Source organism: Adiantum capillus-veneris, chromosome 12 (assembly GCF_014529385.1).
Source record: "Adiantum capillus-veneris isolate H3 chromosome 12, ASM1452938v2, whole genome shotgun sequence".
Classification (NCBI taxonomy): Eukaryota; Viridiplantae; Streptophyta; class Polypodiopsida; order Polypodiales; family Pteridaceae; genus Adiantum; species Adiantum capillus-veneris.
Window position 1 is genome coordinate 20748399 of NC_140942.1, and position 72089 is coordinate 20820487.

At 43.2% G+C, this 72089-nt stretch overlaps 2 protein-coding genes across 4 annotated transcripts; one reads left to right on the forward strand and one right to left on the reverse strand.

Annotated features, from left to right (window-relative positions):
- Positions 1–7800: 7800 nt before the first annotated feature.
- LOC147445429 (mechanosensitive ion channel protein 2, chloroplastic-like) lies at positions 7801–48878 on the forward strand. Its single transcript, XM_086524945.1, has 13 exons — positions 7801–8049; positions 8153–8236; positions 8319–8491; positions 45051–45174; positions 45259–45356; positions 45454–45567; positions 45650–45710; positions 46114–46263; positions 46621–46731; positions 46921–47088; positions 47168–47281; positions 47357–47413; positions 47495–48878. The coding sequence occupies exons 1-13, from the start codon at positions 8008–8010 to the stop codon at positions 48527–48529; spliced, it is 2331 nt and encodes a 776-aa protein (XP_086381071.1). The 5' UTR covers positions 7801–8007; the 3' UTR covers positions 48530–48878.
- LOC147445430 (putative polygalacturonase At1g80170) lies at positions 46284–55255 on the reverse strand. Of its 3 annotated transcripts, none has more exons than XM_086524948.1 (10): positions 54786–55255; positions 53613–53741; positions 52756–52926; positions 52641–52661; positions 52237–52444; positions 51657–51738; positions 50762–50870; positions 50566–50685; positions 50117–50406; positions 46284–46436 (listed from the first exon to the last, which is right to left on the reverse strand). In XM_086524948.1, the coding sequence occupies exons 1-9, from the start codon at positions 55020–55022 to the stop codon at positions 50137–50139; spliced, it is 1347 nt and encodes a 448-aa protein (XP_086381074.1). In that variant the 5' UTR covers positions 55023–55255; the 3' UTR covers positions 46284–46436; positions 50117–50136. The 3 variants fall into 3 exon arrangements, with proteins under 3 accessions (XP_086381074.1, XP_086381073.1, XP_086381072.1); XM_086524947.1 differs by lacking the exon at positions 46284–46436 and adding an exon at positions 49035–49935; XM_086524946.1 differs by lacking the exon at positions 46284–46436 and having other exon boundaries at positions 50034–50406.
- Between the last annotated feature and the right edge of the window lie 16834 nt (positions 55256–72089).

Sequence of the window (72089 nt, forward strand, 5' to 3'; positions counted from 1 at the left end):
AATCCCAACCAAAGACCATTTAGCAAACCACCCAAATGTTCATTAACATCATCAAATATGCTATTCCTGATGACAATGAAGTTGAAGCCAATTATGGTGAGGGCTACGATCCTGAGTATGATTCCAATGACAACCTTCTTCGGTATTCCTAGATCTACACACACTTTACTTAAAGTGAAAGGCACAATTAAGGATGAAGATAATCAGATCACAGATTTACTTGACAAAGGGTTTATTAGAATTTCACCATATAGAGCTCCAATTCTTCTTGTTAAGAAAGAACAATGGAACCTTTTGTATGTGTATTGACTACAGGGCTTTAAACAAGATCACCATTAAGAATAGGTTTCTTATTCACACAGTTGATAATCACAAAATTGCATTCAAATCACAAACGAGGCACTATGAATTCCTTGTCATGCCATTCATCTGAAAAATTCACCAACCACCTTCACACATATGATGAACACGATTTTTATTGATCATCAGGATTTTGTCACGACTTTCTATATGATATTCTTGTGTTAAGTAAATCTAAACAAGAACATAAGGAACATTTAACACGTGTGTTTGATCTTCTTTCAGAAAACCACTTATATTTGAATTTCAAAAAGAGTTCATTTTTCCAATCTGAAATTGGTTATTTGGGACACATTGTATCGGGAAAGGAAATACATGTAGATCGCAACAAAATTGAAGCTATTTAGTCATGACCTCGACCAAAAAATCTGCATGAGCTACGGTCTTTCATTGGTCTTTGCAGTCATTACAAAAAGTTTGTTCATAATTTTGCTTATAAATCTCATTATCTAACTCTCCAGTTTAAGAAAATACTCTTTATGTATGGACTAATTTACAAGAAATCTCATTCATTGCACTCAAGAATGCTTTAACTAGTAAACCTGTGTTATACTTGATTGATTTTGATCGACCATTCTTTCTTCTAGTTAATGATGCTAGTGAAAAAGGTATTGGTGCAGTTCTTAATGCAAGATAACCATCCACTCGCATTTAAGAGTTGTAAATTTAAACCTTCTGAATCAAAGTTTAGTACATTTGACAAGGAATTGATTATTATAGTGCAAGCTTTAAAAATTTGGAAATATTATTTAATAGGTGCTGAGTTGATAATCAAAATTGATCAACAAAGTATAGCCCAACATTCAACACCAACCTGCTAGTAAAGAAAATTTTGTACCGATGCTTTGAGTCAAAGACCCTCTCTTAATAATCTATCAACCATTACGGGTACTTCATTTGATTATATGCATGATTCTTATGCACAAGATGATGATTTGAAAACCACATGGTTGCATATGCTTGACAATTCTATACACACATTTCTAGAGTACACCATACAAGAAAATTTTCTTTACTTCAAACAAAAATTGTGTAACAAAACCATTTCATCCTTTGCTCTCATTGAAGAGTTGCACACATCGTTGTATGCTAGACATAGAGGATTTGCTGCTACATTTCAAAATTTATGTCGTGATTTTTATCGGCTTGCTATGAAAAGTGATGTTAAATAGTATGTTTCATCTTGTTTGATTTTTCAAAATATTAAAGTAGCAATAAGTAAGAAATTGGGCCTTTTACACGCTCTCCCTATTCTTGAAAACCCTTAGGAGCACATTTCTATGGATCTTGTTATTGGGTTTTCACTCATTGTCATGATATGATATGGATAGTCATTGATCGTTTTTCTAAACAAGCAATTTTTTAATCCTTCTTTAATCTCTACTGCCTGTTGTAAATGTCAAACTAAAGAGTGAACTTGACTTTGGTCGAGGTGATGGTAGAACGCGATAAGATATATTTTTGAAGAGGCTATATTCTCTTCTCTCTCCGAAAGGTCACTCTCACAACTTTAATTGAGTTCAGACTTGGAGTCGGTTGAGCTTAGATACACATTATTTTTTATGACACCTTGCAAATGATGCCAAATTATATGGTGGGAAGTGGGAATACGATGTGAATTCCATTTTAAAATCTGACACAAAGTCTGAACTCAGCTAAAGTTATGAGGATGAACCCCCACAATAGCCTCGGAGAGAGAACATTAGCGAGACTCTTCAAAGAGAAATCTTATCGCATTCTACTAGTGCCTTGACCAAAGTCAAGTTCATTATTTAGCTCAACATTTACAGCGTGCAACACATAATAAAGAGGAATAGAAAATTGGATAGCGAGAATCAACAGACCGATGGAAATTCAAATAAGAGGAAGGAGGTGCGCAAGCTAGAATCTGCACAGTTTAGGAATAGGGAAGGCAAACCCTACTATGTCTCTTAAACTCCTTTTCTATTGCAAAACAAAACCCTAACCTTGGTTCTCTCCCTGTCCAGTTTCCAATCCCTCTTTATTCTCTACTGCAGCCTGTAAATGTCGAGCTAAAGTGAACTTGACTTTGGTCAAGACGATGGCATAACATGATAAGATTTCTCTTTGAAGAGGCTCTCTTCTCTCCTCTCTCCGAGGCCGGTGTGGGAGGCCACCCTCATAACTTTAGATGAGTTGAGACTTGGCGCCAGATTAAGATGGAACTCACAACATGTTCCCAACTGCCCACACTACTTGCATGCTTGTTAGGATGACTCATTGTCACATTAAGATGGAATTCACATGTATTTCCACTATCGACACTACTAGCACAATTTTTTCGCATTTTAGAGGACCGATTAAGATGGAATTCACAACGTATTCCCACTGCCCACACTATTTGCACAATTCTTCACTTCGTGGATACATTGAGAGGAGAGATAAGGAAAAATTGAGTGTAGTGTAACAAGTTTGTAATTTACTAATCTACTAGCGATGGAGAGTCGGAGACTCGATAATTGAGCGGAAATACCCATGCATGCCTAGAGTAATCATCAGTGAAAGTCATGAAGTAAAGGTAATTGCCCAAGGATGGAGTTTGCATGGGCCCACAAACATCACTATGCACAAGCTGCAACCTGCATCAGTGAAAGTCATGAAGTAAAGGTAATTGCCCAAGGATGGAGTTTGGATGGGCCCACAAACATCACTATGCACAAGCTGCAACCTGCATGTGGCCCTAACTGAACCATCCTTTGGAAACTTTGAACGCTGCATCTTACCCAAAATACAACCTTCACAAAACTGTTTGACCGGTGCTTCAAGAGGCGGCAAAGAAGCAACCATATCAGATTTCTGCAAACGCAGCAAACTGGCAAAATTCAGATGACCAAAACGTGCATGCCAAAGTTTTGCATTTGAAATAGCCCTTGAATCTTCAACTGCATTTGCAAAATTTTGTCCACACTTGTCATACAAAGTGAGCTTATACAACCCACGTCACAAAAGCCCACATGCAACAATTTCATCACCAAAACTGAGATCATGAACTGTACATCTGTCATCCACAAATTTGACTACAAGTCCAAGTCTAGCAAGTGCAGATATAGACAAAAAATTCTTCTTGATCCCAGGTACATAAAGTGCATCAACAAGTGTGAAAGAACTGCCATTTGCAGTAGTAAGCACAATCTTTCCAACTCCCTGAACCGGATAAGAGGCATTGTTGGCACAAGTGACTGAATTCCCATGATAGACAGACTCAAGAGAGGTGAACAATTCACGATGTGAGGTAGTGTGCTTTGTAGCACCACTGTCGAAATATCACACATGTGAATATGTAGCAACTAACAAGCATGCATCATGGACAACAGGTTTGTAAGTGCACTCTGCGCTAAAAGCCCATTCTGCATCAACATCAGCAACAAAGTCTCCTTTCATAGAAGACGCAACAATGGCTGCATTTGTAGTGGAACCAGCATTTGCAGTGGAACCACCCTCTTTCTTCTTAGCCTCTTTGGCCTTCAACTTAGGACACTGCTTGATCAAGTGATCATTAGCTTTACAATAATGGCAACACATCTTCCTTTTGCCCTTATCACCAGAATTTCCAGACGAATTGCTGCCAGCAATTTGGAATAGAAGTTTTGCCACTCGCAGCAGAACCATAAGAAGTGGCTGCATTGCTGTTACCACCCTTTCTTTGAGAGGCAATAAAAGCTTGTTCAACTGCACGTTGTCTAATCCTGTTTTTTCTGGAAAGTGACTCTTGCAACAGCAATGTGCATAACGCATCAAAGTGACAACTTCAGGATTTCCTTGGGTCATAAGTCTCCAAGTACTAGCAAAAGTCTGGTAAGAATCTGGTAAGGCGTCAAGAACAATCTGCACAAGGGAACTGTCTGAAACGACTTCACTTGCAGAATTAAGTTGCTTATTGATATCCTTGACACCAGCAAGGAAAGTGTCCATATCATCTTCCTCATGCATAATCTTCAATTCAGCTCTTTACACAGCAAAGCAATTTAAGCCTCATTGCAACTTGCATAAAGACCAGCCAAAATATCCCAAGCCTATTTTGCAGATTTTGCTGAACGAATGTGAGGAACAGTGGTGCGCTTCACAGACAACGCAATCAATGCATGAGGTGGCGCATCCTTTACATCCCAACAAGATTGTTCTGTCGTAGGCAAAACAACTCTAATAGCAACAATCCTTGTTGCAAGTCCTACAACATCCGCAACATCGCCTACATCCTCAGAACCAGGACATACATCAATGCCATGCACAATATTCCAGATGCCCTTTGACACAAGAACATGTTGCATCATGTAAGCCCACATAGGGTAATTGTCCCCATCCAATCTGTCCTCAACAGCAAACATCTTGAAGACATCTGTGTTGTTGTCAGCCATGGTAAATGCTGCACCTGACGTGAAAACTGCCCGAAAAGAGGAGAAACGAAGTGGAAACAACACATGCTATATAGCACAAACCGTAGAAGACTGTAAGGCACCTATTATGTAGAAAACGACACTAACAAAATTTCTGCACAAAATGACGAAATAGTATGTGTAGCACTGCCTGTAGTGGAAACGGAGGCCAAAATGAGCACGAATTAGAAATCTGAGCAAACTGAGCTCAATGAGCTCATTCGAAATATTTGTCGACCTGCGACACTCGCCAAAGCGCACTGAAATTAGAGAAAGGAAGCAGACGTGTGTTGGAGCAGTTGGCTACTAAGCCCGGGAGGACGCAACCTGCTCTGATACCAATTGTTGGAATTAGGGTTGCAGAGAAACTCACACAGCTTGGAGAAGACGAAGGAAGCTCAAGGAACACAATAGAGAGTGTGTTACTTAGTGTACAATGGAAAGATAGATAGCCCTAGAGTGATGGGCGTATATACAATGCACGGGGGAAAAAACCTCCTAAAGAGGGAAAAAATGCTCCGGCGGTCCTAGTGTGTTCACACACATCACTACCACATGTATATGGTAACATATTCTAGTTAATGATGCTAGTGAAAAAGGTATTGGTGCAGTTCTTATGCAAGATAACCATCCACTCGCATTTAAGAGTCGTAAATTTAAACCTTTTGAATCAAAGTTCGGTACATTTGACAAGGAATTGATTATTATAGTGCAAGCTTTAAAATTTTGGAAACATTATTTAATAGGTGCTGATTTGATAATCAAAATTTATCAACAAAGTATAGCCCAACATTCAACACCAACATGCTGGTAAAGAAAATTTTGTATTGATGCTTTGAGTCAAACTCTCTCTTAATAATCTATCAACCATTACTGGTATTTCATTTGATACTATGCATGATACTTATGCACAAGATGATGATCTGAAAACCACATGGTTGCATATGCTTGACAATTCTATACACACATTTCTAGAGTACACCATACAATAAAATTTTCTTTACTTCAAACAAAAATTGTGTGTAACAAAACCATTTCATCCTTTGCTCTCATTGAAGAGTTGCACACACCATTGTATGCTAGACATAGAGGATTTACTACTTCTTTTCAAAATTTATGTCGTGATTTTTATTGGCTTGCTATGAAAAGTGATGTTAAAGAGTATGTTTCATCTTGTTTGATTTTTCAAAATATTAAAGCAGCAATAAGTAAGAAATTGGGCCTTTTACACGCTCTCCCTATTCCTGAAAACCCTTAGGAATACATTTCTATGGATCTTGTTACTGCGTTTTCACTCATTGTTCACAAGCATGATATGATATGGATACAGATTGATCGTTTTTCTAAACAAGCAAATTTTTTATCCTTCTTTAATCTCTATTGCACGTTGTAAATGTCAAACTAAAGAGTGAACTTGACTTTGGTTGAGGTGATGGTAGAACGCGATAAGATATATTTTTGAAGAGGCTATATTCTCTTCTCTCTTCGAGAGGTCACTCTCACAACTTTAATTGAGTTCAGACTTGGAGTCGGTTGAGCTTAGATATACATTATTTTTTTATGACACCTTGCAAATGATGCCAAATATATACGGTGGGGAGTGGGAATACGATGTGAATTCCATTTTAAAATTCGACACCAAGTCTTAACTCAACTAAAGTTATGAGGATGACCCCCCACAACAACGTCGGAGAGAGAAGAGAAGAGAGTCTCTTCAAAAGAGAAATCTTATCGCATTCTACGAGTGCCTTGACCAAAGTCAAGTTCATTCTTTAGCTCGACATTTACAGCGTGCAACACAGAATAAAGAGGAATAGAAAATTGGACAGCGAGAATCAACAGACCGATGGAACTTCAAATAACAGGAAGGAGGTGCGCAAGCTAGAATTTGCACAGTTTAGGAATAGGGAAGGCAAACCCTACTATGTCTCTTAAACTCCTTTTTCTATTGCAAAACAAAACCCTAACCCTATTTCTCTCCCTATCCAGTTTCCAATCCCACTTTATTCCCTACTGCAACATGTAAATGTCGAGCTAAAGTGAACTTGACTTTGGTCAAGACGATGGCATAACATGATAAGATTTCTCTTTGAAGAGGCTCTCTTCTCTCCTCTCTCTGAGGCCGGTGTGGGAGGCCACCCTCATAACTTTAGATGAGTTGAGACTTGGCGTCAGATTAAGATGGAACTCACAACATGTTCCCAATTGCCCACACTACTTGCACGATTGTTAGGATGACCCATTGTCACATTAAGATGGAATTCACAATGTATTTCCACTATCGACACTAGTAGCACAATTTTTTCGCGTTTTAGAAGACCGATTAAGATGGAATTCACAACATATTCCCATCTAACCTCGTCGTCTCTCAGCGCAAAACTATAGCCTATATCTAACCTCATCGTCTCTAGTGGCTAATGGCATAGAGGAACTTTTTTAAAGTTTTGCGCTGCAGACGATGAGGTTAGATATAGGCTATAGTTTTTAAAAAATACCACTGACGTGGTATTTTTTCAAATGTGAGCTGCTCTACAGGCACTGGAAGTCGTCGCCATTCGACGGATGACAGAGAAAGAGCAGGGCAGCACCGTCGTGAGCCCATTGCCCAGTTCACCCAGCTCGTGTGCACATGGAGATGGAGAGAGAGAGAGAGAGAGAGAGAGAGAGAGAGAGAGAGAGAGAGAGAGAGAGAGAGAGAGAGAGAGAGAGAGAGAGATGCTCCGGGTAGCGAGGCTGCAAGCCAGAGGAGAGGCGACCTTGCTCACTGCTACGAGCCAGAGGAAGGAAGGAGAGAGAGAGAGAGACTCTTCGACTGGGAGAGAGAAACAGAGAGAAGGCATTTCTTGGGGGGTGGTTAACTTTTTCTAGGCCTTGCTATTTTAAAAAATAGAAAGTCCTCTCACACTCCAATTCTACAAATTGAAGGAGCACTCTCAGCTCAGCATTGACCAAGATTCTATACAAACACATCTTCATAATGTGAATGCCCTATTTTTCCCAATGCCACACTAGTTGCACAATTCTTCCGGACGACTCGTGAATACATTGAGAGTAGAGATAAGGAAAAATTGAGTGTAGTGTAACAAGTTTGTAATTTACTAATCTACCAGCGATGGAGAGTCGGAGACTCGATAATTGAGTCCGTGGTAGGAAGAAGCAGCATCGTCCTCGCTTTGTGCAGATTTACAAGCATTCTATCCTGAGGGGTCGGCACTATCGTCTCATTCTGCCTGTGCCAGTCAAAACGTGCACGATGCAGCTACATCGAGTGGTTCACACTGATGTTTATGTGAAGGTATGACAGAAAATATGAATGAAACAAGTTGCTAGAGCTTTTTTGTTCTTGCAAGATTTTGAGTTATGATGTAACTACCATCAGCCATGTTGATCTGTCTCAGAAATTGCGAACACAGTCTTCGTGGTCAAAGCCAAGATGTCAAGTTTGTCTTGCAGCACGCTTCAACAGATTGCCCAGTTCTCTGGTTGGCTACAAATGCCCTGTTATATGATTGTCTTGACTGCAGGGGAGATGTAAGAGTTCTGAGTCTATTGTGCATCTTTCAGGACATAAGGCAAATGGGGTGGGGTGTTCCAATCACAAAGCATGCTCGGAAGTCGGAATACTTGGGTGTGCGAGGCCGGCCACGCTATGTGTGTGCTGTTGTTTCTCCAATTTCATTCCCATCTAGAGAATTCACAAGCATTGTGAAAGGTGTTGCTGCAAGCTCTTTTGCAAGGTGACCACTTACCTCTTTTGTGTTGTTGAGCAACGGTGATATCAGTTATGTCCATAAGGTGATGAAACAACTATTTATGGTTTTACTAAAGTTTTTCGGGTTTGCAATGTCATAATTTTATCTTGTTTCTAGGAAAGTAAGCATGCGACATTGTTTTTCCTTCCCTTTTTGCATGTGAGAGCTACATCACGAAGGCATCAAGACACATAATCTCTCTCTCTCTCTCTCTCTCTCTCTCTCTCTGTGGCAAGGAAAGGAGGCTGATTCTATCACTTGAAAATCTCCCAGAATGCCCAAATGGTGCATGGTGCCTATTATGAGAGCAAGCACATCACTGTTTACATAGCAGGCCCGTAGGCATCAAACAGAAAAAGAAAAACTGGATACAACTAGGCACATGGCTAACGGGAAAGACTGAAGGCCATGGTAAAAAACCTCTCCTAAAGAGAGTAAAAGTGCCTTGGCAAGCTAAGTGGAGAGAGGACGTTAGTAGCCTTTGAAAGATATGTACCTTGACCAAAAACCCCGTCAGCAATTATAAAGCAAGAACCAAAGCCACCAAAAGCCACCAGCAATGAAGATGACAGCGAACAGCTACGAGAAGCTTGGTGTGGGGCAGATGCCCGCCAACTGGTAAACTCTAACAGCAAGAGGGAATGGAGGAACATAAGGGAGAGTGCAGCAGTTGGTGGCAAAGATGAGGGAGAAGAGGCGACTGACATCATCAAGATGCTTCAGAAGTATGCACGAGGTGGGTAACAAAGCACTGTACCGGAGCTGACAAGGTGCTTTCATTCAGAAGAGCGAGTAGTCCACTTGTTGAAGGGGGCCCTTGAAGACCGCTGTTGGAGAGGGAACTACTAGGAGGTAGTGTAGGAGGCTTTGACACAACATCTAGGTGGAAACTGGCTGAAGAAGCTTGGTGGAAAGAGTTGAGAGGAGCACAATTGGCCAACCCCGAACAAGCCAACCGTGCACAAGCAACAAGCAAAGCCAAAACCAGAACCCCAAACAACAATCCAATCCAACAAAAAGAAAAGGAAATAAAGCAAAAGAAGCAAAAAGGAGACAACGCAAATCTTAAGAACAATCAGACAAAGCAAACCTTAAGAACAAGCTTCCATACACACTGTAACGGGGACGGGCACCACGTGCCAACAGGAAAGAAGAGAGCGAACAACTTTAAGCACTTCAAATAACAACTGAACTAAAGAGATAGACGACACGAGACGGGGAGTGGCGGAGTTCCACCCCAAGAGAGCACTGTCCCCATACATTGGCGCCCCTTTTGGTATTTCTTTATATTGCATTAATTGAGTACATCTCCCATGGCTCTACAATGCATCTCCCATGGGCAGACTGCTAGAGTGAGCCCATGGGTCTTATTTAAAGGCCCTAGGCCCAAAAGCAGTTTACATGAAATGCATTCGAGTTCTAAAAGCATCTAGACTGTCCAAAAGCTGCTAGCGCAAAATTCAGAAATCCGTACAATTGCCACGTCAAAATGCGTAATTCACGGGTGTCTGTACAGTCTGCCACGGCAACGTGTTAGTGTGTCTTGGGGCCGTCCCTATAGCTGTCACGTCATCAACAATTTACGCAAATCATGTGTGTGTTGTGTGTGTGTATGTGTATAGGTCCTGCTTTATCTACTCATTCTTTGTGTCACTTGGGCCCCTTCGGATGGGATTCCATAAGTTGGCGGAAACTCCTCTTTAGAAATAGGCCACTCGGCAAGACTTTGGAAGTTGGTGTGAACTTCTGTTGCTATTGCTTCTTAGGGTTTAGGCCCTTCAATCGGGGATCTGCAGCCTGGCTTCATTCTTCAATGGCTTGACACGTCAGCAGTTTGTGACATACACGCACACACACTAGCTCATGTGCACACACCCGAAAGCAAACCTTAAGGACACACACCCACAGCCTCTAAAGGCAAGCTTCCATTGTAAGGTGCAGCGGAAGTGAATGTTGAACTTTGCTCAAGATGAGTGCTCCAAACTGTGCTCAAGGGTTCCTTTTACTTACGAAAGGGAGAGCCTTCCGTTCCTTTAGTGAGAGAGTGCAAATGATCACAAACAAAGTGAATAACACTGTGAATGAAGGTGGTGAGATAGATAATTAGATAGATAGATAGATAGATAGATAGATAGATAGAGAGAGAGAGAGAGAGAGAGAGAGAGAGAGAGAGAGAGAGAGAGAGAGAGAGAGAGAGAGAGAGAGAGAGAGAGAGAGAGAGAGAGAGAGAGAATACGACACCAGACGGTTGTCAAACCCTCCTCCAAGGGCCCCCTTCTCTATGGCGAGAGAAGTCTATGCTATTGATTTCACAAATTTGGTACAACGGTCTAAATGCAATGGACTTGCCGACGATGTCGATGACAATGATGACGACGACGACGACGACGACGAGACGGGCTGAAAACTGAAAACGCTAGGGGTTGAAATCTGCAAATCTGCTAACTGCTGAAATTCTGACACTGTGTCAACGAGGACGGCGATGGTGACAACGCGACGACGATGCGCTGAAAACGCAGGTGCTGAAATCTGTGGACAGCGGGCTGAATCTGAAAATGCTGGCTGATTTGACCATGCGGCAAGGAGCTGCTGTGGGTAGGTGAGATCTGCGAGGCTAGGGCGGCATCTGCTGTGGTGCTGAAAACTGAAAACTTTGATGCTAGGGGCCGATTTGACATCGGGAATCTGCAACACTTTGATGCTGATCTGCAACCAAAAATGCCAGGGGATCTGTGTAGCAAAACGCTGGTCCCGATATGCAATCTGCAAAATGCTAGAGCTGGGATCTGGAAAACGCTAGCTGATCTAGGAAGTACCAAAATGCCATGCTGTCTTGTGGCTGAAAACGTTGAGTCTCCTGCCGGTTCTTGTTGAGAAGGTGCACTGAGCTCCAGCTGCCTCCTCAGCCAGAAAGTCGAGGGAGAGCGCCAACAATGTCTGGAATCCTGGGAAGGACGCTTCGCCCGCCCACTTTGATGCGTGGGTCGTGCGATACTTGAACTTCATGAAAGTCTGGGATGCTTGCTTCTTTGGGCCGTGCCGAAAGCGACAGTGATATTTGGTTGCTTCAATGCTCCAACTTCGGCTATGGTCGTGTGTCTACCTTCTTCAAGAATCTCCGAGGAGGAAATTTCCTGAAACCACTTCCAACACAAGATCATGAACATACCCAGTCCATGTAGAGTGACTAGAAAATACTAGTCTTCCTTAAAGACTGTGCATGCAATGTAGATGAACAAAGTGACGGAGCGCCAAGCCGTTCACCAAACACACGCAAAAAATGGGGTCGAAACTTGACTTTCTAATCTAAATCTAGCAACTGTGGCAAATCACAACGGAAATGCCGATGATTGATGGTCAATCTTTCTTGTGCTTGTTCTGAGATTGTGTCATGCCAAGGAAGAGACATGGAATGTGAATTCCTTGAATGCAAACTTTTCTCCGCATACATCCGTGCTTATCCATGAGTGTAAGGTGCAACGGAAGTGAATGTTGAACTTTGCTCAAGATGAGTGCTCCGAACTGTGCTCAAGGGTTCCTTACGGAAGGGAGAGCCTTCCGTTCCTTTAGTGAGAGAGTGCAAATGATCACAAACAAAGTGAATAACATTGTGAATGAAGGTGCTGAGAGAGAGAGAGAGAGAGAGAGAGAGAGAGAGAGAGAGAGAGAGAGAGAGAGAGAGAGAGAGAGAGAGAGAGAGAGAGAGAGAGAAGAATACGACACCAAACGGTTGTCAAACCCTCCTCCAAGGGCCCCCCTCTCTATGGCAGAGAGGTCTATGCTATTGATTTCACAAATTTGGTACAATGGTCTAAATGCAATGGACTTGTCGACGACAATGATGACGACGACGAGACGGATTGAAAACTGAAAACGCTATGGACTGAAATCTGCAAATCTGCTAACTGCTGAATTTTGACACTGTGTCGGTGAGGACGGCGATGGCAACGATGCGACGACGATGCGCTGAAAACACAGATGTTTGATAGCTTCTTGTTAGCTCTAGTAAAATGCTTTGTTGCTCATCTTGTGGCATCCTTCTGTAATTTCTTGGCGGTGTCAGTTGTCTCTTCTCCCTCATCTTTGTCCTCAACTGCTCCTTCCCTTTTGGTTGTCCATTGTCTTGTTCTGTTAGATCTTACCAGTTGGTGGGCAATGTCCGATGTAAGAGGTCTTGCAGATGTTTGTTGTCCTTTTCGTAGCTGGTGGTCTTTGGTGGTTCAGGTTTTTGATATAAAGTAGTAGAGTAACTTTTGGTGGAAGTGCCTCTTTTTTAAAGGCTGCCCTCTTTTTAAAAGGCTGCTATCATCCTCTCTCTACTTGGCTTGCTAGGGCATTTTTCCTCTCTCTAGGAGAGGTTTTTTTAACCCCGGCTTTCAATTTTCTACAAATTGCCATGTGGCTCGTCGTATCCACTTTTTACAGTTTCCAAATTGTCGCCTTTGGACCTGCTTTGTAATCAGTGATGTACTTGCCTGAGAGAGAGAGAGAGAGAGAGAGAGAGAGAGAGAGAGAGAGAGATGATCAATAGCTCCACGGGAAAACCCCATCACAAACTGCCCTCTTAAATCAAAGTAGCAAGAGAGAAAGGAAAGAAAAATAAAGAGAAAATTCAAAAAAGAGACACATAAAAGTGGGATTAATGTACTTGTAATAATTATTACATTGTTTCCCCAAGAACATGCAAGCATATAATTATGTGTGGTGGTAGTGTGAATAATTTGATTGTATATGTTGCGAAGAGACGAGCATTGGTTCATGGCTGTCCACATGGAGTCATGGATGGCATTTGTTTGTATAAGTATGATGATGCACAAGGCATTGGTTAGATGCGAATTATCTTTCAAGGGGAGGCATATGCGTGGAGGGTTGGGTTGCATCATAAGCGTGTGACTTGGACAAGAGTTTCATACAATCTTTCGAGCACGATTTATGCAAGTTGACAAGATCGAGTGCTTCAAGAAGACGATCTAGGCAAGTCGAGAAGATTTGAGTGTCTCATTGAAGTTCAAGAAGCTATTCAAGTTGAATAAGGGTCTAGATGCTTACTCGAAGGAATTCAAGGACCTAGTGCACAACACAAGGGCCTGAATGATGCATAGGTGGTACTCTTCATGCTCTGTCACGTGACACATCCCAACCCTATGTGTCCGTGGACAAGCTACACCACAGCAGGGTTCAGTCAGTCCGATCAAGTTAGATTAGCAGTGATCTGGCACTTTTGTGAGTCTATTCATAGACCGTGCATGCCCAATCACTTAGCATAGATGCATATCCTCCGGTTGCACACAGCATGATCATCGGAACACCCATCAGAATCCATTAGCATCAGTTAGGGGAATTTTCCAGTGCATTTAGCCTATTTTCCTATTTATTGGTATTTTCACTTATTATTTTTAAGTGACTTTCCAACAAAAGTAGGTAGGGCAATTTTGCTAAGTTAATATATAAGCAAACTCAAGTTAGCACTAAATGGCAGAAGAGGCAGCAGGAGCACCTTGCTCAACAGGCAACTTCTCAGCAAGACCAACCCCTGTGACTACTCTGGCGTTTTCTCCACAGAAGACCTAGCGTTTTTGCATCAGATCAGCCTTGGCGATTTGTGCACAGCAGATCAGCCCCGGCATCATCACGACACAGCAGATCAGCCTAGCGTTTTTGCATTTGCAGAACCCCGGCGATAGAAGGACCAATTTCAGCCCCTGGCGTTTTTGGATTTCAGCAGCAAATTAAGACCGGCATTATTCACCTAAAGTGTAGCAAATTCAGTCCGTAAAGACCATCAGTTTTCAGCCCTAAGAAACCTCATTTTTCAGCCAAGAAAATGCAGCCAAAACAGTCATTTTCAGCCACCGAAACAGTCCCGAAATTCAGCGATTAGAAGATCTCAGATTTCAGCCGTCGTCGTCGTCGTCGTCATCGGCATAGACCAAGTTGCATAGTCCATTGCATACGCATTGTACACCTTTGTGCAATCAAAGAATAGACCACTCTCGCCGACGAGAGTGGGGCCTTCGTGTAACAAACTTGGACACTCCAAGTCAAGAATCAACCGCGACAGCACTAAATAACCACTTCAAAACAATTCACAGATCACAATAGATTTGCACTGGCCTGGCGGAGTTCCGTGCCTAGAGATATTGGCCCCAAAGACTGGCGCCCCTTTTGGTATTTCTTTTTATATTAATCAGATCAAAGTACAAGAGAGTGGCTAGGGTTTCACTCTCAGACTCTGCGTCCAGATGCTCTGAGAAGTGAGACACTCACCACTAATTTAAAGGTTACAAGGGATGCCCAAAAGCAGAGCCCCAAAAGCTTTTAAAATCAAAAGCAGTAGTCCTCTCTCTCTCTCTCTCTTTAGAGAGTCTTTTCTTTTTTTATATAAAAAAAAGCAAAATTTGCGTCGCTCATCATTTCAAAAAAAAATAAAATAAAATAAATAAATAAATAAATAAATAAAGATATTTAGCCTCCGCGATTTTCGGAAATTAGGGTTTCTGGCAGAAATTCGGGTTTACAGGAATATTAGGGTTTTTGGCAGAAATTAGGGTTTTTGCTGTCCGCCACGTCATCACTTTGTGACATACCCCCCTCTTGAAATCATTGTAATCGACCGCGATTACGCCTGCAAAACCGACAAAAGCCATAAACCGTCTTAGCAGACACTAACTATTAGTACCTACGTACTAGGAACACTCATCTAGCACATGTACGAAATCGGCAGTCACATCACACGACATCACAGGACATCACCAGACATCACATGACATTCAACATTCATTCGGATCTTAGACCATGATTTATCGGCAATGTAGCTAGCAATCACATCTAGGTCCAATCGGGACCTCATCGATGTCCGATTGACTAACCCCTATTGCAACCATGTCTATTCGAGATCAATCAGACCAAAATGCTGCAGTCATTTCGTCTATCAGTTCCTGTACTCACAAGAAGTCAAGAACAAATCAGTATCATAATCAGGAATTCCATTTCATAAAGTCATCCACCAGAATACTGTCAGCTCTCAGTATCCCTGAAGCTCAAAGAGACATCAGTGACTTTAGTATCAAAATCGAGGCATCTGTTGACAAAGGAGCGGAGTAACTCCCCTCTTGTGCATCCCACTGCACCAGATCTTCGGCCAAGCTGAGTTTCTGGGTTCCGTTTGGAGTAGACTATGCTAAACCAAAACATCAAGGTAAAGTTTCACAATCCGAGGAGTATTTGCTAGGTCCTCCTCCTCCATCCACTTCGCATCAAATGCAGGAAAGTTCTTGAACTTAACCAAGAACCGCCTTCGGACTTTACCTTTCTTCGTATCGTTATGTGCCAAAATCTGTTCAGGAACAAGGATCTCCTCGTTTTCTTCCACTTCGGGTTGCTCATCAGGCTTCCCATCATCAGGCACATCACCCTTAACAGGGTTCAAAAGAGACACATGCAATGCATTGTGAATCCTCCAAGTATCTGACAGTTTCAATCGGAAGGAGACATCATTTATCTTGTCAGTGATCTGGAAAGGTCTGTAGTATTGCGTACTAAGCTTTGGAAAAAGCCTCTCCTTTCCCTTTTTCTTTCGTAGGCGTGCCTTCTCAAAACGTAAGAGCACCCATCATCCTCCTTCAATTTCAAGTCGCAAAGATGGCGATCCGCTGCCTTTTTCTGTCGTTCTTGAGACTCCTGCAAAGTCTTGCGAACCTTGGCAAAAGCCGTATCCAAACCTCGCGAATATTCATCCGCTTCAAATTTCTAATCTTTCGTGCTCAGGAAGGATGGAACCTTCGCAGCACTTTCAACAATCACACATGGCGTCTTCCCCGTCGAAGAGTGTATCGTGTTATTGTAGGCAAATTCCACCAAAGGTAAGTTCTTTTCCCATTGAGTCTTCTTATCCGAGATACAAGACTTCAATAAATCTAAAATCACTGAATTGGCAATCTCAAATTGCCCGTCAGTCTGCAAGTGGAACGATGACGAGAACTGCAACCGCGTGCCAATGTTCTCCCAAATTGCCTTCCAAAACAAACTCATAAATTTGGGGTCTCTGTCGAAGACAATCGTCTCAGACGTGCCATGTAATCGGAAAATCATCGTGATCATTCTGTGTTCTCGGGAGATAAAAGAAAATGAAATCCATTTCAATATTTTCCCAGGGGCGGGTGGGTATGGGTAAAGGTTGTAACAATCCCTGTGCCTTATGCTTGTCAAACTTGACCTTCTGGCATACCAAGCAACTGCGCACAAACTCTTCCACATCCTTTTTGAGTCTCGGCCCAAAGAAGTATTTCTCTACCCCCTTCATGGTGGTAGCAATGCCGCGGTGACCCGTAAAAGGTGGACAGTGGCATTCAGTCATAACCTTTTCCCTCAACGGCTGTGTAATGCACAACATAGTCTTTTTCATCAAGTAACCTTCCCGAAGGGAGTATCCAGCTACTATCTCCCCATCCCGTATCCGTGTGAAAATATCTGCAAAATTTGTATCTGTAGCATACTGATCGACCATATCCTCGAAGCTCCTATGATGTATCGTGGAAACAGCCAGAACCAACGGTTTCCGAGACAAAGCATCTGCCACCACATTCTTCTGTCCCTCATGGACAATTCGGAAGTGGAACTATGACAAGAGGTTCGCCCACCGCATCTGCTTTTCCGAAAGCTGCTTCTGTGACAAGAAGTAGCGCAAACTCTGATGGTCTGTAAAGACAGTAAAATCCGCTCCGAGTAGGTAATGCCGCCACTGAGTAAGAGCGTGGATAACCCCAAAAGCTCTCTCTCATAGATCTGTGCTGTCATCTCCGGCCTAGAGAACAAACGGATCTCGTAAGCTATGACATGGCCTTCTTGCATCAAGACCGCACCCAGACTACGACCACAAGGATCACAATATACTTCAAATGACTTCTGCAAGTCCAGCAAAGTCAAAATAGGTCCCGTAGTCAATTTCTCTTTCAATGTCTGAAAGGCAGTCACCTCTGTGGGTCCCCACGAAAAAGGTACTCCTTTCTGTGTCAAGGTATGCAAAGGGGAAGCAACCTTTGCAAACTTTCGTATGAACCGCCTGTAGTACGAACACAGTCCCAAGAAGCTTCTAACTTCATGGACATTCCTCAAATCGGGCCAATCACGGATAGTCTCTATCTTTGCTGGGTGCATTTGCACTCCTGCTGTGCTGCTGACACAATGTGTCCCAAAAAGTGTATCTCTGGTAGGAAAAATTCACTTTTCTTTGCATTAATCACTAACGTGTGATCTCGTAATGCCTGAAAGACTTGAAGCAGATGATCTCTGTGTTCTGCCTCATTCTTGGAGAAAACAATGATGTCGTCAAAGAAAGTGCCAACAAATAGCCTGTACTCTCAAAAAATCCTGTCCATCATCCGGTTAAATGTCGCAGGAGCATTGGTTAAGCCAAAAGGCTTACCAAAAACTCAAATAACCCAAAAGTCGTCCGAAAAGCTGTCTTGTAGACGTCTCCCGGCACTATCCTGATCTGATGATATCCACTCTTCAAGTCAATCCTGCTAAAGCACGAGGATCCCTGTAACCTGTGGAGTATATCATCGATCCTAGGAATCCGAATTCTGTTCTTGATGGTGATTTTGTTGAGAGCGCTATAATCGATGCACATTCTCCAAGATCCGTCTTTCTTCAAAACCAACAACACTGGAGAGCAATACGGTGAAGTACTAGGCTGGACAAGATCCTTTTCCAAGAGGTCTTTCACTGGGTTCATAATCTTTTCATTCTGTACTCGGCTCACACGGTAAGGTGGCTGATTCGGTGGCGTGCTTCCAGGTATTAGATCAATGGTGTGATCTTCAGGCCCTCTGAAAAGCAATCGGCATGAGTGTGGAGAAAAATCTTGGGGTTCTTTTGATCAGGTCAAAACATATTCAACCTTTATCCAGCGTTCAGTTCTCTCCCAAAAGAATGAGTAAGAAACTGAAGTTCATCAAGTACAATCTCCAAGCCCTTCATTTATCAAAGTCGCTTTCTCGGCCCGGTAGTCAACCACGGCGTAGTTCTTGTGGTACCAAGGGATCCTGAGTAGAACGTCACTCGCGTGCCCTGAACACCCCTGTCATTGCAAACAAAGTTTGCCAATGCTCGGTGTAATGGCAATATCCCATCCGGGTGCCAGTCGAACTACCTCCGCCCGTGGCGTCAGTCTGTCGGGCGTAATTCCAAATCGAGCCGCCAATTCCAAGTGAAAAGAAGTTTGCCTTGGCTCCTTTTAAAGAGCTTCCTGATCCTTCACTTTGCCCCAAAAGCGGCAAAGTTTGTACTTTCATTCATTAGATTCGGTGCAGGTCCCACGCCATGTGGTACTAGTTCTGCTTTTCTATCTGCCTTTCTGCCACATTCCTCAGCTGCTCTCGAACTCTCAGACCTGTCGTCGTCTTTATCATTCTGTTCTTTCTGTGCCTTTTTAGGACACTTCGCGGAGATATGTCCATGTTCCCCGCATCCAAAGCACTTCCCCTCTCTGATGAAGCGAGCTCTCTCCTCAGGAGTAAGCTTGGGTTGTGCATCCTTTTTCTCTGGGTTGCTCTTTTTCTTTCTACTTTCATTCCGAGAAGTCTGCTCGGCTCGTTGTGTCATGGCCTTATCTGTGGGTAGGTCAGATTGCCAGAGTGAATGGCAAAGTCCCGCTTCGCATGACTCATCAACTCCTAAATAGAAGCCGACTTCTATTCCAAGCAGTGATCTCGGATCTCTGTAGGTAGACCCAAGGTAAACCGTTCAATCTGTTCTCTGAACGAGATCTTCTTGAATGAAGAGGCGGGTAGAAAAGAGCTCCAGAATCTTTCACAGTAAGTATTTACTGTATCGCTCTTTGTCATCCGAAGATGGTTCCAAGCAGCTCGTATATCTTGCTCAAACTCTTGAGTCAACCAATAAGAAATAAAAAGCCTCTTGAATTTCAGCCATGTAACTGGCAAAGTCTTGCTTAATAGAAGAGTGGACCACCAAGTGCGAGCATTCCCCTTAAAATAAGAGGCAGCTCTCCGAATCTTGGAGTGCTCTGAATAGCGTCCTCCCGCGAAAGCGATGGCAAATTCTTGTATAAAAGACAAAGCCTTCGAAGCATCTGAGTATCCTGAGAAAGTATCAAACTTGATCGAGTGGCCACCTTCCTTAAACTCTCGGACTTTCTTGCTTTTATCTTCGAGAAAGTCATACTGGTTGGCTTTGTAAAAATTCTTCGTGTTCACATAAAACTTTCCGTCATCGGAATCTGAGCTGTCTGTAGACGAGTCCTCAGTAGAACTGTCAGTCTCTGGGCGAGATGTAGCCTTCTTCTTGCCCTTTCCGAAGCTTTGTTTCTTGCTTCGCTTTTTACCTTCTCTGTCTTCTTCGCTCGAATCTGAAGAGCTAGAAGAACTGTCATAAGAAGAAGAAGAAGAACAACTGGGTACTCCTTCAAATCGAACACGCTTCTTCTGTTTCTTTGCCTTGTCAAAAGTCGATTGACGACCCAAATAACCTGGAAAGTCAGTGCTTTTCTTTTGCTTTTTGCCGTGCTTTTTGGATTTCTTTTGCGCGTCAAAAAGCTGAGCAATCCGTGCATCAACCCCATTCTCTAGTTACTTCTCCGTATATTTCTTGGAGGCAGAAGATTTCTTGAGAGCAGGTTTCGGGAGTGGTGTTGTGGTTCTCTGCCACTCCATCTGTACCTCTTCCAAAGAGGTCTGGGTCACATATTTTGCCATCTTCGGGTCCTTGGCAAAATTGAGCATCATCTTTGTTGCATCGCCGATCAATTGACGACGCTCCATCTCTTGCTGCTCCGCCTGAGTAGGCCTAGGCGGGCCATACTCTCTGCCAGAATCTTCGTTGTGATCCCAGTCCGCATCTCCAGATGCAGAGGGAGTCGACTGATCATTGCCTGAAGCCATAGGTGCCGCGGAAAAAAATTCGGGGATCGAATTTCCTGTAGAAGAGAAATCGGCCGTGCTCTGATACCACTGTAAGACTTGGACACTCCAAGTCAAGAATCAACTGCGACAACACCAAATAACCACTTCAAAACAATTCACAGATCACAATAGATTTGCACTGGCCCGACGGAGTTCCGTGCCTAGAGATATTGGCCCCAAAGACTGGCGCCCCTTTCGGTATTTCTTTTTATATTAATCAGATCAAAGTACAAGAGGGTGGCTAGGGTTTCACACTCAGACTCTACGTCCAGATGCTCTGAGAAGTGAGGCCCTCACCACTAATTTAAAGGTTACAAGGGATGCCCAAAAGCAGAGCCCCAAAAGCTTTTAAAATCAAAAGCAGTAGTCCTCTCTCTCTCTCTTTAGAGAGTCTTTTCTTTTTTTATATAAAAAAAAAGCACAATTCGTGTCGCTCATCATTTCAATTTTTAAAAAATTTTTTTAAGCCTCCGCGATTTTCGGAAATTAGGGTTTCTGACAAAAATTAGGGTTTGCAGGAATTTTAGGGTTTCTGGCAGAAATTAGGGTTTCTGCTGTCCGCCACGTCATCACTTTGTGACATTCGGAGGAGGGTTTTACAAACCTCTCGGTGTCGTATCTCTTCTCTCTCCTTCCCTCAGTCTCATTCACTTGCACACATAATCCACTCACTTTGTTCGTGACCACAGCACTCTACAAGACGGAAAGCTCTCTTTCCCTAAGAATTAAAAGGAACCTTGAGCAGTAAAGATCACTAATCTTGAGAAAATACAACATTCATTCCGCAGCACCTAACATTGGTATTAGAGCTTTGGAAGTGTTCTGCATTACTCAAGGAAAGAACCACAAGAACCACATGAATTTTTTTGCTTGTTGTGATCGCACGAACCCAAGTTTACTTGGGTGTGGCGATTCCTAATCGTGTTCTGTTGAAGAGTGACAGGAATCCCAAGAAAGAAGGGCTTGTCCAACCTCCCCTTGTGTCTCTTTTCACTCATTGAGAGCGGACCGTTCACTTAGCGACCGGCCAATCGACGTGAGGTGGGAAAAAGCAACCTTGGTGTGAGCGCAAGGCCGCCAAGGGGTGCGCCCGCAGAAAAGGGTAGAACTCGGGTGAAGAGAAGATCCTTCTCCAACGTGATTTGCAAGCGAAAGAAACCCTCAAGAACCTCAAGTTCCTCGTGAACTTAAGAACCCAAGACCCGCAAGAACCCAAGTTCCTCGTGAACTTAAGAACCCAAGACCCCCAAGAACCCAAGTTCCTCGTGAACTCAAGAACCCACAAGAACCACGATTGCAGAATGATCATCACTCGAAGCGGAATGGATACTTCGCTTGGAGGTGATGAGCATGAGAGAGGCGAAGAAGAATTTTCCCCACCAGGAGGTTTTTCCGACCCTTCCCCATCTACGACAAAGATTGCACTAACTCCTATGGAGGAGTTGGACCAAGCAAGAGAAGCAGACAGAAAGGCTTACGAAGAAGAAATGGCAGCCATAGAGCGTCAGTTCGACTTGGAAGAAAGAGAAAGTCAAGCAAGATTTGATCGCGAGACCAAAGCAAGAATGCAAGAGATGTTGCGACTCTTTTCTCGAATACAGGCACAGATGCAACAAGATCGGGAAAAGAAGACTCTCTCAGTCTCTTCTTCTCCAAAGCATGACACATAGGATTTGCATGATTGTGTGAAGCATGATGATGATTTGATTGACCATGACTTGCATGATGTTTTGATTGACAATGATTTGAAGTACAATGATAAGCATGATGATTTGGATGCCAATGATTTGCATAATGATTTGGATGACAATGACAAGCATGATAATTTGCATGATCAAGATGTGATTTCTCACAAGCATGATGATTTGCATGATCAAGATGTGATTTCTCACAAGCATGATGAGTTGCATGAAGATGATGTGATTGTTCGCAAGGATGATGTGTTAGTGGATGCTTTTCCTAGTGAAACTAACCTCATTGTAGATTCGATCAATCACGAAGATCTGATCTTGGCTCTCGAGCCTAGGTTCCAAGAACCCCTTCAGGAAGAACCGATCTTGACTCTTGAGCCTTTGTCCAAAGAACCCTCACAGGAAGTATTATGTGTTCGCATGATTGATACGCACGCATTGTTCAAGTGTTTTATTCGTGAAGGTTTCCTGTATTTTAGTCAGCATCATTATGTAATCCCTTTTCCTAGGCATGACATATTGTATGTTGAGCACGTTTCTTTCATGGATGAGCACGAATGTATGCGGATTGTTCATGAAAAGTTGAAAAGTTTGTATGTCAGGAAGTCACATTCCATGTCCCTTCCTTGGCATGACTCAGTTTCCGATAGAGCACATGACACTATGAGCACCAAGCATGGGCATTTCCATTGTGATTTGCCACAGTTGATTGATTTTGATCAAACAGAAAAGATTCGAACGCATTGTTTGCATGTGTTTGATGAACGGTTTGTCACTCCGTCTCTATGTTCATCGACATTGCATACACAGTCTTTAAAGAAGACAAGATTTTTTTCCTTCACTTTACATGGAATAGGTATGTTCATGGTGTCACTAGGAGGTGTATTTTTCCTGTTGCCTTCCGTAAATAAGTATTAGATATATTTATTTTATTTTTTCTTGTTTGTCCCAAAACCCTTGAAAAGGTGCAAGTGGACATTGCATGGCCAGTGTGAAACGGCTGCAGCCAAATGGGTTTCTCACATCGGAGGTCGTCAGACAGGGACTGCTCGGGCCAGTTTAGCACTGAATTCTGATGAGTATGGAAGCTCGTGTGCGCCAAACTGGAATTTGGGCCACTCGTCAAGTCACTGCAACTTTATAAGTTGAAAGGGGCTAGTAAATTAACCCACATTGTAGATGTTGGTCAAATGGTCAGGAGACCGATAGGGACGCCATGGAAGCATCTCCTAAAATTTAGGGAACTGCTATTTTTGACCGGAAAATGTGTTCGCGTCGTTAGCTCTGGAATGACAAGGGGAACATTCTATTGCTCTGCTGCCAAGTCAACTGACGCACCAGTTGAGATATTTTTAGCAGGGAAAGCCCAAACTCGGAAACTGGGCGACGTGTCAGCCTGTGAGCGATTCTGCCACTCTGGGAGGCAAAAACGAGCTGCATATCAACAAAGGGGGCGCCATTTTCAGCCTCAGGTGGATTGTAGCAGGTACAGAAGCTATGGAATGCTTACCTTGCCCTCTATACACAGTATGGTGACGGGAGTGATGCCCGGCACGCTACATACTGCTCTCTTTCTCCCCTACGTACAGTATGTTATGCCCCACTAGTGGGCTTCTCATTTGACCTATGTACAGTTATGGGGGTTTATGTGCGTTTGCCAAGGCAAGAGCCTTCTGAACAGGAACCGGATTAGCTAATTGCTAATCCCCCACAGGTACGCACAGTTCCATCACGAAAGATTGCGAGTTTGGAGAGTTTTCTCGCGTGAAAACTCGTCCAATTCACAGGGGAACTGTCCCATTGCGTGCGGGAGCCCTTGGGACAGGCGTAGGCGTGTTCGCTCCGCTAAAAACTATCCGAAACAGGGAATTACAGCCTGCTGTGTTTTTCTGCAGGTTTAGGGTTTTGCACCTAAACTGCAAGGGAACATCGGGGGAGCCTTGTGAGAGCCTTGGGATGCGTGTACAGGCTTTTGGGCTCCCGGCAGTGAAAAACAGAGAATTACAGCCTGCTGAATTTCTGTGACAGCTCGCCAGAAAGCTTCCAGATATCGAGGGAATCCGTCCTAGACAGGTGTTTTTGACCTACAGGGGTTTTTGCGCCGTTATGTTGTCGAAATCCGGTCGAAAACCTGCGTTTTCAGCCCTCGCCAGGTTTGGACAGCTTTGTGAAAGCTTGTGCTAAGTGTGCGGATCGTCTACCTTAATTTGAATAAAGAAATACCGAAAGGGGCGCCAGTCTTTGGGGCCTACAGGGTGTCGGTCTCGTGTGCGTAGTGACATTCTAGTCGTTGGACGCAACTGTGTTCTCTTCCCTTCTCAGTGCTCTGTGTAAAGTTAACAGGTAATTGAAATAGTACCGCCCTCTACGTTGTACGGGCCGGTTATACATGGTTTTGTGTTGGAGATGGTTTCAGGAATTTTCAGCCATGGAGATTCTTGAAGACGGAAGCAGCAGGACTCTAGACGAAGTTGAAGCAAGAAAGGAGATTCAGAAGACTTTGTGTCGCTTTCGCCGTGGCCCAAAGAAGCAAGCGTTGCAGACCTTTATGAAGTTCAAGTACCGCTCGACCCACACAGCAGAGTAGGCCGGCGAAGAGTTCCTTCCAGGATTCCGGATGCTATTGGCGATCTCCCTCGACGCCATACAGTTCGGTACCAGTACCTCACTTTGAAAAGGAGGGGATGTTACGTGACACATCCCAACCCTATGTGTCCGTGGACAAGCTACACCACAGCAGGGTTCAGTCAGTCCGATCAAGTTAGATTAGCAGTGATCTGGCACTTTTGTGAGTCTATTCATAGACCGTGCATGCCCAATCACTTAGCATAGATGCATATCCTCCGGTTGCACACAGCATGATCATCGGAACACCCATCAGAATCCATTAGCATCAGTTAGGGGAATTTTCCAGTGCATTTAGCCTATTTTCCTATTTATTGGTATTTTCACTTATTATTTTTAAGTGACTTTCCAACAAAAGTAGGTAGGGCAATTTTGCTAAGTTAATATATAAGCAAACTCAAGTTAGCACTAAATGGCAGAAGAGGCAGCAGGAGCACCTTGCTCAACAGGCAACTTCTCAGCAAGACCAACCCCCGTGACTACTCTGGCGTTTTCTCCACAGAAGACCTAGCGTTTTTGCATCAGATCAGCCTTGGCGATTTGTGCACAGCAGATCAGCCCCGGCATCATCACGACACAGTAGATCAGCCTAGCGTTTTTGCATATTTGCAGAACCCCGGCGACAGAAGGACCAATTTCAGCCCCTGGCGTTTTTGGATTTCAGCTGTCACAAAGTGATGACGTGGCGGACAGCAGAAACCCTAATTTCTGCCAGAAACCCTAAAATTCCTGCAAACCCTAATTTTTGCCAGAAACCCTAAATTCCGGAAATCGCGGAGGCGAATCATTAAAATATATATATATATGTATTTTTTTTTTTTGGAAAATGATGAGCGACGCGAATTTTGCTTTTGCTTTTTTTTATATAAAAAAAAGAGAAAAGACTCTCTAAGAGAGAGAGAGAACTAATGCTTTTGATTTTAAAAGCTTTTGGGGCTCTGCTTTTGGGCATCCCTTGTAACCTTTAAATTAGTGGTGAGGGCCTCACTTCTCAGGGCATCTGGACGCAGAGTCTGAGAGTGAAATCCTAACCGCTCTCTTGTACTTTGATGATTGATTAATACAAAAAGAAATACCGAAAGGGGCGCCAGTCTTTGGGGCCAATATCTCTAGGCACGGAACTCCGCCGGGCCAGTGCAAATCTATTGTGATCTGTGAATTGTTTTGAAGTGGTTATTTGGTGCTGTCGCGGTTAATTCTTGATTGGAGTGTCCAAGTCTGTTACAGTGGTATCAGAGCACGGCCGATTTCTCTTCTACGGGAAATCCGATCTCCGAATTTTTTTTTTTCCGCGGCACCTATGGCTTCAGGCAATGATCAGTCGACTCCCTCTGCATTTGGAGATGCGGGCTGGGATCACAACGAAGATTCAGGCAGAGAGTATGGCCCGCCTTGGCCTACTTAGGCGGAGCGGCGAGAAATAGAGCGTCGCCAGTTGATCAGCGATGCAACAATGATGATGCTCAATTTTGCCAAGGACCCGAAGATGGCAAAATATATGAACCAGACCTCTTTGGAAGAGGTACAGATGGAGTGGCAGAGAACCACAACACCACTCCCGAAACCCGCTCTCAAGAAACCTTCTGCCTCCAAGAAATATACGGAGAAGGAACTGGAGAACGTGGTTGATGCATGGATTGCTCAGCTTTTTGACACGCAAAAGAAAGCCAAAAAGCACGGCAAAAAGCAGAAGAAAGGCACTGACTTCCCGGGATATTTGGGTCGTCGATCGACATTTGACAAGGCAAAGAAATTGAAGAAGCGCGTCAAGTTTGAAGACCTATCCAGTTCTTCTTCTTCTTCTTCTGACAGTTCTTCTAGCTCCTCGGATTCGAGCGAAGAAGACAGAAAAGGTAAAAAGCGAAGCAAGAAGCAACGCTTTGGAAAGGGCAAGAGAAAGGCAAAGAAGGCTAAATCTCGCCCAGAGACTGACAGTTCTACTAAGGACTCGTCTACCGACAGCTCAGGTTCCGATGACGGAAAGTTTTATGCGAACAAGAAGAATTTTTACAAAGCCAACCAGTACGACTTTCTCGAAGATAAAAGCAAGAAAGTCCGAGAGTTTAAGGAAGGTGGCCACTCGATCAAGTTTGATACTTTTCAGGATACTCAGATGCTTCGAAGGCTTTGTCTTTTATACAGCAGTTTGACATCGCTTTCGCGGGAGGACGCTATTCAGAGCACTCCAAGATTCGGAGAGCTGCCTCTTATTTTAAGGGGAATGCTCGTACTTGGTGGTCCACGCTTCTATTAAGCAAGACTGTGCCAATTACATGGCTGAAATTCAAGAGGCTTTTTATTTCTTCTTGGTTGACTCAAGAGTTTGAGCGAGATATACGAGCTGCTTGGAACCATCTCCGGATGACCAAGAGCGATACAGTGAATTCTTATTGTGAAAGATTCTGGAGCTCTTTTCTACCCGCCTCTTCATTCAAGAAGATCTCGTTCAGAGAACAGATTGAGCGGTTTACCTTGGGTCTACCTACAGAGATCCAAGATCATTGCTTGGAACAGAAGTCGGCTTCTATTCAAGAGTTGATGAGTCATGCGAAGCGGGGCTTTGCCATTCACTCTGGTAGTCTGACCTACCCCACAGATGAGGCCATGACACAACGAGCCGAACAGACTTCTGGGAATGAAAGTAGAATGAAAAAGAGCAACCCAGAGAAAAAAAAGGATGCACGACCCAAGCTTACTCCTGAGGAGAGAGCTCGCTTCATCAGAGAGGGGAAGTGCTTTGGATGCGGGGAACATGGACATATTTCCGCGAAGTGCCCTGATAAGGCACAGAAAGAACAGAATGATAAAGACGACGACAGGTCTGAGAGTTCGAGAGCAGCTGAGGAATGTGGCAGAAAAGGTAGATAGAAAAGCAGAACTGGTACCACATGGCGTGGGACTTGCACCGAATCAAATGAATGAAAGTACAAACTTTGCCGGTTTTTTTTGGGGCAAAGTGAAGGATCAGGAAGCTCTTTTGAAGGAGCCAAGGCCAACTTCTTTTCACTTGGAATTGGCGGCTCGATTTGGAACTGCGCCTGACAGACTGACGCCACAGGCGGAGGTAGTTCGATTGGCACCCGGATGGGATGTTGCCATTACACCGAGCATTGGCAAACTTCGTTTGCAATGACAGGGGTGTTCAGGGCACGTGAGTGACGTTCTACTCGGGATCCCTTGGTACCACAAGAACTACGCCGTGGTTGACTACCGGGCCGAGAAAGCGACTTTGATAAATGAAGGGCTTAGAGATTGTACTTGATGAACTTCAGTTTTCTTACTCATTCTTTTGGGAGAACTGAACGATGGATAAAGGTTGAATATGTTTTGACCTGAAGAAAAAAACGCCAAGATTTTTTTTCTCCACTCTCATGCCGATTGCTTTTGAGAGGGCCTGAAGATCATACCATTGATCTGATATATGGAAGCACGCCACCGAATCGGCCACCTTATCGTGTGAGCCGAGTACAGAATGAAAAGATTATGAACTCAGAGAAAGACCTCTTGGAAAAGCGTCTTGTCCAGCTTAGTACTTCACCGTATTGCTCTCCAGTGTTGTTGGTTTTGAAGAAAGACGGATCTTGGAGAATGTGCATCGATTATAGCACTCTCAACGAAATCACCATCAAGAACAGATTTCCGATTCCTAGGATCGATGATATACTCGACAGGTTACAGGGATCCTCGTGCTTTAGTAGGATTGACTTGAAGAGTGGATATCATCAGATCAGGATAGCGCCAGGAGATGTCTACAAGACAGCTTTTCGGACGACTTTTGGGTTATTTGAGTTTTTGGTGATGCCTTTTGGCTTAACCAATGCTCCTACGACATTTAACCGGATGATGGATAGGATTTTTCGAGAGTACAGGCTATTTGTTGGCACTTTCTTTGACGACATCATTGTTTTCTCCAAGAATGAGGCAGAACACAGAGATCATCTGCTTCAAGTCTTTCAGGCATTACGAGATCACACATTAGTGATTAATGCTACGAAAAGTGAATTTTTCCTACCAAAGATACATTTTTTGGGACACATTGTGTCAACAGCAGGAGTGCAAATGAACCCGCCCAAGATAGAGACTATCCGTGATTGGCCCGATTTGAGGAATGTCCATGAAGCTAGAAGCTTCTTGGGACTGTGTTCGTACTACAGGCAGTTCATACGAAAGTTTGCAGAGGTTGCTTCCCCTTTGCATACCTTGACACAGAAAGGAGTACCTTTTTCGTGGGGACCCACAGAGGTGACTGCCTTTCAGACGTTGAAAGAGAAATTGACTACGGGACCTATTTTGACTTTGCCGGACTTGCAGAAGTCATTTGAAGTATTTTGTGATGCTTGTGGTCGTAGTCTGGGTGCGGTCTTGATGCAAGAAGGCCATGTCATAGCTTACGAGAGCCGTTTGTTCTCTAGGCCGGAGATGACAGCACAGAGCTATGAGAAAGAGCTTTTGGCGGTTATCCATGCTCTTACTCAGTGGCGGCATTACCTACTCGGAGCGGATTTTATTGTCTTTACAGACCATCAGAGTTTGCGCTACTTCTTGTCACAGAAGCAGCTTTCGGAAAAACAGATGCGGTGGGTGAACATCTTGTCATAGTTCCACTTCCAGATTGTCCATGTGCAGGGACAGAAGAATGTGGTGGCAGATGCTTTGTCTCGGAAACCGTTGGTTCTGGCTATTTCCGCGATACATCATAGGAGCTTCGAGGATATGGTCGATCAGTATGCCATAGATACAGATTTTGCAGATATTTTCACACGGATACGGGATGGGGAGACAGTAGCGGGATACTCCCTTCGGGAAGGCTACTTGATGAAAAAGACTATGTTGTGCGTTACCCAGCCGTTGAGGGAAAAGGTTATGACTGATTGTCACTGTCCACCTTTTACGGGTCACCACGGCATTGCTACCACCATGAAAGGGGTAGAGAGAGATTTCTTTTGGCAGAGACTGAAGAAGGATATCGAAGAGTTTGTGCGCAGTTGCTCAGTATGCCAGAAGGTCAAGTTTGACAGGCATAAGGCACAGGGATTGTTACAGCCTTTACCCATACCCACCCACCCCTGGGAAAGTATTGCAATGGATTTCATTTTTGATCTCCCGAGAACACAGAAAGATCACGATGATTTTCCGATTACATGGCACGTCTGAGACGATTGTCTTCGACAGAGACCCCAGATTTATGAGTTTGTTTTGGAAAGCAATTTGGGAGAACATTGGCACGCAGTTGCAGTTCTCGTCATCGTTCCACTTGCAGACTGACGGGCAATTTGAGATTGCCAATTGAGTGATTTTAGATTTATTGAAGTCTTGTATCTCGGATCAGAAGACTCAATGGGAAAAGAACTTACCTTTGGTGGAATTTGCCTACAATAACACGATACACTCTTCGACGGGGAAGACGCCATGTGAGATTGTTGAAACTGCTGCGAAGGTTCCATCCTTCCTGAGCACGAAAGATTAGAAATTTGAAGCGGATGAATATTCGCGAGATTTGGATACGGCTTTTGCCAAGGTTCGCGAGACTTTGCAGGAGTCTCAAGAACGACAGAAAAAGGCAGCGGATCGCCATCGTCGCGACTGGAAACTGAAGGAGGATGATTGGGTGCTCTTACTTTTGAGAAGGCACGCCTAAGAAAGAAACAGGGAAAGGAGTGGCTTTTTCCAAAGCTTAGTATGTGATACTACGGACCTTTCCAGATTACTGACAAGATAAATGATGTCTCCTTCCGATTGAAACTGCCAGATACTTGGAGGATTCACAATGCATTGCATGTGAGTCTCTTGAACCCTGTTAAGGGTGATGTGCCTTATGATGGGGAGCCTGATGAGCAACCCAAAGTGGAAGAAAACGAGGAGATCCTTGTTCCTGAACAGATTTTGGCACATAATGATACGAAGAAAGGTAAAGTCCGAAGGCGGTTCTTGGTTAAGTTCAAGAACTTTCCTGCATTTGATGCGAAGTGGATGGAGGAGGAGGACCTAGCAGATACTCCTCGGATTGTGAAACTTTACCTTGATGTTTTGGTTTAGCATAGTCTACTCCAAACGGAACCCAGAAACTCAGCTTGGCCGAAGATCTGGTGCAGTGGGATGCACAAGAGGGGAGTTACTCCGCTCCTTTGTCAACAGATGCCTCGATTTTGATACTGAAGTCACTGATGTCTCTTTGAGCTTCAGGGATACTGAGAGCTGACAGTATTCTGGTGGATGACTTTATGAAATGGAATTCTTGATTATGATACTGATTTGTTCTTGACTTCTTGTGAGTGCAAGAACTGATAGCCGAAATGACTGCAGCATTTTGGTCTGATTGATCTCGAATAGACATGGTTGCAATAGGGGTTAGTCAATCGGACATCGATGAGGTCCCGATTGGACCTAGATGTGATTGCTAGCTACATTGCCGATAAATCATGGTCTAAGATCCGAATGAATGTTGAATGTCATGTGATGTCCTGTGATGTCTGGTGATGTCCTGTGATGTCGTGTGATGTGACTGTCGATTTTGTACATGTGCTAGATGTGCGTTCGTAGTACGTAGGTACTAACAGTCAGTGTCTGCTAAGACGGTTTATGGCTTTTGTCGGTTTGGCAGGCGTAATCGCGGTCGATTACAATGCTTTCAAGAGGGGGTATGTCACAAAGTGATGACGTGGCGGACAATAGAAACCCTAAAATTCCTACAAACCCTAATTTTTGCCAGAAACCCTAAATTCCGGAAATCGCGGAGGCGAATTATTATTTTTTTTTTTGGAAAATGATGAGCGACGCGAATTTTGCTTTTGCGTTTTTTTATATAAAAAAAAGAGAAAAGACTCTCTAAGAGAGAGAGAGAACTAATGCTTTTGATTTTAAAAGCTTTTGGGGCTCTGCTTTTGGGCATCCCTTGTAACCTTTAAATTAGTGGTGAGGGCCTCACTTCTCAGGGCATCTGGACGCAGAGTCTGAGAGTGAAACCCTAACCGCTCTCTTGTTCTTTGATGATTGATTAATACAAAAAGAAATACCGAAAGGGGCGCCAGTCTTTGGGGCCAATATCTCTAGGCACGGAACTCCGCCGGGCCAGTGCAAATCTATTGTGATCTGTGAATTGTTTTGAAGTGGTTATTTGGTGCTGTCGCGGTTGATTCTTGACTTGGAGTGTCCAAGTCTGTTACATCAGCAGCAAATTAAGACCGACATTATTCACCTAAAGTGTAGCAAATTCAGCCCGTAAAGACCATCAGTTTTCAGCCCTAAGAAACGTCATTTTTCAGCCAAGAAAACGCAGCCAAAATGGTCATTTTCAGCCACCGAAACAGTCCCGAAATTCAGCGATTAGAAGATCTCAGATTTCAGCCGTCATCGTCGTTGTCGTCACCGTCGTCGTCATCGGCATAGACCAAGTTGCATAGTCCATTGCATACGCATTGTACACCTTTGTGCAATCAAAGAATAGACCACTCTCGCCGACGAGAGTGGGGCCTTCGGAGGAGGGTTTTACAAACCTCTCGGTGTCGTATCTCTTCTCTCTCCTTCCCTCAGTCTCATTCACTTGCACGCATAATCCACTCACTTTGTTCGTGACCACAACACTCTACAAGACGGAAAGCTCTCTCTTTCCCTAAGAATTAAAAGGAACCTTGAGCAATAAAGATCACTAATCTTGAGAATATACAACGTTCATTCCGTTGCACCTAACACTCTATTTGTTTGGTCCAACTCGAAGAGAAATGGCCGGGTGGACAAGAGGAACTGAAACTTGAAAAGTTGAACGGAGAAAGTGCGGCCAAGGGGCCTGAACTGAAGGGGTTAGGGTTTATAAATAAACCTAACCATACCCAACTTATGGAGCAGTGGCCGAGGGGCCTAACCCACAATTATCGAAAGCTTGACCTCTGGATCTGCTCCATAAATTGCGCTAACATGCTGACGTGGTAGCTGTACAGATTCTCAAAAATCGTGCTGCAGTGATGATGTGGCAGGCTGTACGGGTTTCCATAATTTGCATTGGCAGTTTTCTACATGGGCTTTTGGGTGTGAATGCTTTTGAACCTGATGCTATCGTTGCTCTGCTTTTGGGCATCCCTTGTAAGTTTATAAGTGCCCTTGGGGTCACTCCTTAGGAGAGCATCTCGACATAGAGGCTCGGAGAGAGTTGGACCCTCAAGAGTTGTACTTTGCGAAGTAAAGTAATAAAGAAATACCAATTGGGGTTTCTGTTCGTGTGTTGCTATTAATATCTTGCGAGGAATGTCCAAGCCTGTAACATTTGGACCACGACCAGACTACAAAAATGTGGAGTTGCAGAACTCCTTGGATTCTTTAGAGGATATCTACAAGTTTACAAAGAACTACTTAACACTTTGTGCCTACGACTCAAGGAAGCAAAGCAAAGAGCACTCTTATCAATGCGGTTTTGTCAGTCCTAAACTAAAGAAAAACCTTTTTGCAGCTCCAAGCCAAGATAGCCTAAAGATCAATCACACATTACGAAAAGGGGGAGAGAGATCCTATGTGAATCATCTCCCAGCAAGTGTAACGTATGCTTTTTTAGGAAGTTCTTTTCTTATGCTTTATTTGTTGGGTTAAAGGCCTAAATAACCCCTTTTTGTACATTTTTATACTTTGTCCATGTCCGACACATTTTTTAAAGGTCACTTATAATAAAAGTGGGAAAACCCAAAACTCACTTATTGAGTTTTTCCCAAAAACGTGAGCTCTTTCTCTCTCCCTCTTCGTTCTGCTAGCGCTTCCCTTCTGTAGCACAGTGCCTCTGCTTCAAGCCTCAAGGCCTGCACATCTTCGCGTGCTCTATCACTTGCGCACACCGCCGCGCGCTCAACAACTGGTATCAGAGCCAGATTAGGGTTTCAGAAGCTTTGTGCAGGTGGCTAGACAGCAGGCAAAAGGCTTCTCTCGCGTCAAATTTCCGCTTTCATCGCGAAGCCCCTTGCTTCCGGTGTCACCTAGGGTGATTAGGGTTCCCAAAACAGCCTAAAACAGGCTGAAATTAGGTCAAAACAGGTAAAAACCAGAAAATTACAGGTCAAAACAGCAAAACGCAGGTGTTCTAAATTGATTCCCGTGAATGCCCCTTGCTTTTCCCACTCAAAACAGGTCCATTTGATACAAATTGATGCGTTAAAACAGTAAATTTGCAGAAAATTCAGCATTGGACTGTTTTTATGTACACAAATTGAGGTTTATGTACGCCTTTTGTGGGTTTATGCAAGTACGCATTGGGGATACTTGTTAATTGCTGAAATTTTCTGCACGTTGTATGCAACGTGCGGTACATTGTGATCACTGAAAATTTTCAGATTTTGTGTAGACACTTTCTATTGCATTTTTATCCGTGCAAATGGCCTCTACTTCCTCGTCATCTGATGCCAAGAGCTTGATGGCAGGTTTCGACCTATGGCAGGACAAGATGCATGGGATTTTGTTCCTCAAGGATTGTGAGGACGCCCTTTTGGCTGTAAAGCCTGAGGATATGCCGGATGAGGATTGGGCCAAGCTCAACAAGAGGGCAAAGGTGTAACTGACTTGGACACTCCAAGTCAAGAATCGACCGCGACATCACCAAATAACCACTTCAAAACAATTCACAGATCACAATAGATTTGCACTGGCCCGGCGGAGTTCCGTGCCTAGAGATATTGGCCCCAAAGACTGGCGCCCCTTTCGGTATTTCTTTTTATATTAATCAATCATCAAAGTACAAGAGAGCGGTTAGGGTTTCACTCTCAGACTCTGCGTCCAGATGCTCTGAGAAGTGAGGCCCTCACGACTAATTTAAAGGTTACAAGGGATGCCCAAAAGCAGAGCCCCAAAAGCTTCAAATCAAAAGCAATTGCTCTCTCTCTCTCATAGAGAGTCAAAACATGAAAGCAAAAGCATTCTCTCTCTCTTTCTCATTTAAGAAGAGAAAAAGTGAAATTTGCGTCGCTCATCATTTTCCAATTTTTTTTTTTTATAAATAATCCGCCTCCGCGATTTTCGAAAATTAGGGTTTTTGGCAAAATTTAGGGTTTGCAGGAATTTTAGGGTTTCTGGCAGAAATTAGGGTTTTTGCTGTCCGCCACGTCATCACTTTGTGACATACCCCCCTCTTGAAAGCATTGTAATCGACCGCGATTACGCCTGCAAAACCGACAAAAGCCATAAACCGTCTTAGCAGACACTGACTGTTAGTACCTACGTACTAGGAACACACATCTAGCACCTGTACAAAATCGACAGTCACATCACACGACATCACAGGACATCACCAGACATCACAGGACATCACCAGACATCACAGGACATTCATTCGGATCTTAGACCATGATTTATCGGCAATGTAGCTAGCAATCACATCTAGGTCCAATCGGGACCTCATCGATGTCCGATTGACTAACCCCTATTGCAACCATGTCTATTCGAGATCAATCAGACCAAAATGCTGCAGTCATTTCGGCTATCAGTTCCTGCACTCACAAGAAGTCAAGAACAAATCAGTATCATAATCAGGAATTCCATTTCATAAAGTCATCCACCAGAATACTGTCAGCTCTCAATATCCCTGAAGCTCAAAGAGACATCAATGACTTTAGTATCAAAATCGAGGCATCTGCTGACAAAGGAGTGGAGTGACTCCCCTCTTGTGCATCCCACTGCACCAGATCTCCGGCCAAGCTGAATTCTGAGTTCCGTTTGGAGTAGACTATGCTAAACCAAAACATCGAGGTAAAGTTTCACAATCCGAGGAGTATCTGCTAGGTCCTCCTCCTCCATCCACTTCGCATCAAATGCAGGAAAAATCTTGAACTTAACCAAGAACCGCCTTCGGACTTTACCTTTCTTCGTATCATTATGTGCCAAAATCTGTTCAGGAACAAGGATCTCCTCGTTTTCTTCCACTTTGGGTTGCTCATCAGGCACATCACCCTTAACAGGTTTCAAGAGACTCACATGCAATGCATTGTGAATCCTCCAAGTATCTGGCAGTTTCAATCGGAAGGAGACATCATTTATCTTGTCAGTAATCTGGAAGGTCCGTAGTATCACATACTAAGCTTTGGAAAAAGCCTCTCCTTTCCCTTTTTCTTTCTTAGGCGTGCCTTCTCAAAAGTAAGAGCACCCAATCATCCTCCTTTAGTTTCCAGTCGCGACGATGGCGATCCGCTGCCTTTTTCTGTCGTTCTTGAGACTCCTGCAAAGTCTCGTGAACCTTGGCAAAAGCCGTATCCAAGTCTCGCGAATATTGATCCGCTTCAAATATCTAATCTTTCGTGCTCAGGAAGGATGGAACCTTCGCAGCACTTTCAACAATCTCACATGGCGTCTTCCCTGTCGAAGAGTGTATCGTGTTATTGTAGGCAAATTCCACCAAAGGTAAGTTCTTTTCCCATTGAGTCTTCTGATGCGAGATACAAGACTTCAATAAATCTAAAATCACTGAATTTGCAATCTCAGATTGCCAGTCAGTCTGCAAGTGGAACGATGACAAGAACTGCAACCGCGTGCCAATGTTCTCCCAAATTGCCTTCCAAAACAAACTCATAAATGTGGGGTCTGTGTCGGAGACAATCGTCTCAGGCGTGCCATGTAATCGGAAAATCATCGTGATCATTCTGTATTCTCGGGAGATAAAAAAAAATGAAATCCATTTCAATATTTTCCGAGGGGCGAGTGGGTATGGGTAAACGCTGTAACAATCCCTGTGCCTTATGCCTGTCAAACTTGACCTTCTGGCATACCAAGCAACTGCGCACAAACTCTTCCACATCCTTCTTCAGTCTCCGCCAACAGAAATCTCTCTCTCTACCCCTTTCATGGTGGTAGCAATGCCGCGATGACCCGTAAAAGGTGGACAGTGGCAATCAGTCATAACCTTTTCCCTCAACGGCTGTGTAACGCACAACATAGTCTTTTTCATCAAGTAGCCTTCCCGAAGGGAGTATCCAGCTACTGTCTCCCCATCCCGTATCCGTGTGAAAATATCTGCAAAATCTGTATCTGTGGCACACTGATCGACCATATCCTCGAAGCTCCTATGATGTATCGCGGAAATAGCCAGAACCAGCGGTTTTCGAGACAAAGCATTTGCCACCACATTCTTCTGTCCGTGCACATGGACAATCTGGAAGTGGAACTGTGACAAGATGTTCACCCACCGCATCTGCTTTTCCGAAAGCTGCTTCTGTGACAAGAAGTAGCGCAAACTCTGATGGTCTGTAAAGACAGTAAAATCCGCTCCGAGTAGGTAATGCCGCCACTGAGTAAGAGCGTGGATAACCGCCAAAAGCTCTTTCCCGTAGATCTGTGCTGTCATCTCCGGCCTAGAGAACAAATGGCTCTCGTAAGGTATGACATGGCCTTCTTGCATCAAGACCGCACCCAGACTACGACCACAAGCATCACAATATACTTCAAATGACTTTTGCAAGTCCGGCAAAGTCAAAATAGGTCCCGTAGTCAATTTCTCTTTCAATGTCTGAAAGGCAGTCACCTGTGTGGGTCCCCACGAAAAAGGTACTCCTTTCTGTGTCAAGGTATGCAAAGGGGAAGCAACCTCTGCAAACTTTCGTATGAACCGCCTGTAGTACGAACACAGTCCCAAGAAGCTTCTAACTTCATGGACATTCCTCAAATCGGGCCAAAATCACGGATAGTCTCTATCTTGGCCGGGTTCATTTGCACTCCTGCTGTTGACACAATGTGTCCCAAAAAGTGTATCTCTGGTAGGAAAAATTCACTTTTCTTAGCATTAATCACTAATGTGTGATCTCGTAATGCCTGAAAGACTTGAAGTAGATGATCTCTGTGTTTTGCCTCATTTTTGGAGAAAACAATGATGTCGTCAAAGAAAGTGCCAACAAATAGCCTGTACTCTCGAAAAATCCTATCCATCATCCGGTTAAATGTCGCAGGAGCATTGGTTAAGCCAAAAGGCATCACCAAAAACTCAAATAACCCAAAAGTCGTCCGAAAAGCTGTCTTGTAGACATCTCCTGGCGCTATCCTGATCTGATGATATCCACTCTTCAAGTCAATCCTGCTAAAGCACGAGGATCCCTGTAACCTGTGGAGTATATCATCGATCCTAGGAATCGGAAATCTGTTCTTGATGGTGATTTCGTTGAGAGTGCTATAATCGATGCACATTCTCCAAGATCCGTCTTTCTTCAAAACCAACAACACTGGAGAGCAATACGGTGAAGTACTAGGCTGGACAAGACCCTTTTCCAAGAGGTCTTTCACTGAGTTCATAATCTTTTCATTCTGTACTCGGCTCACACGATAAGGTGGCCGTTTCGGTGGCGTGCTTCAGATATCAGAACAATGGTATGATCTTCAGGCCCTCTCAAAAGCAATCGGCATGAGCGTGGAGAAAAAAAATCTGGGCGTTCTTTTCTTCAGGTCAAAACATATTCAACCTTTATCCATCGTTCAGTTCTCCCAAAAGAATGAGTAAGAAAACTGAAGTTCATCAAGTACAATCTCTAAGCCCTTCATTTATCAAAGTCGCTTTCTCGGCCCGGTAGTCAACCTCGGCGTAGTTCTTGTGGTACCAAGGGATCCCGAGTAGAACGTCACTCGCGTGCCCTGAACACCCCTGGCATTGCAAACGAAGTTTGCCAATGCTCGGTGTAATGGCAACATCCCATCCGGGTGCCAGTCGAACTACCTCCGCCTGTGGCGTCAGTCTGTCGGGCGTTGTTCCAAATCGAGCCGCCAATTCCAAGTGAAAAGAAGTTGGCCTTGGCTCCTTCAAAAGAGCTTCCTCATCCTTCACTTTGCCCCGAAAGCGGCAAAGTTTGTACTTTCATTCATTAGATTTGGTGCAGGTCCCACGCCATGTGGTACCAGTTCTGCTTTTCTATCTGCCTTTTCTGCCACATTCCTCAGCTGCTCTCGAACTCTCAGACCTGTCGTCGTCTTTATCATTCTGTTCTTTCTGTGCCTTATCAGGGCACTTTGCGGAAATATGTCCATGTTCCCCGCATGCAAAGCACTTCCCCTCTCTGCTGAAGCGAGCTCTCTCCTCAGGAGTAAGCTTGGGTCGTGCATCCTTTTTTTTTCTCTGGGTTGCTCTTTTTCATTCTACTTTCATTCCCAGAAGTCTGTTCGGCTCGTTGTGTCATGGCCTCATCTATGGGGTAGGTCAGACTGCCAGAGTGAATGGCAAAGCCCCGCTTCGCATGACCCATCAACTCCTGAACAGAAGCTGACTTCTGTTCCAAGCAGTGATTTCGGATCTCTGTAGGTAGACCCAAGGTAAACCACTCAATCTGTTCTCTGAATGAGATCTTCTTCAATGAAGAGGCGGGTAGAAAAGAGCTCCAGAATCTTTCACAATAAGAATTCACTGTATCGCTCTTGGTCATCCGGAGATGGTTCCAAGCAGCTCGTATATCTCGCTCAAACTCTTGAGTCAACCAAGAAGAAATAAAAAGCCTCTTGAATTTCAGCCATGTAACTGGCACAGTCTTGCTTAATAGAAGCGTGGACCACCAAGTACGAGCATTCCCCTTAAAGTAAGAGGCAGCTCTCCGAATCTTGGAGTGCTCTGAATAGCGTCCTCCCGCGAAAGTGATGTCAAACTGCTGTATAAAAGACAAAGCCTTCGAAGCATCTGAGTATCCTGAAAAGTATCAAACTTGATCGAGTGGCCACCTTCCTTAAACTCTCGGACTTTCTTGCTTTTATCTTCGAGAAAGTCATACTGGTTAGCTTTGTAAAAATTCTTCTTGTTCGCATAAAACTTTCCGTCATCGGAATCTGAGCTGTCTGTAGACGAGTCCTCAGTAGAACGTTCAGTCTCTGGGCGAGATTTAGCCTTCTTTGCCTTTCTCTTGCCCTTTCCAAAGCATTGCTTCTTGCTTCGCTTTTCACCTTTTCTGTCTTCTTCGCTCGAATCCGAGGAGCTAGAAGAACTGTCAGAAGAAGAAGAAGAAGAACTGGGTAGGTCTTTAAACTTGACGCGCTTCTTCAATTTCTTTGCCTTGTCAAATGTCGACCGATGACCCAAATATCCTGGGAAGTCAGTGCGTTTCTTCTGCTTTTTGCCGTGCTTTTTGGCTTTCTTTTGCGTGTCAAAAAGTTGAGCAATCCGTGCATCAACCACGTTCTCCAGTTCCTTCTCCGTATATTTCTTGGAGGCAGAAGGTTTCTTGAGAGCGGGTTTCGGGAGTGGTGTTGTGGTTCTCTGCCACTCCATCTGTACCTCTTTCAAAGAGGTTTGGTTCATATATTTTGCCATCTTCGGGTCCTTGGCAAAATTGAGCATCATCTTTGTTGCATCGCCAATCAATTGACGACGCTCCATCTTTCTTTGCTCCGCCTGAGTAGGCCGAGGCGGGCCATACTCTCTGTCTGAATCTTCGTTGTGATCCCAGCCCGCATCTCCAGATGCAGAGGGAGTCGACTGATCATTGCCTGAAGCCATAGGTGCCGTGGAAAAAAAATATCGGGGATCGGATTTCTTGTAGAAGAGAAATCGGCCGTGCTCTGATACCACTGTAACTGACTTGGACACTCCAAGTCAAGAATCGACCGCGACAGCACCAAATAACCACTTCAAAACAATTCATAGATCACAATAGATTTGCACTGGCCCGGCAGAGTTCCGTGCCGAGAGATATTGGCCCCAAAGACTGGCGCCCCTTTCGGTATTTCTTTTTATATTAATCAATCATCAAAGTACAAGAGAGTGGTTAGGGTTTCACTCTCAGACTCTGCGTCCAGATGCTCTGAGAAGTGAGGCCCTCACCACTAATTTAAAGGTTACAAGGGATGCCCAAAAGCAGAGCCCCAAAAGCTTCAAATCAAAAGCAACTGCTCTCTCTCTCTCATAGAGAGTCAAAACATGAAAGCAAAAGCATTCTCTCTCTCTTTCTCATTTAAGAAGAGAAAAAGCGAAATTTGCGTCGCTCATCATTTTCCAAATTTTTTATTATTTAAAAAAAAAAAAAAATCCGCCTCCTCGATTTTCGGAAATTAGGGTTTTTGGCAAAATTTAGGGTTTGCAGGAATTTTAGGGTTTCTGGCAGAAATTAGGGTTTCTGCTGTCCGCCACGTCATCACTTTGTGACAAAAGGCCTACATCAAAATGGCTGTGACTGATGACATTCTGTTGGACATAAAGGGCTTGGATAGTGCACATGCAATTTGGCATAAGTTGAAGGCTACTTATGAGAATGCCACCCCTGTGAATCAGGTGCATTTGATGCGCAAACTGGTGAACATGATGCTTGACGAAGCCAAGTCGGCTTCTGAGCACTTAAGTACTTTCACTAGTGTTATGAGTCAGCTACAGGATACTGGGCTTCAACCTTTTGATGACAAGTTGAAAGCCATATTTTTGTTGATGACTTTGCCAGACTCTTGGGAAATGCTTGTGGTTTCTTTGAGTAATAGCCCCAACCTCACATATGATGGAGTGCGAGGCTCCATCTTAAATGAGGAAATTAGACGTAAGTCTAGTGGTGGGGAAGGTGGCAGTTCTGCTTACAATGCGAGAGGCAGAAGTCAGAAGCAAAATACAGGTACCAAGACTCAAAACAGGAGCAAAAGCAAGTCTAGGGATAAGGATGTGACTTGTTATGAGTGTGGTAGAAAAGGCCATAAGAAGCCAGATTGCAGGTATTTCAAGAAAGAGCATGAAAGAAAGAAGGAATCACAGGAGAAGAAGAAGACAGAGGATAAGAAAGGGGAAAAATCAGCAGGTACCTCCTCCAAGGATTCGGAGACTGTCAATGTATCCTCTAGTGTGGTTATCATAGAGTTATCCGACAGTGAGGAGATCTTGGTTGCAGCTTCATGCCCCTCAGATTTGTTGTAGCAAATGCAAAAGACATGCTTATCTCACGTAGAGATGTCATTGATGCATTGCTAAGTGCAAATGATGGCCTTACACAGTCTTGGATAGTAGACTCGGGTGCCTCATTTCATGTGACTCCATCTGTGGAGTGTTTTGCTTCTTATCATGCAGGCAAGTATGGCAAGGTTTACCTTGGGGATAACCATGCTTGTGACATTGAAGGAATGGGCACTGTGCGCTTTGCATTAAACAATGGCCAAGAGTTTATGCTTAAAGATGTAAGGTATGTACCAGGCATCAAGAAGAGTCTATTGTCTTTTGGCCAGATGGATGCACAGGGTTATACAACCATTTTTGCTGGGGGTTAATGGAAGTTTCTTAAGGGATCAATGCTCATTGTCAAGGGATGCAAGAGTGGTACATTGTACTATTTACATGGCAAAGCTTTGCCTGGCAAGTTTCTTGCAGTGGCCGAAGTTGCTTCTCATTTGGAGTTGTGGCACAAAAGACTTGGCCATATGAGCCAGAGGGGACTTGATGTGCTCTCCTCTTTGAAGAGGGTTGATGTAAAGGGTACCAAGTTAGATTTTTGTAATGGCTGTTTGTATAGTAAACAAAAGAAGTCTTCTTATTATTCTGGTGTCTCGCGCAAAGCTAATGCTCTTGATTTAATTCACTCCGATGTATGTTCAATGCCTGTTAAGTCTTTTGGTGGTGCATCATACTTTGTTACATTCATTGATGATTGCACTAGGAAAGGCTCGGCATATTTGTTAAAAAATAAGAGTGAGACATTTAATGCATTTAAGAGGTTTCATGCTTTTGTGACCATGCAAAAGGGTAGTAGGCTTAAATGTCTGAGATCTGACAATGGGGGGGAGTACACATCTGCTGAATTTCAGCGTTATTGCGAAGAATATGGGATTAAAAGGGAGTTGACAACCCCTTATAATCCATCTTCTAATGGTGTGGCAGAGAGGTATAACCGTACTTTATGTGAGAGAGTGCGTTGCATGTTGTCCACGGCTAATCTCCCTCATGGGTTTTGGGGAGAGGCTTTGACAACTGCTGTTCATGTATGCAATCGCTCTCCTAACAGTACGCTAAAAAATGACATTCCAGAGGAGGTTTGGTCTGGCAAACCTGCCTCTTATGATCATTTGAGAGTGTTTGGTTGCGAGGCTTTTGTCCATGTTCGTAATGACTTGAGGACAAAGCTAGATGCCAAGTCCATCCAAGGACTCTTCCTAGGTTATGGGGAAGAGGGTGAAATGGGCTACAGGATATGGTTGCCTCAGTTTAAGAGGGTAGTACGTAGCCGAGATGTAGTGTTCAATGAGGCTAAATTGCTGAAAAATGCTACATCTTCTGAAATTGACAAGAAATCGGTCAAATTTCAGCCTCTCTTGTCACCTATTGATGTTGAAAAAGAGCCTCAGGATGCATTACCGTAAGCTGAAATTGATAATCAGCCAGTTAACCTTGAGCCAGAAGAGGTAGGACATGATTTAGATGTCAAATCTTTGCATGCAAACAATACTTGGGATCTTGTGCCATTGCCTAACGGGAGAAAGGCTCTTCCTAACATATGGGTTGACAAGGTCAAATGTGTTGATGGAAAGCCCAAGTATAAAGCAAGGTTAGTTGCCAAAGGGTATGCACAGAAAGAGGGGATTGACTTTCAAGAGATCTTTTTTGCTGTTGTAAAGCTTACGACATTGCGTGTCCTTTTTGCTCTCGCTGCAGTGCTTGACTTAGAATTAAATCAAATGGATGTAAAAACAGCTTTTCTTCATGGTGACATTGATGAAGATATCTACATGAAGCAACCTGAGGGTTTTGTAGTTCCTGATAGGAAGGAACTTGTATGCAAACTAAGAAGGGCACTGTATGGTTTGAGGCAGTCATCACATCAGTGGTACAAAAAGTTTGATACTTTTATGCTGTCTCAAGCTTTAAACGTAGCCATTCAGACCATTGTTTGTATACAAAGAAGGATAATGATGGAAGTCCTATAATCCTTGTGCTATATGTAGATGATATGTTGATTGTTGGGAAGCATAAGTCTACCATTAATGCTCTTAAACGTCAGCTGAATTCAGCTTTTGCAATGAAGGATTTAGGTGATGCTGAGTACATCTTGGGCATGAGAATCAAGAGAGATAGAAAGCTGAAATTGCTCTTCTTATCTCAAGAAAAGTACATTGCTAAAGTACTTGACAGGTTTAACATGGCTGAAGCTAATTCACTTGGAGTACCTTTACCTCCACACACAAAACTTAGCAAAGCCGATTGCCCAAAGGATGACGTGGCAGTGAATGCTATGAAGGGAATTCCTTATGCATTAGCTTGTGGTTCTCTTATGTATGCTATTGTTGCCACTCGTCCTGACATTGCCCATGCGGTGGGAGTTGTTAGTAGATACATGTCCAATCCCGGCAAAGCACATTGGGAAGCTGTGAAATGCATTCTGAGATACTTGTCAGGTACACAATCTAGGTGTATATGCTATGGCAAAAGTGACTTGAAGTTGTAGGGCTATTGTGGTGCAGATATGGCAAGTGACTTGGATACCAGGAAGTCCACTAGTGGTGATGTGTTTGCTGGTGGTGTTGTCCCTTGGTGTTCACGATTGCAAAAAATTGTGGCATTGAGTACTACTGAGGTTGAATATATTTCAGCCACTGAGGCTTCTAGAGGCCATATGGTTGGGCAGACTTGTCAAAGAGCTTGGTATGCCTGCTAGTACTCTGTCTTGGGATGTGATAGCCAAAGTGCTGTCTATTTGGCCAAGAATGTCATGTTTCATGCACGGACAAAGCACATTGATGTGCGATACCACTTCATACGACAGGTATTGGAGGATGGTCTAGTCACCTTGACTAAGATTCACACACAGGATAACCTTGCAGATGTTCTCACCAAGAGTCTTGCTAAGGCTCAACATGAGCATTGCATACAGCTGGTGGGAGTTGGTTAACTTAAAGGCGTCATTTATGCCTTTAAGTGGGAGGTTGTTGGGTTAAAGGTCTAAATAACCCCTTTTTGTACATTTTTATACTTTGTCGAGGTTCGACACATTTTTTAAAGGTCACTTACAATAAAAATGGGAAAACCCAAAACTCACTTATTGAGTTTTCCCCAAAAACGTGAGCTCTCTCTCTCTCTCCCTCTTCGTTCTGCTAGCGCTTCCCTTTTGTAGCACAGTGCCTCCGCTTCAAGCCTCAAGGCCTGCACATCTTCTCGTGCTCTATCACTTGCACACACCGCCGCGCGCTCAACATTATTACTTCTCCTTTGCCCAAAAAGAACAACAGTGTTTCATGGTGAGTGGTCTACTGTTATTATTCTCAAGTTTATGAAGTGACTATTGTTGAAATTGTTTCCCTCTTCTTTCACAAGCTATGAATGCTGATTGTGTTGATTGTGTCGTTGATAGTTGGTTTATATTTTTTTAATGAATTATATTTTGTACGAGGTTGTGTTAATAAGCCAGGCTGTTAATGCAGTGTTATCAAATTCATACAAGAAAGTCGGCTGTTTCGTCAATGTGCGCCTGCTGTAGCAGTGATAATGTTTGCTATGTGGGGCCTCGGACCAATCTTACGAGTCATTCATCGCACTGTGCTAAAAGTATGTACACACTGTGGATGAAGCCCATCTTTCAGTTTTTGCATCTTCCAAGTGGCATGTGCAAACGGTCTTTCTTTTGAACAGGAAGAAGACAGCTCCTGGAAGGATAGTCAGATGCATTTCGTTTTGCGATCATTTGTGCGACCACTGCTTCTTTGGGTTGGAGTGATATTTGTGTGCAGGTATTGTAAGAATTAGGTCATTAAAGCAATTCTACCTCCTGGAGGTGATATAAGAGAACTCCGTCTAAGGTTTACCGTGGTTACAATTTTCTGTTAGGGCTTTTGACCCTCTTGTGTTGTCAACGGAGGCAAGCCAAGCAATCAAGCAGCGCTTTCTAAATTTCGTGCGGTCCTTATCAACTGTTTTAGCATTTGCACAATGTTCTATGAGGTATGCAAAGGACAATTGGATGAACAGGCTAGGGATAATGTTGGTTTTCAAATGTTCTACTGATCTCTTTCATCATACTCAGTTTAACTCACCAGCTGCAAAAGGTTATGTCAGAAGGGCAGGGTTCACAGGATTCTCGCAGTGTGAGTTTCTCTCTCTCTCTCTCTCTCTCTCTCTCTCTCTCTCTCTCTCTCTCTCTCTCTCTCTCTCTCATGGAGGAAATTGATGAGATTCGCCAACGACCGATGCTAGATCTCTTGTGATTCAGCTATCCCAACAAGCCGCCCATTTTTTGCTTAGTTTTTTACCTGGCTCACATCGACCAACTTAGGACCCCATAGTATATATCTTTGTTTTGTACTGTTGCTAGATTATCTTGTTACTCTGACTTGGTATCAGATCCACCACTTTGTAACTTTCGGGTCTCATAGGTCATTATGGCCTTTTGAAGACGTTAATATAACATTTCATTTCTCACTCACACACACACACACACAATTCCAGTTCGCCAACAAGAGGTTCTTATGTGAATTAAATTCTTCGCAGCTTGGTGCTCAATTTGTCAGTAATGCAGTCTACACGGCAGTATGGGTTGCAGCAGTCTGCTTATTCATGGAACTGCTTGGTTTCTCCACTCAGAAGTGGTTGACAGCAGGTGGTCTTGGTACTGTGCTTCTTACACTTGCAGGCAGAGAAGTGAGTGACTTTAAACCCAAAAGTAGTACTCCTTTGATACGTTTCAAGCCGGTACTCGGTTAGTTAATGCATAATGATGTATGGTTCTTTACATATGTCTTTCAAAGTATTGGCTTGATAAAAAGTATTTCCAACCCCTGCCCCGACTGTATGATTCAATCTGAAGCATGTCTCTGTATAAGCACAAAACCAACGTTTACTTCTAAGCAACTGAGAGCAATTGTGCACAGTTTCTGTTTTAGATGAATGGAATTTTTTTTATTTTTTATTTTTTTGGGGGGGGGGTTGGGGGTATTCTTAACTTAATGTTGATACACATTTTTAAATTCTCCTAATCAGCATTTTACTATGTCACAGATTTTTACGAACTTTCTTTCTAGTATAATGATTCATGCAACGAGACCTTTTGTTCTCAACGAGTGGATACAGACCAAGATTGATGGCTATGAAGTATCAGGTACAGTGGAGGTAAGGCAATGTCTCTTCCCATTCTCATTTCTTTTTTATAGCATCAGGGGGTTTACAGCTACCTGCATTCTTTTGTCATCTTGTGTTTGAATGTGTCTGAGCTTCCAGTGGTACTTGAACCGTCACAGATTTCTGTTGGATGGCTCGTTCTTTTCAATCATTAATCTCCCCTTCAATTTGGTTATGCAGCATGTTGGATGGTGGTCGCCAACAATAGTAAGGGGTGATGATCGAGAGGCCGTACACATCCCAAATCACAAATTCACTGTCAGCGTTGTTCGCAATCTAAGTCAAAAATCTCATTGGCGAATTAAGACACACTTCGGCATTAGCCACCTGGACGTTAGCAAGGTCCCGGTAAGCATGGATTTATTTTCTCTTACCATCGAGTTTTTCATGTAGTTTCTTTTTTGTTTCACTTTCAATTTGTCTGCAGAACATTGTGGCGGACATGCGCAAGGTTCTTGCAAAACACCCACAGGTTGAGCAAAGGCGACTACACAGGAGAGTCTTCTTTGATAATATCAACCCAGAGAATCAGGCTATTATGGTAAGAAAACTTGCTTTGTTTTTGGCTTTTCCATAAATTGATGTTCTTAATTGTAATTGTTTATGAATGTTGCAGGTTCTCATCTCCTGCTTTGTCAAAACACCCCATTTTGAGGAGTACCTTCGTGTGAAGGTTAGCACCGAGTATATCCGATGAAGCTTCATGGAATGTTTATGCCGGATGTGTTTAACTGTTTCATTTTGCATCTTGTAGGAAGTTATTCTCCTGGACCTGTTGAAAGTCATCAGTCATCACCATGCACGGCTAGCCACTCCCATTCGGTCAGTGCAACGCGTACAGGAGGACATTGAGCCTCGGACTTCACCTTTTCGCGATATGAATCGCACAGCAGAAGCACAAGGCAGACCATACCTGCTGGTTGAGGCAACGGCAGTGGCAAGTGGGGCACGAGATACTGAACAATCTGGTACAAATAAGAATGGAGCTTCAAACTCGAAAGAGATTGCACCTGGAGCTGATGCTGCTAATCAGGGTTCTAGTAATGAAACCCCAGAATCTCCAGGAGATTCCAAAGTCCCAAGTAAACATAAGCCTCAGCTTGAAGGGCTTGATTCCATGGGGCTTAATTCAAAGGACATAACCTTACTTGGAGCAGCCTTTGAGAAGCCACCAGCACACATTCCTGAGAGTTCAGATGATTCTGATCAGCTAGGGGACAAGGTTATATCGAAGCCCATTGCAGAAACCTCACCAGGTAAACATGAAAAAGCATCCAACAAAGCTCCCGAGCAGGCTCTGCAGGCAGGGATTGCTAAATCCGACAAGGGCCATACTAGATTAGGTGAAAGCTCATCTCATTCTGCAGGTAAGAGATCTGAGAAGAGTACGAGTAGAGCTGCTGCTGATCTAGAATCTGTGCCTTTGAAAGAAGACAAGGGAACGTTGCAGGAAGAGGCAAATGAGCTTGACCTGCAAGCATCAAGAAAAGAAGATATGGATGTCAGGTTAGATGCAAGGCGATCACAGGGAGCACCACCGAAGTTAGAAGCAGACCGCGGACTGGGCACTGCTAACTCGTCAGCAGCGAAAGCGCCATTGCAAGAGAACCTTGTTCTTGGTGTGGCTCTGGATGGGCCAAAACGGACACTTCCTCTCGACGAAGTGGCTACAGTGGCTGAGCACAAGGAACTCGTTGGTTCACGCAATGGCAACTCCAGCCCAGGAAAGGAGCGGCGAGATGGATCGCAGTCTCCAAGTAAAAACACTACAGACTCTAGAGAAAGATAGCAACTTCTGGTCCATTGGAGTGACCTTGCAGTTGCGGCACTTCTACCGATCCATTTGATGATGGCAATCCATGTAAAAAGGTTGTCTGGAAGCCATTCTGAAATTCGAAGATTTTTTGCTGCAAAGGCCCATGGCGTGTGGGCTCCCACAGGAATAACTCCTTTTATTTGCTTCATAAGAGGAGTAATTGTATTTTGTAAACTTGAATATACCGTGCCCAATGTAACGTTATCCACTTTTCTTTGGACTAGCCAGCTCATGGAGCACTTTTACTTTCCATGAGCTTGATGGAAAATTCCCATTTATTTAAAAAAAAAACCAGTGGTTTACACTCGGATTTTTTATGGTCTGTATTTTTGTTCTCTTATCTGTCTTTTCTTTGTACTGGAAAGTTCAAATTCTACCAAATGCCCATAAAAGGTGCAATACACTTTTTTAGAGCTCTGGCGAAAACGATATCTTTTCCTTGACCAGATGTTGAGTCTCGCTAAATTTTGCAAGTCTGTTTTTTTTTTTTTTTTTGGTACAGGTTGAAATTGATTTTGTCGTTTAACAGTTATTTACCTTGATATGTATAAATTAGTATCAAGGAACGGGTTTACTATGCCCACTGACGTAATAGATGATTTTACACCCAAGTAATTGCTGAGGATGCTCTTTCTGTTATTTTGCATTGTAGTGTGGGTCTGTGTACCCAAATTAGTTTGATCAGCAAGTTTGAGATCTACCAGATAAATGTGCACTATATGAAAGCACAGTTCAGCCTTGCCATAGCTGCATTGCCAGTTTGCCAACAAAGCTGTAATTCAATTGCAATATTTCGAATCTACAGTAGTGTGCAGAGGATTAGATGTAATTTCCTCATAGGAAAAGAGGTCTACTAACAATTAGAAAACCTTAGATTACAGTTGATCAAAGTTTTCTATGTTTAAAACATCATCAGGTAGCAAAACCTATGTATTTAGCTTCGTTTGAATCACATTAATTTGACCCAGACAACTCGGCATATAGTAAATACTCATGCTCACAGGGGTTTGGAATAAACTTGATTGACTACAGGGATTGTCGTCATGTTTGACCTGGCATGAATAGGGCAAACCTCAAAACAATCAACAAAATGAGTGTTTACACGGAGCGGTCCAACTACATGGAATTTATTGAGTGATGAGCAGTTTAAAAAGAAGAATGCTGATTAGAACAGATACTGGTTAATCTCTTCCATCTATGAGAAGCTTTGGTGCCGGGGCAGATCACTTTGCACATCTATTCAATTGTGTGTAATGCATAGCTGTACTAAAATAAGCCAGTGGCTTACTCCTCAGCAAGGGGTGGAGACAATAATATTTTAGCATTTTCAATCCTCATGTAACAATGTAGCGATTGGTCCCATCGGAAATCAATAATACCTGCTACAGTCAAAAATCTAGTGACGTATGCAGTCTCTACTGACTTAACCAAAATAACAAATACCAATAGCCAAGAAAAAAAATCTATCACAAATTACTAGCATGAATACTTCCATATATATAAACCTTAAAAGGTTTTGCAAATCTTTGTGAAATAAACACAGAAAGACCTCGCACTTACTCCATTGCATGAGTTGTCTATTACATAGTTGTGTGAAGAAGCTTCTCCGCTTGCTGCGATAGTGGCATGCAATCGACAGGGGGAAAGACCCTTCCCATTACAAATCCATGGGCATTTTCACATTCAGTGGTACTATTACCCTTTCCTGCCTCCCTAACCAGGTCCACATTTTCAAAAAGAAGGTTCTTGCAGGGAGCAAGCTCGCTGCACTCCAGCTGTATTGCCTGCTTCGTTGCCGAGGTTCCTTTGATATTCTTGTAATAAACTTGACTCACTTGAACTGCCGATGTCTGTCAAAACCAAAACCATCAGCATTCTTGCCCAAACAACACAGAAACAAAAAGATAAAATGCACAAGAGCATACATGTACACATTTTGTGTGTGTGTGTGTGTGTGTGTGTGTGTGTGAGAGAGAGAGAGAGAGAGAGAGAGAGAGAGAGAGAGAGACCTCATTAGCTGAGCACGAAGATGAGGAATCGCAATACTTCTGGTTGATAATGATAGGATGCGACACATTATTCATTTGGATATTCTCAAAAATGACACCAACCGCTGCACCAGAGCCACCCTATACAAAGACCCAACTTAAGAATAGGGCTTTTTCTTTCCTACTGCATCCGTTTCAACACGTCATTTGCAACTACCTGCCATGTCTTGATACGGACACCATTAGAGGTGCCGGTAAGGTTTGCACCATTCACCACAACCACAGAGACAAAATCCTCACTTCCGCTTTTCCCGAGGCTGCCAATGCTGTAGAGAAAAAAAAGTCACCCTACAATGACTTAACAGAAAATCCATGTTTACCATTGCTTGCTTGACAATAACTAGAATACACTCGACATTTCAAGGTAAGGTCAAACAGGTGAACTGCGATAAAGCTTAAAATCATAGTCCACCTTTTGGGCCCAAAATTTAGCAAAGCTTAAGATGATATCCTTGGCCCTCTTAGTCCCAATATGTGCCTACAATTTTTTTTAAAGAGATAGGAGACGAATCATGGCAGGATTCCGTGCATGTATTAAATTGGAAAGGAAAGGGAAGGGTGATATCGCAAGGGTGGTGGGCAACAGCCTCCACCTGCGATGACGCATGCGGCACGACAATGCAGAAGTGATGGGGGCGGTGGGGAAGCTGGATGTCGCGCTTTTTTTATTTATTTACAGCAGAGACGTCAAGTGGTGATCAAAGAAGTCCCACAGGTGAAGTGGCTAGCAGGGAGTGTCTCACTTTGTATTAGCCTACACGAGTTTGATTGCAAGCTATGTAACCACAATTTTACTCCAGATCTCAAAGCGATGAAGCCATCTTCAGAGATTCTAGCTAATAAAATTGATAAGAGCCAGTAGTAGTTTAAAGGTAAAAGAGCCAATGGACTCTCATGCATACACAAAAGAGCATTCAACCATCAGAGATTTGCAAACTGCATTTACGATGTAGCTTGTGTAGATGTAGTTTGCAAAATGCGTGGCAGACTCGGTAATCTTTCCTAGAGCTGACAGGGGAGGCCAAGAAAAGGTATGTTCGGCTGCCACAAACCTTATCCCATGTCCAGGGCCACAAGTAATATTTTGTACTCGTACATCCGCAGAGCCCCTCACTATTGACACACAGTCATCACCTGCATGATGCACAGCCCACAAAGTAAATGAATCTGCACGTGCACTTGATTGTGAAACATGAGGGCTTTGTGCTGAATTTCCAAGAAGCAATGCATATATTTAAATTATTAGCAAGCTCCACATGAAGATCGTACATTTGAAAAACATGCTTAATTTTTTAAAACAATACACATCTCCATGCATGCTTGTGCACACGTGCATCTCAGAGGGTCCACTATTAAGAATCCTACTATATAACATGCGTCCGTTGGGTACTTTAAAAATCCCTCTGTTAAAATGTGGACAGGAATAGATTGACCCCCCTTTTTTCATAAATTAACTAGTTTTTTTACAAATGGATTAGAAAAAACCCCTCTTGCTAATGTATCTCTTGAAATTGCTTATATTTTCTAAGTATAAAACCCCTTCTATGAAACCCAAGTGGTATATTAACGTGATTATACAGTGGACATCCTGGGCCGGGCATGCGCACATGCACACAAGGTCTTGCATCTTACCAGTTCCTATTGAGCTGTCTTGAATTATGACATTTTGTGTTTCTGAAACATGTATGCCATCCGTATTTGGACTGTCTTCTGGTGCACTCACTTGTAGATTGACAACTTCGACGCCATAGCAGTTTGCAAACTTAATGTGAATCTGTGGGCTGTTCAGACTCAGCAAATCTCTCACCTTCAAGTTGGAGACCGACGAAAACCTTAAAGCCTACATGAACATATAATTTCAGCATCCATGTATGTATGTATGGGCATGTCCATCATGCATGTGTATATGTCATGTCCATCATGCATGCCCATTCTGTTTCATTAAAAAGTTCTATGCGACCTTTCTGTATGTAAGTCATGTCGCATCACTTTTTGTGAGCAAGCCAACTCCATAAAAGAACAATGGCAGCACTTACTGTGGGTGCGTCGTGACATTTCTGCGATCAAAAAACATACAATCGCCTAAGTGTCGTTTTTGCCTAACCTCAAGATTGAAGTAAACCTTGTAGTTCAAGTTCAAGAGAAACTCACATTTTTCTTGTTCCGTTTACATGACTGGTCCCACCATTGTTGGCCTTGTCCATCTATGGTGCCCCCTCCCTCAACTGACAGCCCACTCAAATGGCTAAAATGTAACCAGGCATTTGAATGAGACTTGTTCCAAAGTGACGGGTCCGCAGGTGCAACTAAAATTCCTGCTAGCTACAAAGAGCAAAACACATAAATAGCACCTTACCTTCACAAATTTACATGAAAATACACCATGAGACTCTATAAAATGAACCTTGACTCATCAATGAGTAAATTATTATCAAAATGGGTGAAAGGACAGAAAAGAAGAAAAATGGTGCATTGATCTAGATACCAACACTTAATTTAGAATAGGAGAAAAACACAGCTGAAATAGAGCACAGTATTTTCTAGAAAAGGGGAAGACAAGTAACATCAAACCATGAAATCAATACACCGACACACTTGAAAAGGAAACATACATGGTTTGAACAATAATACGCTCTCACTATAAATCGCATATATATCAAAGAATGAAGAAAAAATCTCCCTTAAACCACTTCTTTGAATGTGATGATCTGCCTATTTAACTATTGGTCCTTCAAATCTAACACAATCAAATCATCAAATTGTGCAACTTCAAACTCTTTGACAAACAATGGACTGACAAAAACACCTACATTAGATGAAAAAGATCTGCACTTACAATTTGTGAACCGGAAAGTAAATACCTAACAATTTCACTTAAAGATGTTGCACCAAAAGAACCAGAGGAACACAAATGGCTTGCCAAAAAAAAGAAGTTTCTTTTTATGGAAGAAAGGAAAAAAAAGGCTCTGTTAGAAATGTCGTGGAAGAGCTTTTAGCTAGTGACCTACCTCTACAACAAGACTGCCTCCACAAGGACCCTTGAGCTCAAGATGGTTCACAAGGTAAGTTTTGTTGTAAGGTATCAACAATACAGCCGAGTCCAAGGAGCATGCCTCATTCCATGCATTTATAAAGGCCTGTGATAAAGAGGTGAAAGTAAATTAAGTCTCTCCATCATAACACAACATCAAAAAAATATGAATTATTGTGCATGGCCATGGGCATTGAAAATTTAAGCATTTTTGTGTGCGCCCATTTTCACCTCTCATCCTGCGTAGAAAGAATGCAAGGGTAGCATGCTGTTGGACTCATCCCAACTAATTGCCTACATGAGAAGAGACAAGACCAAATGCACAATTGGAGCAGCTAACATCATTCTCAAGACATGTTGTCATGACTACACACCCGTAGTACTAGCGTGTGCATCCTGAGAAAGATCTATAAGCTCTAAGAATATAGAGCACCATGCCTTGAGATAGTGTACAATGCCGAACAACATGTAAACATGCACATTAGAATTCTCAACAACCTCAGTCATCGCAATTTTGCGAACCACAAATGTATTTGAGCTATAAAAACTCAACACCATCAATATGTGAGTGTAAAAATGTATGAAAAGCTACCATTTGTGATATAGAAACGCTCATTTCATGCATTCTTGTTGATATCATAGCATTTATCTTATACTAAGTAAATCTGCACGTATGAGTGTCTATACACACAAAAAAGTGAAAATTTTCATGTTTTTTGCATAGTTCATGAATAATGTATTCACTGTACATGTACACACTTAGTCAAACGTGGTATCCATACATAAACCCAATCTTGTTATGTTTTGATACAATAACACGATTGGGTTTATGTATCGATATTGTATCATACATGGTGCGAATTCATGAGTAAACTATACTTTTACTCATAGAGCCACTAACGAAGCAATGCTCAATCTAAGCTTCATAAAGCAGATAAGTGCTCATCTCTGAGTGGAAGATAAACACATTCTCACAAGTGCAAACTTCTATATTGTATCATACATGGTGCGAATTCATGAGTAAACTATACTTTCACTCATGGAGCCACTAACTAAGCAATGCTCAATCTAAGCTTCATGAAGCAGATAAGTGCTCATCTCTGAGTGTAAGAAAACCACATTCTCACAATTGCAAATTTGGAATACCAACCTGGGTATCATCAGTAAGCCCATCACCAATTGCCCCATACCAGTCGACATTCACAATGTCATAAGGAGGCCATGTACCATCATGATCCGCATCGCAGTCTGCATAGCCATCCACAAAAGAAGACAGCTGGCAAGGCCATGTGACAGCCCTGCCATCGGCTGAAAAGAACTGCACAATGCACACGTAGCTGAGGATCAACAGAGTGCTCCATGCAGATGACGAGGAAAGGCCCGCCATGTACTTCCTCTTCTTGCAGGCATTTGCAATCTGCAGAAAGGCAATGTGTGGAGTGGCATGCTGCAAAGATGGGCACCTTATAGCTGAAGCGAAGGGGACACTAAGGAGAAAGCTTGGGGTAGAAGGTGAAAATCCCTCATGAACGCTTGAGCTTTAAGAGTTGCTGGCAAACCCATATGGACCTGCTAACCTCCATCTCTCTCTCTCTCTCTCTCTCACAGAGAGACACACACACACACCCCCCCGCCCCCCCCCCCCCCCCCCCGCCCAAAACCCCCACATAACACACTGGCGATGCCAGCCGCCGCAGACAAATGAAGTACTATGCAACACACTCCCGTGCACAAAATAATCTTCCGCCGGTCAAAAAAATAAGTTACCAAAATACCAAAAATACGGCTCGCTCTCTGTTATATTCATTTGTTAGCACTATTTTTTGGCGGAAAGGGAGGCTAAATGCCGAGCCTTGGCACTAAGTGACACCTATATATAATGCGGGGAGCTGTAATGGGATCAATGGTCAGGGCTGGGGGGCAGGATCTCGAGGCACACTAAACCTAGCCAGTGGGAAAATCGAGGCCACCAAAAAAACGAGGCGTTTTAAACATGGCCAACTAGAAAAACGAGACACAGCGGGGCAATTTGAACCCAAGACCCGGCTGTCCGAGTTTAGGATCACATAAGCTAACCACCTCACTCGCGCATGCGTTGTGTACCCACAGTCGTTTTTACAACATTATATTATAAGTTAACATGCATTACCTAGGTTGTCTACGTTTAGTGCGTGTCCAGGTTTAGTTTTTGATTTGATTTTTACAGCTGCGATGTTCTCTGCTTTCGTGCGAGAGCTTCTCCGCCTTTGATCCCATTGCCTCCCCCTCTTAAATATGGGTGTTACTTAGTGCTGAGGAATGCCGAGGGAGTTTCAGCTCCTGTACAATGGAGCACCCTTCAAATTTTGGAAGGTATGTTTTGTGTTTCTCTTCTTAAATTTATAGTTTCTATGCTTCCTCGTTTCCTTCTCTCTCTCTCTCTCTCTCTCTCTCTCTCTCTCTCTCTCTCTCTCTCTCTCTCTCTCTCTCTTGCACGTGCGCACGCTCCCTCTCTTTCTTCAATCGAAGTGAAAGGCTGTAATGGAATTGGTCTATTTAACTTGAGAGTAGCGGAAATTAATGAGAGCACTTTTGAGAAACGACTTTGTGAGCATAGCGGGTGAACATAATTGAAGATAGCAACATAATCATAGCAATTAGTTAACTTGGCATGAACAATACTTTTGCAAGAGAGAGAATTTAGAGAACATGACAACAATTGAGGACCGGATTTATGTGGAGCCCGTCCCCCCTCCAATAGGCATTTGTATTATGATTTCTCCCATTAAGAGAGACTTGTTACAATACAATCTTTGTGTTCCTTGTGACCTAGGTGATGCAATGAAGATGGAAAGCTTCATGCATCACAAACATAACATAAACTTGAAGAAAGCTTTAACTATCCCAAGCCTCAGTCCCAAGACCTCAAACACCTTCGAAGGTGGAGAGAGCTAGCAGGGAATGAGGGTAGGGAAGAGGAAGAAGGAACATTTCATAGGAAAAAGAATTAATTCCTCACTTATCATAACTTGGAATTGGAGCTAATCTCTTGAGACAGCTAATTCCAGCGTTGAAAGATTTCAACTACTAGTATGGGAAGATTTCAGACAGCAGACTAAATAGGAATCAGAGACTAAACTGGAGTGTGGATACTGAAATAAGAATCAGACTTAGGTACTGGAATTAAGGTTCAGTTTCAGATTCAAATTCAGAAGACTGGACGAGAAGTAAGTATAACTGAAATATATGCCATGATTGGGGTTACAGATCAGGATTACAACGAATATGATTACAGAGAGAAAGTACACCTGACAATACTGCCAATGATTCTCAAGTACAATTATAGCCAAAGCGCTAACCCCAGTGATAACAATTGCCAACCCGATTACAATGTAATGGGCCCTATTTATACACTTCGATTTTCGTGTAGTAATTACCATAGTAATTACTAAGTAATTCGCTGCCCATCTTCTAAGAAGATGTTCCCACATAGTGACTTTCCAGCAGTCTACATCCTTCCCTTCTTTCTTGAATTTTGGCAAGATTCCAAAATTTCGGAAAAATTCCTCTGTCTGAATCTAATGTGAGACTGAAAAATCCATCGTCTGGTTCTGATGTTGGAATGCCGGCTTGACCACTGATAGAATGGCTATTCAAAGATTATGAGTAGGAGTTCAAGAAGGACCAGGGACTGCGAGAGGCAGACTTGAATCTTCCACTGGCCCATGCACAGCTGGATCCTTTGCATCTCCTCTTTTAGTGCCTGAATGTCATTGATTTGGAGAGCATCATTAAACAACGTCTACCAAGTCTTCCATTCCACAGTTGACCGCTCATACCAATCTTGAAGCTCATCAGTAATTTTGAAGTATGTGAGACGATCAACTGGTTCTTGATGTTGAGGATACAGCGCTGGAAAGAATCTTGGCAGCTCGGTTTCTCTTGCTGGAACATCATACAAGAGAGCTGGAGAATCAGGCACAAATTCTAAGAAATTGAGAACGGCCTAGTTCTCCTGCTGCATCATCTTTCTGGTGATTCTTACTAGTTGGAACAGTGTTCGGAAAGCAGTTGCCTATGCTCCGACTGACATTCGTGTCTGAGGTCCTCTGCTAGTGGCTGTCTGGTCCTCAAGAATGGCTTTGAATCTCTGATCCAAAACACCTATGGCAGTTTGCATTTGCACCAAAACTCCCTTGATTTGTACCCTAACATCCTTTATACAGCAATAAGTTGGTTTGTTACCCAGCAAAAGTTCCAGTTCCAGGGCTAGGGAGTGACAATCTGCAGTAGACTGCCTTTGCCAGTGCGGGTTTGCCACTCTCTCATCAGCATTGAGTCACCATTCACGAACTCGTTCCAGCAACTCTACAGTATTGGGATGCGCAGGTAGTCGACAAGCTTCTTTATCATGGAAAGCTGCTGATTTCCAATGTTCTACCATTTCCCTGGCTCCCACATATAGCCTTTGAAATCTTTCCAAGTCAGTCAAGAGATCATCATCCTCCAGATACTTTCTAGTGATGGAGGCTTGTTGATGTCTCAATTGCCTATTCAGAGTAATGAGCTGCAGTGAATGCTGATGATCAGCAACTGGTCCCTCATCCTGTACTTTCATTTTCCCTTTAGCATCTCTGCTGAGATGGGACTGATCAGTTGGCTGATTCCCAATGTGACTGGGCTGCTGCTCTTCAGTCTGCTGGTTACCCGATTGGTGCTCTTCGTCTTGTCCTTCCTGCTGGCCCTCATTCTGATTTGGCTGGTTTGACTATGACTGGACTCCTTCATTTGGCCCTGTCCCACCAGTCCCAGGTCCTGGAGGTGGAGATGGTGGTGGGACATCATCATCATCCTTTGTATGCCCAGCTTCTTGATCATCCTCCTCCTGATCAGCTTCATCTTCTTCGTCTTCTTCTTCCTCTTCCGGAGAAGTCTGCTGCTCAATATAATCCATTATAGCTTGGTTCATCAGAGCATTATTGTACTCACTCACCTTGTCCTGCAAATCACTCTGCATACTTTACCTCAGGGACTTTAAATTCTCTAAATTGAAAACAACATTGCCTGATGGGTTTAAAATTTCAGACAAGCTATTGTAGATGTATCTTTCAGTCAGAGAAGCCTTCAGAGCTATATGGTGCAGTAGCAATTTTCTGAATTCCGCCCACTTCATCCTGAGCATTGTTTCAGCCTGCTCAGCAGCTCTCAGTGCTTCATTCCTTTGATTCTTGATAATCATTATTTCAGATTCAGCCTTTGCTAGCTTTTTATTCAACAACTCATTAGTCCTTTCTGAGTGAGCTTACAGTACCCTGTGTTGTATGTTCTGCTCTTCCTGGGATTTCTGGAGCTTTTCAATCTGATGTTGTGCTTCTGTCAAGTCAGCTTTGAGCTTTTTGACTTCCTCTTCTCATCCAGCAGCCTCCATCAATTGTCCCATACAACTGACAATTGTATTCCAAGAAGACTTTATAAGGACTGAACATCTGTCTTTGATTGTAGTTGGATCAGAATCAGTAGGCTCATATATTGCCACTGGAGCAACATAGGGTAGAGTTGCATAATCAGCTTTGCTGAGCAAAAGATGCCCTTTCAATTGCTGAGTCTGCATTTGCTGCAACTTATCCTGTTTTACCAGCTGTGCAGAAGGTTTCCAGTATCTGTAGAAACTCCACCAGGCAAAGGCGAGAACGCTAGACCTTTCCCTTCTTCCAGTTGACTCTTGTCTTTGTTCCCTGACTGGTCTATTATCTTCTCAACAGTGACTGGCTTGCCATGATCTTTCCCAGACCCAGTAGCAACTGTATTCTTTACAACTGACTGGTTAAGCACAATCTTCTGAGCAAATTGCTGCTCACTTTGAGTCACTACAGCTTTCTCGGTAGTTACTGTCGTGACCTGGCTTTGTATCTGCTTCAAAAATTCACTGCTTTTTGTCAGTGTAATTTTTGACTTCTTTGAATTGCCAACCTCTTCTGCAGTTGCTTTCCTTTTCAGGTCGGTGGAAATGGTTTGACTGTCTGTTTCCTCGTCGTCTGAGGACAACTCAATGTTCGTTGGTTCCGGAATTGGCTTCTCGCTCCAAGCCTTCTTTACCTGCTCATTAACATATGCAGTAGTAGCCCAATACAGGAATTGCCAAACATACCAGGCTTTGAAAACAGTTTGAGATTTTAGCTTGGCAGTTTGTTGGAGTACATTGTGCAAGAGAATTTGGCAAAGGTTGATATGAACCTGTGGATCCAGTATCTTGGCCAAGAGCATAGCAAAAAAAAAATCGGATACATACGTTGGGTTGTTCTTAAGGCTTACTGCTTCGGCTACAAACCTGTAAGCAGTGGAGGCTTCCAGTCCTGCTACTGGAACTCCTTGAGCACTTGCCTTGCGCTTCCGTCTAGCCGTTTCATCTTCCTTCATAGCGATACTTATTTGCTGTGCATTTGTCACAGAAGGTTTGGGCTCATTGGGCATCCGGAATGCAAATGCTATGGCTTCTGCTGTTACTGACACCTTCCTTCCATTTACCATGGCACTGCCATTCTCAGCGTCAAAGGAATCAAGAACTTGCTTGATGATGTCTGCATCAAAAGCAATCCTTGTGGCTTGCAATACAACTAGAAGATCCCAGAGTTGTAACAAAGTCATTGCTTGATCAGTAAATACATAACGCTAAATTTTACTGTACGGGATAACAGGAAGGCTTGCCTTTGCTTCAGCAACTATGGCCTGGGTTTCCTCAAGAGACTCTTGCATCTTCTCTGAGCGTTTCTTTCTACCCATGCACTGTGAGGTCGATGACGATGAGACAGGCGAAGGAGAGGATGACTTACTTGTTGTGGCGAAGCCGTTTCCTGGTGTCGCTGGCAAGACTATCTGACAGTCAAGTGTCTCGTCAGAGGTCGAAGTCTGCGGCTGTAGCGAAGAAACCTCGGAGCTTGGCAATGGCAAATGGTTGACAGGAGGGAAATGTTGCGCAGGGGATTTATGAGGAAAAATACTAACTCTCCTGACTGTTATACGTGTTCACGCCATAAAATCTCCACCACTCGTCGCTCCTAGACTTTTGTGCGTCGTTGCTGTCGTGGCAGACATGCATTGAACAAGACTGCGACCCATCTTTGAAATGATTAGCACTGGCGTGCCATTTGACCGTTGGCCGCTTAAAAATTAAAAATTGTATCCATACTGGTACTGGACTAATTTCCAGTCTAGCTTGACAATACTGGTACTGATTCTAAGGTCAGCCTGATCTGGTCCTTCTGGTACTGGTTTTGAAGCTAGAACTGGTTGCACATGAAAAAGTCCAAAAATGTCTGATTTCGGTATCTCTTGATCAGCAACCTCTAGTTCCTTAGTACCTTGTTCTGGCTCAGTTTCTTTGGTCTCTGAATAATAAAGCTTGATCTTTGCGCCATTATATACTCCTGGCAACATTAGTCCAGATAAATATTTCAATCTGACTGTGCCATTGGAGAAAACCCAATCCACCTCAAAAGGTCCTGCCCAGGCAATCTTCAAGTTCGGCTTCTTTGGACCCAATCTAAACTAATATAGAAGCACTAAGTTCCCTTTCTGGAATTCTCGAACTTTGATTCGGTGATCATGCCAGTGCTTCCTTCGTTGCTGAACAATTTCTTGTTCCAATATAGCCCTTTGCTCGAGTTCATCTAATTGCATCAGTTCATCTAGCCTCTTCTTAAGATTATGGTTGAAGTCTAATCCATACTTCACAGCCATTCTCAGACTGGGTATTACAAACTCCATAGGAACCACAACTTCAGTACCATACACCATTCTAAATGGTGTCATTCCAGTAGTTACCTTATAAGCTGTCCTATAAGCCCATAGAGCAGTCTGAAGTTTCAAATCCCACTGGTCTGGTTTCTTTTGCACCACCTTAGTGAGAATAGTCTTTATTGTCTTATTGCTACTTTCAGCGTGTCCATTTCATATGGGATAGTAAGGAGTAGATTTTCGACGCTTGACTAAAAGCATATCCAATAGGATTTCCATAGTGTCATTGATAAAATGTGTTCCTTGATCAGTCACAATCTCTACTGGACATCCATATTGGCAGACAATATTCTCAAACAGAAACCTTGCAGTTGACTTGGCTGTGTTGTCAGGAAGAGCCTTAGCTTCAACCCACTTGGTAACATAACAAGTAGCCATTACTATGTACTTGTTCTTCCTGGGAGTCACCTTCTTATAAGGTCCCATAAAATCCAGTCCCCATTTCATGAATACTCCCAGTGGTTGTATTGGCATCAAGGGAGTCATATCTACAGCTATTGGTCGACCCATTCTTTGACATATGTCACAAGTTTTACAAAAACTTCTGACATCAGCAATCAATGTTTGCCACCATAGACCAGCTTGCAGAATCTTCTTATAGGTTACGTTGTTGGAAAAGTGTCCACCAGACTCACCATTATGCGCTTCTGAAATTACTTGCATTCTTCCTTCCATAGGAACACATCGTCGAAGTACACCATCTACACCCAGTCGATAAAGTAATCCTCCTATGATGGCAAATTTCAGGCTTTTTATGATCAGAGATTTCTTCTGATTCTACTTCCAATCCTCTAGAAAGGCACCTTGGGAAAGGAATTGATAAATATCATACCATTCAGGATCCACTGATTCTTCTGCCTTTAACTGAAATAAATCAGCATCCACTGGCTCATCTCTCAAGGGTGATTCTGAATATCCTTTCGTACTTCTTGAACGAAAATCAGCTCCACAATGGTTTCGGCCAGGCTTATGGAAAATTCTGAATTCAAATTCCATAAGGAACATCATCCATCTTATCAGCCTGCCTTGAATAATGACCTTGTTAATTAGAAACAAAAGAGCTTGATGATCCACATAAAAATGGAATAACTTTCCCAATAGGTAATGCCTGAACTTCGTGGCGCTAAAAACCATTCCGAGAGCTTCTCTCTCAGTAGTATAGCTTTGTTCAGCCTTACTTAATCTACGACTTGCAAAATAAACCGGATAGTCGGTTCTTCCATCTAGTTGAGCTAATATTGCCCCCATTGCCAATCCTGAAGCATCTACATGTACATGGAAAATAATATCCCAATTTGGCTGCCTAAGGACTGGTTTATTGGTAATGGCTTTTTTCAAATTCTAGAAACTCTCCTCATACTCAGCAGTCTAGTTGAACTTACTGGTCTTCTTGGTAAGCTCATAGAGTGGTACTGCTTGAGAAGCAAACTTGTGTACAAATCTTCTATAGAAACTCACATAACCCAAGAAAGAACTCAACTCTGAAGCAATTCTGGGTGCTTTAGCTTGCTGGACACACTGTATTTTTTCATTGGCCATCTCTATTCCATGGTGGGAAACCACATGTCCCAATAGCTGTCCTTTCCATACTAGGAAAACAGATTTAAATGGATTCAAACAAATCCTCTTCTCCTGACAGCATTTAAAAACCATCTCTAGGAATAGAAGGCGTTGTTCCTCATTTGAATAGACAATGAAGTCATCCATAAAAATAGCGAGGAATCGATGAAGAAATTCATTAAACATCTCCATCATACACCGCTGAAAAGTAGCTGGTGCATTGCACAGGACAAAAGGCATCACCAGATACATGAAAGCTCCCCACTTAGTGATGAAAGTGGTCTTGGCTCTATCTTCAGGAGCGATCTGTAACTGGTTATAGCCGCTATAACCATCCATGAAGCTATACATCTCATATCCTGCGATCTCATCAAGCAACATATCAGTAAAAGGTAAGGGAAATGGATCCTTAATAGTCTGGGCATTTAGTTTCCTATAATTGACACAAACTCTCAATTTCTCATTCTTTTTGGGAATGAAAACTATGAGAAATAACCAATCACTACTTGTCACTTCCGTAATGAACCCAGCCTTGAGAAGATTATCAATCTCCTCCTTGACCTTCTTTGCATAGTTGGGGTTCATCCGGTATCTTTGCAATCTTACTGGCCTAGCATCCGGTTTTAGTGGTATTCGGTGTTGACAGACTTCAGGATCTACTCCCTTCAGATCTTTATGTTCCCAGGCAAACACATCTTTATAGTTCTGGAACATTTTTCGTCCCTTTTCCTTCATTGCCGGCTTGAGGTGCTTGTTAACCTTGATCATTCTAGGATTTTCCTCTGATCCCAGGTTCCACTCTTCTACTTCCTGATCATCTGGGAGCAACCAGTTTGGTCCGCCTCCTTTTCGTTTGGTCGATTCTTCAGCGTAGTCCCAGGATGGTCCATTCATTTCTGAATCATTATTCTGATCCAGTTGGTCTTCTTCAGAACATACTGGCTCCTCTACTATGCCAGTATCAGCCAGTTCCTCTATTCTTCCAATTAGCTGAACTGTTCTTTCTCCTGCATTAACTTTGGTAAACTGTTCAGGGAATTGTCTCTTCTGCTTGTCAGCCTGCTCTTTGTTCAGCAAGACTGCATTCAAGTCAATTTTTGTCAAAGGAAATATGTTCATAGCCGCTAGCATTCGCTCGATTTTCTTGGTTCTGTACTTCTGACACAACTCCTTCGGCCTCAATTCCTTTTTCCAGCTCCTGTTGGTCTGGATTTGGATTCTGCCACTGGCCCCTTCTATGGTCAGAGTTTGGTTTGCATAGTCATGAACAACATGTGTTGTTCTTAACCATGGGCGCCCTAGTAGCATTCCATATGCTCCCTGCACATCTAGGACTAGAAAACTGGTTTTGAATTTCTCCCTCCCAACTCTTATTTGCATGTTTTCAATCATACCCGTCACCTGTACGACTCTATGATCTGCCATTCTCACTTTGAATGGTGCTGGTTTCATATTAGTGATACCCATTCTTTGCTGAAGATGGGCTCCCATTATGTTGACTCCTGTCCCTCCATCCAGAATAACGCTTGAGAGAGGTTCCCACCGCTTCTTGACCTTGTAGTCTGCCTGAATAAGTGGAACTTCATCATCCCGGACAACCGTCAGGTCCACTGTTCTGGCCTCTACCTCAGTCTTCTTGCGCTGTCTGATAAAGTTGGCCACCTTAGGCAAGGTCTTTCTTATATCCTCCAGATCTACAGTTAGCTTCTGGATTCTATCATAAATTTTCACATGAATTTCTTCTCTCTCTTGGTCAGACTGATTGTCAGAGCTTGAAGAACTGGTATCTTCACACTGCCATTCGTTTGCAGTGCTTCTACTCTTTCCATCCACTCCCATTTCATCAGCTAGTCCTTGTACCACAGCTAGCATGGTCTCTATCATGGCCGGTACTGACTGATCTTTATCAGTCGATTGGGCTGGTATCCTTTGAATGACTCTAGCTTCAAAACTTTCTGGCTGCTCTGGCAGCTTCTTAGCTAAATCCTCCGTGATTTTAGCTGCTAGTTCCCGCTGCTCTTGCCACTCATCTACCACCTTTTCTTTACCTTTGGCCTTCCAAACTTCCCTTTGTTGAGCCCACTTGCTGCTGTTAGGATTGACTGGTACTTCTGAAATGTCTGGGATTTCTTCAATGACTACTCCCTTGCTCCTGGTAACCACCCTGACTGGAATTGGCTCTGGTGCGTTGGCCTCAGTAGTAGTCGTTACAGGTGCATCTGGACATTTGGCTGCAAAATGACCATACTTCCCACAAGTATAGAAATTCATGCTCCTGTTCTGGAAGTTGCCTCTTCCTCTTCCTCTGCCCATTCCTGGTTGGTATCTGCCACGTTCTTGACCAGTACCACTGGTACCTAGTCTCTCCTCTTGAGCTACTTTGACTGGTTCTACCTTCACTGGTTCAGTGTAGGCAACCACTAACAAATCCTTTCCTTTCTTAAAATGGTGAATTCTGATGCCACAATTATTCCATAGGTGACCAAAGGCCTTGCAGTAGGTCCATTGTGGACATCCAGCGGAGATATGGTCCTTGGATTTGCATCTTGAACACCAAGTCTCCATCTTTCAGACTGGCTGTCTTGTGTGGCTAATTTTTGCAATTTGCCTAGCCATCTCTTCAATTTTCTTGGTCCATGATCCCTTCTTTGATTTCTCCTTTGCTCGGGGAGCTGCTCTCGGAGCTACTGGACATTTCAATGGAATCAAAAATTTCAGTAGCAGAGCTGCTTCTATTGGTCCTTCGCTTCTTGTGGCTCTTCTCCTTCTTAGCCTGCTGTTCCAGCTTTAATGCCCTTTGAACCAGATCATTGAATTTTTTTGTAGGGGCTGGTACTTCTTGTTCCCTAAGCTTCTTGCTTCTGAACCCATTCAGGAACCATGCCCTCAATCTCTTCTCAGACGGCGGTTCTTGCGACTGCCTGGTTAGCTCTTTTATCTTTTCCACATAGCTGCGGACTGACAAATTTCTCTGCTTGATCTTATCTAATTCACAGAGAATATCTTCGTCCCCTCTATTGTCTGAATATTCCAACCTGAAGGCCTTAAGCAATTTGTTATATGATCTCAGCTGACATGCAGGGTAATGGTAATACCATTTCCTCGCTGCCTTCTTCAAGGTTTGTGGAAACTATTCTCCCCAATCATCCTCATCAATGTTTTTTAGTTCAGCATACTGCTCGAAAGCTTGTATGTGAACATCTGGATCATCCTTTTTCCCCCCTTTGAATATTGGAAAGGAAATCTTCAAGGAAGCTGTGTAATCATTTCGATTACTACTGATCCTGGCACTTCTCTTCTTGGCTTCTGAATGACGCTTGGGAGCCTTCTTGCAATTGTCAGTGTCAGCATCCCAATCAATCTCTGTCTCTGTCTTAGTGTCAGTGTCTTCTCTGGTTTGTCAGCTAGAAGTACGGTGACTTCCCTTACTGCCCTTGGTATCCTCATCTCTCTGGCGAGACTGAGAATTCTTGGAACTCTTTGCCTTCCGTGTTTCCCGTTCTGCCCGTCGACGTCGAGAATGACTAGAGTGTTGTGAGTCCTGCGCCTCATCAGCCTGACTATGTTATGGAATTGACATTTTACTATTTATTGCAGCTGATAGGTGGAAAAGGCTTGACCAAGCTACGCTATTGCAAAAGGAAATTACATTTTATGTATATTTATTCAAGTGCTCTTTTATGAGCTTTGGCCATCTATGACCGGACGGCTAGTCTGTACTCATTTTGACCATTCAAGAAATCTATAAATGAAATACGTGCAAGAGGGAAATGGTCACTCTTGCACGGGGGGAGATTGCACCCAGTGTCTGTGTACTTCTTCTCCCCTCTCTCCTCTTCTCTCTCGCCGTGCCGGCGTAGCACTCTGCTCTAGGAGGTGCGCCTGCACGTGCTCTCTTGTCCTATCACGCTCTCTTTCTCTCTCTGCTCGTGTACGACGTGGATTATGCGTCGTGTGATTTGAGGTATGCAGATTTAGTCGTTTATGTCCTGCTATGTGCTATTTTCAAGTAATTTGAAGGGCAGCCAGGCTTCCGGCTGTAGCAGTGGTATCAGAGCCTACGAAACGCTCTTGGCGATATGATCATCACACCCACGAAGAGGATCATCACAATTATACCATAGAGCTAAGTTTATTTATTTCACAAGTTTTGTTGAACAAGATGTCATTGGTTAAATTGAATGTAATGTATTATTTATATATTTATATATTTATATATATATTAGTTTAATTTGATTATAGTTAATAAGAGCATCGTGTCTGATTTAAAAATATAATAAAATAAATTGGTTCATTAGATCGAGTATGTAGGAAGAAAATGTAGAGAAATTTTAATGCCCTCGAAACTAATCTCAAGCCCTGGGCGAGAACTCTAAACCTACTATCAAGAGGAAATTAAGATAATCAATGCCAACACAGGATTGATAGGGAACTTTGTCGTCCAAATTGTAGGTTGCACATCCTACCAAACACCCGGAAGGGCTCGATGAGTCATGGATCCGATTAGTGGTCACCCATTGGTGGCAATTGAATGACAAGGAAGCATCGTCAAATTACAAGCAAGGAGTGAAAGGGCAGAGGATAGAGCTACAATAGGGAGGAAGTAATGCGATTAATATCATAGAAAGACAAGAGCACTGTAAGTCTGACATGCGGCTCTGACCAGCAACAACGGTGGCGGCCCGTCGACCAACTAGCTCCACACACGTAGGCCGTCTGTCGTGGGAACCACCTCATAGGAGGAGTAATTTTAATTGTCTGCATTTAGCATCGTCTTCGCGGCCACTGCATAGCCATCATTTTCAACGCAGGAGCTCATCACCCTTGTGATACTAAATATTAGCAAGCTATAGTGACTCCGTTTCGTCCTCAGACTCCCACGAACTCCTCTCCATGCAGCGGCTAGAAACGAATACACTTGCTTATCCATGAATTTTAAATAAGTAAATAATCATTTTTCTCTATTTTTTCTAGCATGCAACGATCACTGTTGCACCGTTTGTTTTGTGTGTGGATGTATTATCCTGCATCTGCAGATCTAGAATCACTACCGGCTTCAAATTTAGCGCTACATGCAGAGGAGCAATTGCTTCTCTTTTCTTTCTCTCTCTCTTTAATGACCTACCACAACTGAGTGCTCTCTCTCTCTCTCTCTCTCTCTCTCTCTACACAAGCCACCCGATATCACTCTCGCTCTCTCTCTCTCTCTCTCTCTCTCTCTCTCTCTCTCTCTCTCTCTCTCTCTCTCTCTCTCTCCATCCATTGGCGGCCACCCACTCCACTCTGCATGGCGTTCACCTGTACTTCTTCTTCTACGATTCGATTCCACCACCTCTATCCCTTCATGCACCAACCAATTACTCCCGAGCGCTTTCCAACACTCCAGCTAACAACCTCATGCTGCCAGGGTGCACTTCAGTGCATGGCGGCCCAGTCCCACACACACACCGTATGTCTTTCTCTAATTCTCTCTTGCGAACCACAGACCACACAGATCGTTGCCTCCGCTTGCAAACCCTCAGCGGCCATCGACCCCTCGTTTGCAACCACTCTCCATGATTGAAAGGCTGCGGCCGCCAACAATTTCATCAGTGAAGAGCTTCACTGCAGCTTTCCAACCACCTACTACTCATGGAAGCCAAAATCAGCAGCCAATCTTGGCTTTTCAAACTGGCGTAAACTATCACCCTGTGGTGGCTAGGAAACCCTACGCCGCTTTTCCTTCACACTCTCAGTTCCTACCTTACACTAGCCATCAATTTTTATTTTTTTTTCTCTCTTTTTGAATGGCCATGCAACCACTAAACAACAACTCTCCAGCAAGGATGGCCATATATCGTATTGTGAAGCCATAGTGATTAGGTTCTCCACAGATCTATGGAAGCCGCTTGAGGGCATTGCAAGAGCTCTCACCGATGCTCCCTGCTTGGACTGCCTCCTCTTCGAACTAGGCCTTTCAAGTTCCACAAATGACTTTTCTCTACTCGATGAAAGGGAGTATGGATACTGGGAGACTTTCGACATCGGGCAAGCAGGGCTGGGCGCAGGTGGTGGAGCTATCAACCCCTGAGGGCGGCACATCTAATTGTAAGCCCCGTGGATAATTCGCATTCGGCTATGCTGCCCTCTACCCCCGCCTCACCTCGGCCTTGGCTTTGTTAGCGTATGCACAGGCTGTAGCCCAAGCACGCGCATGAGACGGCAATTGGCGTTTAGCGTGCACCAATGGTGTGCGCATGCAAATTACCGGAGATGAACCACAACAATACTTCGGCATGGTAATTTGTTCTCCCCTGGATGCATTGGTTTTACCAAAAAAAGGACCACACACAACCTAGAACCTCTTCATCCTCCCTCTGTCGCATGCTGTGACGGACCACCCTAACCCCCCCCCCCACCCCCCCCCCCCCCCCCCCCCCCCCCCACTTACAGAGGCTTCTCGACCACCATCCAGACACCCACACACACCAGACACACTAGCACAATATGCAGCAGCCACCTACTCGTAACTGTAGGTGACAAGGGCTAATACTGTTAGCTGGTAAAAAGCAGGTGTTGGCGGCACTGTTTGTAGCTGGTGCAGAGCAAGAAAAGCCAAAAAGGGCATGTGGTTGTTTGGAAGGTGCAACTGGCAGTAATATTCTAGCCAGCCTTTCTCTCTCTGTCGCGCGACTATCTACAGAGGCGACCATTGACGAAGCTCTTGAGAGATTGCTGCAAGGCTTTCTCCACACTTTTTTTTTTTCTTTCCAACTTCACTCTTCTCTTTTACCTCATTTTATTTTGTATCCAGACATTGGGCTCGATCCACACGGGCTCGATTCACACGGATTGTCTCAATTTAATGTCTTCATATGTAAATTTGGCCTTTTGAAGTAGAGTAATATAACATTTCATTTAGTTTCGCCCTATTTTTCTTCCCCCTCCCAAAATGACTACCTACCGAGGTAGTCATTGATGAAGCTCTGGAGCGACCCTTGCAATACTTTCTCAGACGATGGCTAATGCACAGCATCCTCGGGCATTGACACCGACACAGATGACGATTTTTTCAATCTTTTGTTCTACTTCATTTTCTTTTGTACCTAGACATTGTATTGGATCCATAAGGATTGTATCAATTTGGTCTCATAAGCTTTTTTGCAGACGGTTAATACATTAAGGAAGTCATGGTGTCCTTTGTAAGCATATGTGCTTGTATCTTTGATCGTTCACTCCGACAATCTGTTGTGACATATTCTAGATGTGGTAGCATAAACAAATTTAAAATAGTAATAATCATAATAATAAAAATCATCACCTTCCGTAGGTTCCATGACTATCATTGGCCAATTAAATTTTTTTTTTGACGACCACAGTAAAATTAGAGACGATGATCACGATCCAAGACCTTGCTTAATGAAGTTGGATACTCCTCGACTCCAAGGTATCCATAGGGCTGTGCTATCATAAACTCTGGGACGATTAGGCTCATCAACACAACACGATATTGAATTGTATCAAACCATTATTATAATTTTGGCTAGGTAGTGATACTTTTCTCATTACTGGTTTTTGCATAATGTATTTGTTCCTCATTTCACTGCTTACCGCCTATAGTAAGAATAAAAAAAATTTAAACAAAAGTGGATACAACTAAATTTTACACACCTTGGACCATATTAAGGCAAAGAATCCTTCCACATTACTGCCTTTCCTTTTATCTCGTATAAATAGTCAAAAATTTCTAACTATGTACAATTTGTAAACCTTAAAGCAAGGACAACCTTAACCGATACCTCGTGCTAATTGCCCAACACCACCCCATTTTAATATTGTTTGATTTTGACCAATACAGGTAGCAATATTGCAGTTTTGTGTGCTTCTTTTCTAGAACTCTCCCACTCTCACCTAGCACATGAGCTAAGTATTCTAACAAGATAAATTGAACCGTTTGCTTTTTGCTTTCAAGTATGTATTGCGACACAAATGATGGGATAGCAAATGGTGTTTACAAGAACAAAACTTCCAAGTAGTACGTCAAGAGTTACATTGCTCAACATATGAGTTAAAATACTACAAGAACCTCACGCTTGCCACACACAGAGATACGTACATATCCTTCAGGTATGTACATCACATACATCATTTCTCTTTTCATATTTCATTTCGCTCCATTGTGTTCTATGCTGAATATTCAAACATTGCTAAGGACATGGCTTCTCATTGTATTGGAAAGAATTTTTTTTGAGATGATTTGTCAATAAGCTATGCAGCTACTCATATGAGTTGCGGTGTTTTCAGTTAGTGAACAAAAATTTGTAAATACTCTGCTACTCAACTACACTCCAATGTGGTGTCACACAGGTAGTACATGTTTTGTCTTTTTATGTCTTGTGCAGTCCATTGGTCACATGCACACAGATCCGCCGATTTAGGCAGTGTGTAAATGCTCATCTTGGTGTAGATTCGTTGATTTAGGCAACACCACTTATCTGTGCAGATCCGCCGATTTAGGCAGCACACTGAAAAATTACAGATTCACAAGGATAAATGCAGATTCGCCGATTTAGGCAGCACGTTTTATTGGTGTAGACTCGCCGGATGAGGCAACACCAATCACGAAATCATGTTGCAGTGGCTGGCCACCGCTGTAACTGATATGATTTTGTTACCCGGGTACACAATGAAAGTGATTTGGATTTGGACTTATATTGTGGAATTGGAATTGGATTGGGATTTGGTATCTGGTGATTATTACAACAATGTTTATGTGATGAGACTTGACATTATGGAATTGATGATGAGTGTGACCAATGATATCCTGATTCATCAGGGTATGACATATACTGCTTATTCTAGTGGTATGGGACACTAGAATAGGTATTATGTGGATGACAACAGCCATAACCAATGTGTCTAATTTTATGGATTTTTCTTTATTACAGATTTTTAATCATTGTTTTTGACAAGTACTATTTGCAGATTTTTATCTTCGCAACTGAGGACAGTTGCTTTCCAACGGAGAGGTATGTTATGGAATTGACATTTTACTATTTATTGCAGCTGACAGGTGGAAAAGGCTTGACCAAGCTACGCTATTGCAAAAGGAAATTACATTTTATGTATATTTATTCAAGTG

Coding starts and splice junctions, on each gene's coding strand:
- LOC147445429 (XM_086524945.1), top strand. CDS start 8,008: ATGCAGCTACATCGAGTGGTTCACACTGATGTTTATGTGAAG. Junction 45,568..45,649: donor TTTGCACAATGTTCTATGAG/GTATGCAAAGGA, acceptor CATCATACTCAG/TTTAACTCACCAGCTGCAAA. Junction 47,089..47,167: donor TGGACGTTAGCAAGGTCCCG/GTAAGCATGGAT, acceptor ATTTGTCTGCAG/AACATTGTGGCGGACATGCG.
- LOC147445430 (XM_086524948.1), bottom strand. CDS start 55,022: ATGGCGGGCCTTTCCTCGTCATCTGCATGGAGCACTCTGTTGATCCTC. Junction 50,686..50,761: donor TCCGTATCAAGACATGGCAG/GTAGTTGCAAAT, acceptor GTCTTTGTATAG/GGTGGCTCTGGTGCAGCGGT. Junction 50,407..50,565: donor CTTCGTGCTCAGCTAATGAG/GTCTCTCTCTCT, acceptor TGGTTTTGACAG/ACATCGGCAGTTCAAGTGAG.